A 70,455-nucleotide genomic window follows, 5' to 3' on the forward strand; every position below is an offset into this window, starting at 1 on the left:
TTCATAGTGGCTGTACAAATTTGCCCTCTATGCTATATACCACTTCCTGTTGCCTGCAAGATAGACACTCAGCTACTTCTCTAGCACCATGCTTGCCTGAACACTACCATGTCATACCATGGCAATAATGGACTAAACCTCTGAGCTGTAATAAATTATCACAATTAAATATTTTCCTGTATAAGAGTTGCTTCCAAAGCAAGCAATATATGACAGAGACAATTAGCTACCTGAGCAATTACCCAGAGTCCCGTTTTGCAATGTTGAAGTAAGCAACTTTGGCTAAGGCCTAGCGTAACTGACAGACGATTTTCAGAGGCAGGAAAAATTTCAGAACCGTCTTACCCTGTCTTGGCAAGATTTGACAGCTTTTTTCCTTGTGTCCTGTTTATCCATTTCTGGATACCATGTACTTTGTCAGGGGTTGAGGTATGGGAAGTTTCTTGCCCAAAGACCAATTTGCCAAGAAGAAAACAAACACTGACTGGAATGTCTTCAGTGCTCAACATTCTCTCTGGAATAGATTGGTGCTGTCAGGAGCAATCATGTCTCATGTCAACAGAACCCTAAGTTATTTAAATGCCATGTTCCACAGATCCTTAGTGGTTGAAGAATACAATCTCTGTGTATCTAAAGAACCTAATTGATCTGACTGTATGTACAACATGAACAACTATTGGCCTATAATATTTAATACCTGTATAACTTAAAGACTAAAACTTTATGTCAGAATATTAAATAATCTGTAAACAAATGTGCAACAAATGAGGACAATGACCTCAAAATATAAAAAATCTATAAGTATCTTGATCAGAGGTAGGAGTAACATATAATGCAATATGAAAGTATATCCTAAAAGTTGTATCAATATACAAAATGTCCTTAACAGAGGTAGAAACATGCACATATACAATCTGACAGAATAACATTGCATAGGTGTACAAATAATGAAAACAAAAATAACAAATATAATTTGAACTTATATCAATATACAATGTAATATAAATTTTCCATAAATAATAGCTCACAAGTATTCACTCTATTACCCTACTATTATTATCTCCCCTTTTTTTGAACAAACATAATTTTCACCCCAACCCTCTATCTAGTACAATAATCAACAACCCCTAAACTGTGTTCTCAACCCTAAGGACAAACTTTTTGGGATGGGGGTTTCATCCTCTAGAATTGCTTCCCACTGTCACGGGGGCAATGTTCTCTTAATGGGATCCTGCAGAAGTAAAGGGATGGTTAAGTTTCAAAATTACTGTCGAGTATAGTTGCAAACAATTTCCAAGCAGTTGATAGGGTTTTTTCTTCCTTTTTTCTTTCAAAGTTCTTATTTGGAGTTCTGGCTGGAATGACATGAGAAGGTGCACCATTTCAGCAGCTGGTACCCCAAAAAGTGGTCTTATAGTAGCACTGTCAGCACCACAATGTCATCTCAACTATGTGGAGTTGTTGCTGTGGGGCCCCATCTTCTTCCTGGAAACTTCAAAGATTGCTGCAGGAAAAGGATCTGTAGGGAAATCTATTGTTCATCATGGAAAACTTAAACATCATTCATATAAACATACATTCAATGAAGAATACAATATAGACAAGATAGGCATGGAGAAAGTAAAATTTTTCCTAGTCTTCCTTCTGTTCCATATCAGATGGCTCCCAAAATGAGACAAAAACTTTGAATGCTCCTTTTAACAACACACTTGGATTTAGAGAAGTACAGAGTCATTGTCCAACTCCAAAACCAGCTGAATATATTAATGTGTGTGTGTGTGTGTGTGTAAATGTAAGTGTAACCCGTACCTGGATTTATAATCCATATTCCGTTTTCTAGATGATCCTTAGTGGATAGTAATTTTTCCTTCTGTCAGCATTCAAACATCCAGGGTTTCTTGAATTTTTGATGGTGTGTATTTTTCTGTAAAGATAAGAGCAGAACCCTGCCCCAACCCTCTATGACTTTCCTTACCACTTGTATGGTTTTCACCATTGTGGATGAGCTGCCATTTCTCTTTTTAAATAGGTTTCTCCTTTTCAAAGTGAACTTTATTAATTTTTATGGTATCCATAATTTTTCTTCTCCTGTGGAAACAAGAGTGAAACCCCTTCCCCAATATAGCACATCTCCTGGTTTCCATTGTGAGGTCAACACATCCTTGAAGTATACTGGTTGATTCAATTCAGAAGTTTTTCCATCATCCAATGCCTTACTGCTGCTGTTGTTCTTTTCTCATTAGCATTAAAAAAATTCAAGGTTAATAAAGCACTATGCAATCTATTTCTGGAGGTATTTTCCATCCCTTTCTGTTGTTCAAATCCTTTATAGTACAATTTGACCTTTCTATAACTGCCTGACCTGTAGGATTATTTGGTATACCCGTAATGTGCTTTATATTGTAATAGGCAAAATAGTTTCATTTTTTTAGATACATACGCTGGACCATTGTCTGTCTTTATTTGTGCAGGAATGTCCATGATGGCCATAACTTCTAATAAATGTGTGATTACTTAATCAGCCTTTTCCAAGCTCAAGGCAATTTCCCATTGAAAACCTGAGTACATGTCTATAGTGTGGTGTCCATATTTTAATTTGCCAAATTCTGCAAAGTGGAACATATCCATCTGCCATATTTCATCCCTTTGAGTACCCGTAGGGTTACTCCCTGCAGGCACTGATGTTTAATTATAGAAAGAGCAAGTAGGAAATCTCTTTATAATCTCCTTAGCTTGTTGCCATGTAATAAAAAACTCTTTCTTTAAACCTTTGTGATGGACATATGTTTTTTATGAAATTCAGAGGCCTGTAACACACTTCCAATCAATAGTTGATCAATTTCTGCATTACCTTGTACTAGAGAACCTGGCAGACCCATATGGGATCGGATATGTGTTATGTATATAGGACAAAGCCTATTCCTGATTATGTCTTACACATGGATAAATAATGAAGTTAATTCCATATCAACTGGTATAAATTCAGCAGTTTCAATATGCAAGACAACTCTTTCTGCATATTGTGAATCAAAAACTATATTGAGAGGTTCTTTAAAATCCCTTAGCACCATAAGAATGGCATATAATTCTGCCTTCTGGGCAGAATTATAAGGGCTTTGTTCCACCTTACTTAATTATTCTGATTTGTAACCTGTCTTTCCTGATTTATTAGCATCAGTATAAAATGTACTGGCTCCAGTTATTGGTGCATCACGTACAATTTGGGGAAGAATCCAAGAAGTTCTCTTTATAAGGTTAAGTCTATTGCTTTTGGGATAATTGCTATTAATTTCTCCCAAAAAAATTAGTACAAGCCCTTTGCCAGGGTTCATTGTCTTCCCATAACTTTTTTATTTCTTCAGCAGTAAAAGGCACTATAACCTCTGCTGGGTCTATACCTGCTAATTGACGAAGTCTCAATTTACTTTTTATAATTAATTCAGAGGCCTTTTTCACAGAAGTTTTTAATTTTTTACTTGGTTTATGTGGTAAAAGATCCATTCTAAGATAACATCATCCCTCTGCATTAAAATTCCTGTAGGAGAAATTCTAGAAAGCAATAAGACTAGAATACAATTAAGATTTGGATTCACCCTTTCCACATGTGCCTCCTGTAATTTCTCCTCAACAATTGTCAATTCCTTTTCTGCTCCAACTGTTAATTCTCTGGGGCTATTCAAGTCTTTATCACCATCTAAGGTTTTGTTTAAATGTATTATTAGATCAGGTGTTATTCCAACAGCCAGTTGTAGACTGGAAATGTTTCTTAATAATCTTTGAAAGTCATTAAGAGTCCAAAACTGGTCTCTCCTAATTTGTGCCTTTTGTGGTCTAATTTTTTGTTAATCTATTTTGTAACCTAGGTAATTAACAGAATCTCCTCTTTGAATCATTTCAGGAGCAATTTGTACCCCCATTTAGGCAAGACTTTCTTTACTTCTTCAAACATACTTTCTAAAGTATCTGTATTTGAATCAAATAACAAAATGTCATCAATGTAATGGTAGATTATAGACTTAGGAAATTGTTTACATATTATTTCCAATGGCTGACTGACCAAGCATTGGCACAGAGTGGGGCTATTGAGCATTCCTGTGGAAGGATAGTTCATTGATATCTTCTAGTAGGCTGAGAATTATTATAAGTAGGCACTGTGAAGGCAAACTTTTCTCTATCCTTTCCTTGTAAAGGTATAGTGAAGAAACAATCCTGTAAATCAATAACTATGAGAGGCTGTCCTTTTGGTAACAGAGATGGCAGAGGAATTCCAGATTGCAGAGGCCCATCAGTTGAATAACCTTGTTGATAGCTCTAAGATCTGTCACCATTCTCCACTTTCCAGATTTCTTTTTAATAATAAATACAGAAGAATTTCAAGGTCTACTAGATTCTTCTATATGTCACGCACCTAGTTGCTCTTGTACCAACTATTCTAAAGCCTGAAACTTTTCCTCAGCTAGAGGCCACTGCTTAACCCATATTGGTTTTTCAGTTAACCATTTTAAAGATAGGGCTATTGGTACCTCTGAGCGTTTATCAATTACTTTGTTTTCTTATACAGCCTCAATGGCTGGTATCTATCATCTATAATATATTCTAATATTTTCCTCAGAAGCATAAGTTTTTGGGGCTGCAGGAATGTTAATCTGGGTATTTCATTGCTGCAATAGGTCATGACCCCATAAATTCACTGCAATATGGCTATATATGGCCTCAGTCTTCCTATTTGCCCTTCTAGCCCTATGCATTCAACCCATCTCATGCTTTATTTTACCCAAGATAGGGCTCCAGTTCCCAGGAACTGAACATCTGCCTCTTGAAGAGGTCAATTCAGATGCCAAGATTCTGAAGTAATGATACTTACATTCACACTCGTGTCTAATAAGCCTTCAATAAAAATGCCATTTATACACACTGTTAGCTTTGGTCTCTGATTATTTATAGAAATCTGCCAGAATATACATTTCCTATGTCCTACTGGAGTTTTTGACTCATCCTCTCTTGTCTACAATCCTTTCTCAGATGTCCCATTCTACCACAATTAAAACATTTGAAACAATTGGAAATTGTTTCTCCTACCCAAGCTTCAGTACCACAGTCAAGTATCTCGACACTCATTGTATGCAAGACCCATTTATCCGTGGGTGCTGATCTGATCTTTAAAGGGCCAAGGATCCTTTTGCATTCTATGGTGGCATTCTCATAAGCCAAAGATTCAATTATTATATGTCTAGCAAATTTTGCCAAAAGCAAAAAGCATGCTGGGTTACTTTACAAACTGTTAATCCCATAAGAGACAAAGAACCAGAGCCTGTCTTACCATCTTCCAATTATCAAGACAAAAGCTGTGAAAATGGCGATTTCCCTGTTTCTGGAAGTCCTCTTCAAACTCTGGCAGTATCCCATGCTGACCTTGGAGCCGGCTCAACTTCTCTTAAGTCTGTATGGCTTTTTTGTTTTGCTTTGTTTTCTTTCTCTGCCCTCACTTTGTCCCTAGGGTTCTCTTCTCGTCATCGGAAAAACACCTTCCTCTTTCTCTTCATCTATGATGGTCTGCTTTTATTGTCAGTTTGACATAACCGAGAATTACTTGGGAAGAGAGTCTCACTTGGGGGAATTGCCCAGATCTGATTGACTGGGTAAATCTGTAAGAGATTATCTTGATTGATATTGACATGGGAGGGCCCAGTTCAACACAAGTGGTGTTTTTGTGATAGTCAGCCCTAAGCTGGTGACACTGCTCTATTGCTTGCCCAGGAAGACCCCACTCTAGTCCAGTCATTAATGGCACTTCTTTCCTTTCCCCAATGTAGCCTGGTTTGTGTGACAACTTTCACATGGCTCCTTTGTGATGGCCAAAAGAACTAGACTCTGTCCAAGCTCCCAATGGGGGCCACACAGAGGCCATGGGACAAGGGACCCTGATGGGGGCCACACAGGGGCCATGGGACAAGGGACCCTGATGGGGACCACACAGAGGGCATGGGACAACTAGGGACCCTGATGGGGACCACACAGAGGGCATGGGACAACTAGGGACCCTGATGGGGGCCACACAGGGGACATCGAACAGCAAGGGGCACAGTTTTTTGTTGTCCTGCTAGCAGTAATAATAAATTAATTTAATTATAATTTAGATTGAGTCTTTGATCTTTTCCTGGTGAATTCAAACTCCATAACCTTAGACAGATGGTCCTGAGCTGTCTGAAGTAGCTGAGTGTTGGGAGCACAGCATGAAGGCCCTGGTGCCCAGAGATCTCCACAGAAGCCAGGAATGTTAGCACATGCAGGATTGTCTTTCCAGTGGGAAAGACGTAATAAACAAAACAGCAATAGCAAAAAACACAACCTGCCCTTCCATCCAGAAATCTGAGAATTGGAGGAGATTAATAACCTGGTGACCTGTGTTATCTGTTGGGCCAGGCCATATCAAGCTCTCTCAGCCAGGACCAGAGGTAGCTAACAGTCCAGTGACCTCTACACTATCTGTGTGTCCAGCACCAGTCAGAGTCTTCCTGAGCTAGCACAGGCAGCCATACAAAAACAGAAGCAATGTAGAAAACAGGGGAAGGCCTGGGACAGGCTGAAGGGGGAAGGCTCCACTGGACACCGGGACTTCAGGCTTCCAGCCCCCAAAACTGGGAGACAAGCATCTGTTGTTTGGGCCACTCAGTCTGCAGGACAAGTTCCATTTCCAGTCCCTATGAGATACCAGGAATGGGAATATCACCACGGTGACATCTGACTTGGATATTGGCCAGAAACTTCACTTGTTTAGTTGATGTCTCAAACTTTCCAGTTCACTTCAAACATGTCTGAAGGTCAACGTGGCTTTGGGTTTCAACTGCATGATAGTTTTTGCAGAGACCTCCTCTCTGCATTCCCTCTTGGGGGAAAAAATCCAGGAGCAGAAGGCAACAGACCCAAGTCCCCTGCTTCCCAGTGGCTTCCCTGGCTTCTGAACTCTCAACCCCACAGTCTCTGGGCTACACAGTGGACACTGCCTGTCCCTCTTTCTAATCTTCTGGAATTGACAAAGCAGCCACTGTCAGTTGTTATTGTCCTCGTTGGAGTTATCCGTGAAGAAGCAATACCAGTTGCGGACACGGCTCCAAAGGACTGGCCTGTAGGCAAGTCAGTAGGACATTTCCTTGGCTAGTGGTTGATAAGAGAGGGCCCAGCCACTGTGAGTGGTACCACCGCTGGGCAAGGTGTCCTGAGCAAGTCAGGAGTGAGCAAGCCAGTAAGCAGCACCCCTCCATGGCCTTTGCTTTAGTTCCTGTTTTCAGTTCAGACCTTGAGCTCTTGACCTGACAGTCTTTAATGATGGTCTGGGATTTGAGGATTTATAAGATGGAATGAACAGTTTCCTTCCCATTTTGCTTTTGGTCACGTGTTCTATTGCACAATAGAAACCCTAACCAAGACACTTAGCAAAGGCACGGTATATGTAATCTACCTTCTTAGCAGATGGCAACGAGGGTCTCTTATTCCATCCAGCTGCCCCAGCATTAGCCACCATCAGTCTCAACTATTGCACGACAAACTTGAGACTCAGAGGTTTAGCAGCTTGCCAGAGATAGCCCAGCTGATAGGAGGCAAACCCAGCTGAACAAGCTGAAGAGGGTGTGAGCACTCAGGCAACTCAAGTGGCTGCCTGCTTCTGTTTTATTTTTGTGTTTAGTGAAAGGGGGCAGGGTGCACACCCCTGGGCCATTTCACGGAGCTCAGTCATGCCACCCATCCAGAGAGAGTGTGTGGCTCACGAGGCTTCCTCATCCAGTTTGGATAGGTGCCAGGGTCTTTCTCCTCAGCGGGTGCATTTCCCATAAGTGGTGATTCTGCCTTCTGACTCTAAGGCTCGCCAGTCTCCTTTTGTCAAAGACAGCATAGTCTTGTGCCTGCTGGCCAAGGCCTTTGAACTGTTTCCAAATAGTAACAACAATCTTGAAAAGTACCCAGAACAGGACTCCAGTTCAGCCTAGGTCAAACGCCTCCACTGTGTCAGGCCCAGAACCTCAGGGCAGAAATGTGTCCTGGATATACAGAACGGGTGTTTGAGAGCAGGGCCGGCAGGGAAGCAGAGGCCCTGGGCTAGCAGTGTGTGTGTGAGTGGGGACTCGAAGCTCCAGACAGGACATGCGTAGGTATCCACGCCTCTCTTTGCTCCCTGGTTCTAGAGCCTCACCATTTCTATCTCTCTAGGCTGGGTGGAGATACTGCCGGGCATACTGCATGGGTTTATTCACCTTTTCCTCACTAACTGCACAGCACCCGGTGCCCAGAACGTGCAGGGAGCTTCCTTCATCCATCAAGAGTCACACTTATTCTTTTAGAGCCGTTATTCCCAACCTTCCTAAGGCTGCAACTCTTTAAAATAGTTCCTCATGTTGTGGTGACCCCAACCATAAAATTCATAAAATTATGTCATTGCGACTTCATACTGCAATTTTGCTACTGTTATGAATCAAAATGTATATATCTGCATTTTCCAATAGTCTTAGGCCACCACTGTGAAAAGATCATTCAATGCCCTCAAAGGGGTGGCCAGCCACAGGTTGAGAACCACTGATCTAGAGGCAAGTCCTAGATAGAGTGTGGGGAGGTGACAGTCCAGCAGGCCATTAAGACAAGAAGATTGAAGCTTATCAGAAAGCGCTAGGAAAGAAACAAGTCCAGCTGCAGTTTAGATCCTAAAACTAGAGAGGACTTAGCCTGTGGGTAGGGTGTGAGCCAGATGAGGGACACTCCTGAGAAGGGCCTTCCTACTTTTGGCTCTGGGGGATTCGGGAAGGATGTGGAACTGGGGAGCAGCAGGTACAGGAACCCTGAGGTAGCAAGGAGTTTGGGACTTTGTAGGAATCTCAGCCTGGTGGGTGTTACCAGAGTATCGCAAGAGTTAGGGCCACGGCAGGGAAGGAAGGTCAAAGGTTCTGACTAGGTAGGTTACCCTCTCTATGGGGATAACATAACTGCACCTCTAGCTTCTAGGGTAAGGGTGGGTGGCTCTTATGCACTCTCCAGCACAGGAGCTATGGAGAAGGTGCTGGACCTCAGCTACTCAGAAGAAACCAGAGGTCCAGGAAACACCTACTCATGAGGTGACAGGCTCCACTCTCTCAACCAATTGCAGAAGGCCTGTTCCGCCACATACGTGTGTGTGTGTGTGTGTGTGTGCACTTGCACACACATACACCATACACATATGTGGCTGTGCACACACACGAGGTGAGGGCTAGACTGTCACTCAGTCGGTAGACCACTTGCCTGGCATTCACCAAGTCCCAGTTTCAGACATGGTGATACACAACTGTGATCCCAGCAGTCGGGGTCCAGAACTGGGAGGATCCGGCAGAAGGCTATTCTTAGCTACAGAGTGAGTTTGACATCAGCCTGGAACCTACAAGACTTCATCTTAAAAAAAAAATCATCTAACTTAGATTCCTTAAACTCACATCTTTGAAGTCTGTCACCTGCTGGGTCTGCTGCAAAGACAGGCACCTCACAGAAGGGTGAGTTAGACATAAGACCTCGTGCTGTGGGCCCATGGGTTCCTCAGATCCCGGCTCCTATGTGGATGACTGTCCCCAGAGCACAGTTTTTTAAGCCTGTACTCTGGGAAGGGCATTTTATATGCACTATGTTCCAGTCCTTGCCATCCAGGATGGGGGAACTGTGGTCCCACTTTAGAGAAGGAACACTCAGGTCAGGGAGATGGACACTGAGGTCAGGGAGATGGACACTGAGGTCAGGGAGATGGACTCTGAGGTCAGGGAGATGGACTCTGAGGTCAGGGAGATGGACTGAGGTCAGGGAGATGGACACTGAGGTCAGGGAGATGGACACTCAGGTCAGGGAGATGGACACTCAGGTCAGGGAGATGGACTGAGTTCAGGGAGATGGACACTGAGGTCAGGGAGATGGACACTCAGGTCAGGGAGATGGACTGAGGTCAGGGAGATGGACTGAGGTCAGGGAGATGGACTGAGGTCAGGGAGATGGACTGAGGTCAGGGAGATGGACTGAGGTCAGGGAGATGGACACTGAGGTCAGGGAGATGGACTGAGGTCAGGGAGATGGACACTGAGGTCAGGGAGATGGACTGAGGCCAGGGAGATGGACTGAGGTCAGGGAGATGGACTGAGGTCAGGGAGATGGACACTGAGGTCAGGGAGATGGACTGAGGCCAGGGAGATGGACTGAGGTCAGGGAGATGGACACTCAGGTCAGGGAGATGGACACTCAGGTCAGGGAGATGGACACTCAGGTCAGGGAGATGGACTGAGTTCAGGGAGATGGACACTGAGGTCAGGGAGATGGACACTGAGGTCAGGGAGATGGACTGAGGTCAGGGAGATGGACTGAGGTCAGGGAGATGGACTGAGGTCAGGGAGATGGACACTGAGGTCAGGGAGATGGACTGAGGTCAGGGAGATGGACACTGAGGTCAGGGAGATGGACTCTGAGATCAGGGAGATGAACTGAGGTCAGGGAGATGGACACTGAGGTCAGGGAGATGGACACTGAGGTCAGGGAGATGGACTGAGGTCAGGGAGATGGACACTGAGGTCAGGGAGATGGACTGAGGCCAGGGAGATGGACTGAGGTCAGGGAGATGGACTGAGGTCAGGGAGATGGACACTGAGGTCAGGGAGATGGACACTGAGGTCAGGGAGATGGACACTGAGGTCAGGGAGATGGACTGAGGCCAGGGAGATGGTATCTCCCGCACAGGCCACCCATTCAGGCCTGTTGACAACCAGACATTGAGCTCTGAGGGTCTCCAGAGCCTGGGCTGCACAGTCTGGGGACCCTACAGGGACTGGTCTGGCTCCAAGGCTCAGCTACAGGACCTGGGATAAGACTGAACCTTGAGTTTCTGCTCCAAGTACTCCCTATACTCCAAATACTAGTATTTTCCGTATGAAAAGTCGGTTCCCAAACCCCTCCCTGGAGACTCCAAAGGCCTGGACCAGAATCCTCAAACCTACCTAGTAAAAGGTGACTTTCTTGCTAACTAAAAGCCGGGAGGAAGCCTGGCATCTCTCCCTTCACTTTTTATCTCTCCTTGTGTTTATTTTGGACTCCTGCCTAATTCTAGGTATAGCCATGGGACTTACTAAGACTTGCCTGTTTACCTTCATTTCCCCTCAAGACTGAAGAGACAGGATAGTATGTGGGACCTGCAGTCACCCAGGACTCCAGAACAGCAGACTTCCCTGGCGGACCGACTGCAGACCCTGTCAGCCCTCATGGTGGAGCAGATCACCTGGGAAGATCAGGTTACTCCCCCGTTCATATCAGTGATACGAGAGTAACAATATTTCAGACCAATGGGCACAACCAAGCTGAACAGTGGGGGACAAGACCGTACCTCAGCCAGGATCACATCACTCTACGTACATAACACCTCTCGCTCCTGTCCCCTCTACTAAACTAAGTTTGTATCTGTGCCCTGAAGACAGGGTCAGCAGGCCCTGCCATCTGTTTCTTCCCAGTGTGTCTCTCCCTCTCCCTCAACTCTCCTGTTGGAGTATGGGGCGGGTAGCTGAGCCTGGCTGATTGATGCTGCCAGAGCCCTGGCTTCTGTCCTCAAACCCCACTTACAAAGTGGCTGGAGCCAACTTCAAGGCTGACAATAAACTCCCTGCAGAGTGCTTGGTCTTTGCTCTCCCATCCTCTGCCCCGTGAGGACAGGCCAGGTCAGGGGGAGAACAGTCACCTCATGTGGCAGTGGTCATTTCTGAGGATCCCCACCCTGAGAGTGGCGTCTGTTAACCCTAATGGGGCTTCCAAGGGGGTTTTCCCAACTGTCCCCAGCTCAGGTGCTCAGGGTCAAAGGAAAAGCCCCTAAATGCTCATGCCCACCTGGTCTCCACTGTGAACGCTCCCCCCAGTCCATTCCTGTTGGCTTCTCAGTGTCACATCTGTGCCTGGAGCCAGCTGTGGGTGGGGAAGAGGCAACCGAACTTTCCAGAAGCGCAACCTCGGCAGTCATAGATCTTGATACCTAGAGGGCAATCCCGGCCTTAATCTCACTTGGTAGTCACAAGAGAACTGAACTCCCTGCTGCCCAGATAGCGGAGGCAGACTCTGTTCCCAGGCCCTTCCACAGACACTGCCAGCTGGGAAGCCAGAGAGAAGGCACTGGGTCTGAGCCCTGAGAGCTTTGGCAATCCACTGGACTGACTCCAGTGGACTATGGTAGTGGTTGAGAAGTAGAGGATTTAGAAGCTTCTAGAACTGATGCTGGATGCTGGAATATAGTCTCCACAACATTCCCACACACACATTCATTCACTCAACCCTCTGGAACCGTCACAATATTCCCTAACACACCACACACACACACACACACACACACATGGTACTGGGGACTGAACCAAAGGCCTCTATCAAACACACACACACACACACGTGCACGCGCACACACACACACACACCCCACTTCCTTTTTAAAATAAACTTTTAAGATAGGGTCTTACGAAGTTGCCCAGGCTGGCCATGAGATTGTTCTGTACTTTAGGCTAGCCTAGAACTTATGACCCTCCTGCTCCCACTTTCGTAAGTACTGTGATTACAGGCCAACATTACCATGTCAGGCATGGTTTGGAAAACACTTCTAAAGACTTGGCCCCTAGGAGGAGTCCCCTCCACCCCTTCGCCAGACAGCATCTCTATGGCCAGAGGATCGGAGGTAAGGCAGCTCCTCACTGCACCCCAACCAGGGCCAGCAGGGAAGGAACTGCCATGGATCTCATGGCCCAGTGTCCCCCGTGGGGTCACCAGATAACACCCGCTTGTGGACAGGGAGTAACATGAACCAGCAAAGCAGAAACAAGAGGCTTGGCTAGTAGGTCAGGGATGTGCAGGGGGAGGAAGAGTGTGGAGGTAGTGAGGTAGGAATTGAAAAGAGATGGGCAGGCCCTAGGGGAAGTGGAGTGACCCTGTCCTGGGCCAGGAGAGGGCAATAAGGCCTTTACATGCCAATAGCTACCTCCACAGTGCGCCCGTTTCTAAGACAAAAGTCCCCGAGCCAAGCAACATGATCCTGGTCACACCTGGTTTGTGTGTTTGTTTTTCTATGCAGCCAGATAATTTTCTGCCTCAGATTTCCAGGTATTGGGGTCACAGGTCTGTACTACTATGCCTAGCTCAGAAAAATCTGCTTTTCATAGAGCCTGAAAACTTTTCTTTTAACCTTAATGTTGCTTCTGGATACTAATGAACAGACATTCATTCAGCCCTCTGGAATCTCCACAACACACACACACACACACACACACACACACACACACACACACACACACACACACGCCCTGCCACCATCCCCTCACTGTCCAGGGTCCTGCAGGTCCGTTTCCCTGCCAACAGCTCCAGGCTCAGCAGCGTCTGTCACAGCTTCCCTGGGGGATCCTCTCTGGAACCGCCCTAGCCGGAGACTGCGCACTGCGCAGAGCCCCTCCCCCTACAGACAAGCAAAGCAAAGCTGTGGAGCCTGAGCTCTTTAGCATCCCTCAGGCTGGCTGCTTGCTGGAATTCCTTAACTTTGGGCGGTGAAGGGTGAAGCTGGAGCCTGCGCTGTAGGGTCAACTGGTACCCAGGAGAATGAAACAGGTAGGGCTGTGGGGATGCCGTGTCGTGAGGAGGAGGATGGCAAAGAGCCTGAGGGAGGAAAATAGATGCGCTGGTCTTGGAGCCTAAGGCTGGACTGGGCCCCAGTGTAAAGAGGGTGGGGGAAAGCCTGGAGCGGTAAGGGGCTAAGACTAAAAGAAGCTCAGACCCTCTAGGAGGAAAGGGCACTCTGCAATGGAGGCAGGGTGTGTGTCAGTGGGGCCTGCCATCTGTTCCTGGTGTCCCCCAGGCCCTCGTGGACGATACTGAGGATGTGTCCCTGGACTTCGGCAATGAAGAGGAGCTGGCTTTTAGGAAGGCCAAGATCAGGTATGTTGGGCCAGTGGTCCCAAACTGCATTCATTCTCCAATTCCTTTATTAAAATACACGGAGCAACTACCGTGTGCAGTTACACAAACCCTGCTGCTAACTTATGAGGTAAAAAATTTATAGGGGTAGGAAAAATCTAGCATGATGAGGCAAGAGAAGGTTCCAAGGGATGCCTTTACTCATGCCTTCACCCAACCGAGCCGTGTTTCTTTGAGTGATTGAAAAGCAGGCAGCCTTAGCAGCACTGTGTAGGAGGGGAGTCAGTGGGCCGCTGGGAAGATGAGAAAGTGCTTGCCCCATCCAAAGTCAGCTCACAGACCTGTTTGGCACCTTCAGCAGCCAGGAGGCAGCAGGACCAAGGTGGGGAAGTGACATGGAAGCTTACTGGCCAGTGGTCTATGCACTGGACCCTCTAGAGACTTTCCCAGTTCAGCCGCACCCACTAGCACACTTGGGGCCGGGGCCCTGGTGCCTTTCTTTTATTTTATTGTGTTTTTTTTTTTTCTTCTGGTGCTGGGGATGGAACTGAGGGCCTCGTGCATGCTAGGCACGTGTACTCTGTTACATCCTCAGCTATTCCTTTTATCTCCCTCGGCCTTCAGATCTTCTGATTCCAACACAATAATCCCTTAGAATGGAATACACTCATTCACTCCCTATGGCCACTATAACACATTATCATAAATGTGCTGGTTTCATGTAACTCAGCTGGTGGAGTTCCTGCCTAGCATGCACAGAGCTCTGGGTCCCATTCTGTACCTAGCACTAAATAAACTGGACATAGTGGCACACACCTGTAATCCCAGTGCAAGGGAAGTGGAGACATAAGGATCAGAAGTTCTAGATCATCCTCAGCCACGTAGTGAGTTCAGAACCAGCTTGGACTACATGGGCCTCTCTGTTTCTGTCTGTCTCTATCTCTGTCTGTCTCTCTTAGATCCTTTACTAAATGAAGATGCCAAGTCCCTTTTCCAAAAGCTGTAGCATCCACAGGATCTAGGTGTTGAAGGCACATTATCCATCCTCCCATACTGTAGGAGCTGGAGTCTTAGATGAAGGAGTTTCTGGGACATGGAGGCTGGTGAGGACCACCTGTGTGCCTGACCCTGGGCTGCTGGCTGGGGTTATGCTGTGTGTAGGACCCAGCCCCTGCCTGTGGAGTTGCCAAGGCTAGTGTATAAGGATACTTGTGCTGTATAAGGCTCGAGTCCTGCCTTACTGTGGGGCTGCCCTATACAACCCTCACTTGCTTACTTTCAGCTGGCTTTCTCCTCCCTGCTTAGGGAATGGTACCAATCACCATGACTGGGTCTGTCCTACATTAATTAACAATCAAGACAATCCCCCACAAACATGCCCACAGACCAACCTAATCTGAATAAATTCCACGTTGAGATCCTTCTCAAGTGATCTAGGTTGTATCAAATTGACAGTTAAAATCAACCAGCCCACATTCACCAGGTATAATGTGGTGGTTACTAGTTACCTGTGGCCATTGAGCGTTGGAAGTGTGGCTAGAGATATAGGATTTGATTCTGTTAATTTTAATGTAAATCTAAATGGCCACATGCAGCTGCTGTACTGGATGAATCAACTCTAGAGCTCTTTTGCCTGGAAGAATTTTGTTTGGGTCAGGACTGCAGGATGAAGATGGCACCTTAGTCTCTTTCTGTTGCCATGATAAAATACCAACTTTAAAAGAAAGCAGCGTAAAGAAGGAAGGGTTTAGTCTGGCTCACGGGTCAAGAGTCAAGTGCAGCATGGTAGGAGTCACCATGGCAGGAGCATGGTACAGCAGGTCAGAGTGCATCTCTAGTCAGGAAGTGTGATGCTTGTGTTCAGCTCCATTTGTATATATGGTCTAGGAGCCAAGCCCAGGGAATGGTGCTGCCCACAGTGGGTGGGACCTCCTGCTTCTATTGGTTTACTCAAGATAACCCACATTGGGCATCCCTGTGTCCCAGATAATTCTGGATCTCCTTAAGTTGGCAGTTGATTATCCACCATAGACTAGTATAGGAACAGAAGAAAACAGAGGTAAGGAGGGAGGCCCAGAACACCTGGGAGGTACAGTTCACCTTCACTGTAAAGGTGTGGGTGATGGAGAGCGAACTAGGGAGACAGATTAGTGTATAAAGCACTTGCTATGAAAGCATGAGGGCCTGAATCAGAGCCCCAGAACTCACAGAAAAAGGTGAATGTGGCCATGTGTTCCTATAACCCCAACGCTTCGACACCAGAGACAGGATTCCTGGGGTTTTCTGGCCACTAGCTTAGCAAAAATAACAACAAAAAAAAATGAGGTCCAGGCTCAGTAAGAGATGCTATCTCAAGGTTAATGCCCTCCTCTGGCACCACACACACACACACGCACAAACATTCCACGTGTGGAGTAGAGACAGGTAGTCAAGAGTCAAGTTCAGGCTTCTGGTCTGGGGCCCAAAGTTAAAGGAGAACTTGTAGAGCAAAGATGCTGAGCTTTGAATGGTCCCTGATGGTCCGTCATGGAGCCTTTAGCTTCAGTGGGCACCAGGGAGGGCACCTGGGAGCTGGAGGAATTACACTTACCGTAGGTCTGAGGGCAGCTACTTAGCAGTCTGAGAGCTGCAAGCCCAGAATCCTCTGATGTGCCAATACTGATTTTTCAACCTCTATGGACTTTGTGGGATTCCCGAGGGCTATGATGTGTAGGCAATCCTGAGAAAGAATGCACTCAGCAGTGTGAAGAACTAGGTTCTTTGTTTTGTTTTGGTTTTGGTGTGGTTTGTTGAAATGGGCTCTCCCCCAACTGCAGGATCCTTCTGCCTCCACCCCCAAGTGCTATGATTATAGATGTCACCCCCACACCTGGCATAAAGTGGATTCTATTTGCTTACATTCTTGCTTACTTTTTTTTTTTTTTTTTTGACAGAGTCTTATGTAGTCCAGGCTGGTCTTGCTATAATCTTGAATCTCCGATCCTTCTGCCTCTTCCTCCCAAGTGTTGTTGACAAGTGTGTGCCACCATACTTGGCTTGTGTGGTTCTAGAATGTCTTAGTTGCGGTTTCTATTGCTGTGATACAACACCATCACCAAAAACAACTTGGAGAGGAAAGGGTTTATTTGACTTACAACTCTCAGGTCACTAAGAGGAGTCAGGGCAGGAGCACAAGGTAGGAACCTGGAGGCGGAAACTGAAGTAGAGACCATGGAGGAACGCTGCTTACTGGCTTTCTCTGCATGGTTTACCCAGCCTGCTTTCCTACAGCGTTCAGGACCACTTGCCCAGGGTGTACCATCCCCACTGAGCTGGGCCCTTCAATACGGATCATCAATCAACAAAACACACTCCAACCTTGCCTATAGACCAATGTTATGGAAGCATTTTCTCAGTTGAGTGTCCTGCTTGCCAAGTGACTCTTGCTTATGTAAGTTGGCATAAAACTAACCGCATAGCACTTGAAATCAGGACCTACACAAGCATTTAAGGGGATTCTTAACTGAGGTATCTGGGTAAATTTGGGAGGGGGGATGGTCCATGAACCTTTGAAAACTCTTATCTGAGCTTCACATAGGTCATTCTATGAGTTATTAAAGAGGCCAAGGTCCACCAAATTCTGAATCACTAGTATAACTTGAAGATCACTGTGGGGAATTTCTTGTTTATTTCCCATTTGCAGTAGGGAATTCCTAATCCCATGTTGGCTACGTGTTGACTACATGTTGAAGTCAGATACTCTCATAGAAGGGCTACAGCCAGAGTTCACATCTTTCCTTATCTCTCAATGACTTTGGGACTGTGGACAGGTCACCATGCCTTGCCTCCACTGACCAGTCTGTAACATACAAAGGTTTGACCAGCTTGACCTTGGCATGTGACTGCCAAACAGCTTACTCAGTAACTATTCAGTGACCGGGTCCCAATGTGTGCCCTGTAGTTATTGCCTATGGTTCCAGGTCAGGGAGGTACAGTGCTGAGGTTGGGGCTCCTTGGGCACCCATGGAAAGTGTTATTCCACAGCTTAGCTAAAGAGGATATACCTACCAGCCTGTGCATGTGTGTGTGTGTGTGAGTGTGAGCGTGTATGAGTGTGTGTGTGTGTGTGTGTGTGTGTGTGTGAGAGAGAGAGAGAGAGAGAGAGAGAGAGAGAGAGAGAGAGAAAGCAGGGTCCTCATACGTAGCCCAAGCTAACCTCTGTGTGCTGATATTACAAGATTGAGCTATCATACCCAGTCTGTTTGTTTTATTTTACCGTGATTTTTAAAAAGACAACACTGTGTCCAATCTGTCTTTCCCGTTGTGCATGGCTGTGGTGCTGGGTAAGTTCACATCACTGCAAATCAGAACTTTTTAATCTTGCAAAAGTGAAACTCGGTGCCCGTTAAAGCTTTCTCCATCCCATTAACCACCTGCTTGCCGCCGGTCTACTTCCTGTCTTCGTGAAGCTGAGGGGCCATTTCATAAAAGCGGAATCACAGAGTTTGCCCTTTATGGCCACCTCTTTTACTCATTATAATGTTTTCAAGGCTTTTCCCCGAAGTTTCTCCTCCTTAAGACTGGATATTAGTCCATTGTGTGAGTCTGACACACTCACTTACAGACACTCACAGCTTCTACTTCTCGGCCCTTGTGACTAACACTGCCCTACAAATGGGTTTGCACACCCCACCTTTAAGACTGTGCCTCAGTTTTGCTATATATATATAGTCCCAGCAGCAGGACTGTGGGCTGGATGAAAGTTCTCTTTTTATGTTTTGAGGAACTTGTGAGCCGTTTCCCAGAGCAGCCGCACCATTTTACAGTTGGTGGACTCTCCATGCCCTTGCTAACACAGCGTTTTCTGGAGGGCTTTTTGTTTGCTTTGGGTTGCTGTGCTTTTGGTTTTTGAGGCAGGGTGTCATGTAGCCCAGACTGGCCTTGAGCTCCCTTTGTCGCCAAGGAGGACATTGGGTTTCTGGCTTTCCTGTCTAGTGCTGGGACTCCAGGACCATGCCTCCATATCCAGTCTCTGCGGTGCTGGAACTAGGCCTAAGACTTCATGCTACAGCCTCAGTCCAAGAGATGTTTTCTTCTATTGAAACAGGATCTCTTGGCCGGGTGGTGGTGGCGCACGCCTTTAATCCCAGCACTCGGGAGGCAGAGGCAGGTGGATCTCTGTGAGTTCGAGACCAGCCTGGTCTACAAGAGCTAGTTCCAGGACAGGCTCCAAAACCACAGAGAAACCCTGTCTCAAAAAAACAAACAAACAAACAAACAAAAAAAAAACAAAAAAAAAGAAAGAAACAGGATCTCTTTATGTAGACCACACGGGCCTCAAACTCATCTATCAAGGAGTCATATCATGTGTATGTTCAATCTAAATGCAGCTGACATACTGTCAACTCACTGACAGTCTGAAGCTCAGTGTGGCTTTGGGTTCGTTCATTGAGATGTACAACTATTACCATGTCCTCATTCCATAATGATTTCACCATCCCAGATGGAAACCCTGTGCCCATGAGGCAATCACTTCCCATTTCTCTTTCTCACAAGCTCCCAGCTGCCACCAGTATACTTCATAATCTGCTTATTCTAGGAATTTGATATAAATGTCAGGATTTTCCAGAAATACAGAAATAGCCTGTATGTATATGTACATGTGTAGGTATTCATGTATATTTGTATATATGTGGGAATGTTACAGGCGTCTGTGAGTGTATGTGTATAAATGTGTATATGTCTTTGTATAATGTGTTATGCATATGTATGTGTTCGTCTGTGTATATATATGGAATCAATAATTGTACATTATATATATTTTGGTATATATATGTACATACATAATGAGAACTTAGTTCACATGATTTTGGAATCTGAGAAATCCTAGAGTCTATTAACAAATTGGAGCTCCTGTTAAGTTGGTAAGGGTCCCAGTCCAAAGTCTTTGGAGACCTGAGGTCTGTGACATGAGGCCCAGTCTGAATCCCAGGGCTCCCACTGTACACAGCTCAGTCTGTGTTGAGTCTGGGCTGGGTGCTCTGATGTCTGAGGGTAGAGGAGATTAGTGTCCCAGCTCAGCCTGAGAGTGAACCCTTCTTCCTCTACCTTGTTGCACTGTGCTCAGGCCCTGGTAGAGGTCTGCACCCCACCTGCTGGCGGACTCCTTTTCATGGCCCCCATTCAAATTCCAGTCCCTTCTGGAAACATCCTCAGAGACATACCCACAAACAGTGTCTTATCAGCCCGCTAGGTACCCCTTAGCCCAGTGAAATTAGCATATGAAATTATATAATGTGTGGTGGGGGGTATGTGTGCACGAGTGTGCACAGGTATGTGTGCATTCGTGTGCATATGTATGGAGGCCAGAAGTCAATCCTGGCTCTCATTTTTCAGGACCCACCCACCCACCTTGTATTTTGAGACAGGGACTCTCCCTGGGACATGGGACCTGCGTCTTAGGCTGAGCTCTCTGGCCAGAGCTGCCTGTCTGTTTCTCAAGCACTGCTATCACAAGCAGGAACTGCCACACCTGAATTTTTTTCATGGTTGCTGGGAATTGAACTTGGGTCCTTACGCTTGTACAGCAAGCACTTTACCGACTGAGCCGTCACCGATTCCAGGTTTGTCTTTGCCAATTTAGCCTTTGTAGATTCCAGATTTGTCTCTATCTGGGTATTTAGCCACATTTAATTCCTCTTTATGACCAGATACCATTCTGTGTATGTACCACATTTTTTTTAGCCATGCATAATCTGCAGGGTATTTGCGCGGTTCAGTTTTTCAGTTCTCAGGAATAGTTACTAAGCATTCGTGTCCGTGTTTGGTAGTGGGCATGTGCTCCAGTTCTCTTGGGTACTCACCTAGAACTGAAATCCCAGAGGCTGGGACAGCTCAGCTCTACTGCTCTGGGGGACTTTTAGCCAGCTTGATGATTGCATGGTATCCGGGGCTTCTGGTCAGGGAGACCTAGATTTGAACCTAAATTCAGCACCCCAGCCAATCACCTGCACCCCGGATTTGAGTCGCAGATGACTTTGAAGGCATGGATGGTTTTGCGTAAAGTTGTCTCCTGCACTCTGTGGAAGGACACAGGGCAGAGGCCACGCACCTGCGTCTCACCAGGAGACCTAGCCCCTCTCCCCTTGGCCTCTGCCGTTCCTTTGGGCTGTGTTTTGCTGCCAGGGTGGTAGACTAACTTAAATAGCAGGCTGTCTTTTCTACCAACATTCCCCCATGGTTCCATCCTCCTGGGCCCAAGGGCTTCTCGCCAATTTGCAGTCCACCTCTTTCTGGGGCAAGTAGCGAGTTCAACAATTGCAGGGATGCTTGGGACTTTGGGAGAACCAGATCCTTCCAAGACAAGCCTATACCAGCCCAGGTCTTTACTCACAGTGACCCTGAACTCAAACAGGGACCACAGTACTTTATATCCTCAGTTTTCCAATCTGTAAGATGGGATGGTGGCAGCTTCATGGTACCGTCATCTGAGGACCACAAGGGGCAGCCGTGAGCAGGTGATGTGTGTAAAGAGGCATTGGGTTCCAAGGCACCACTCAAGGCTGCATAAACATGTTTATTATTTTATTGATCTTATCCCTTCCAGGTTCAGCATGGGGGAGGGGGGGAGCAGGTCCTGGGTGGGAGTGAGATGTTGTGCAGAGGATCTTCCTGAAGCTGGCTGTGGTCTCTCCATGGAAAGCTGTGCTCACTCTTTCTCAACTCTTTTATTTTAAACATTCTGCTTTTTGTTTTTTTATTTATTTATTTATTTATTTATTTATTGGTTTTTCAAGGCAGGGTTTCTCTATGTAGCCCTAGCTGTCCTGAAACTCATTTTGTAGACCAGACTGGCCTCCAACTCACAGAGATCCACCCACCTCTGCCTCCTGAGTGCTAGGATTAAAGGCATGTGCTGTTGTAATAAAGAGCGGCAGGGCTGCGTCCCCGGCACCCGGCCGCCCGCATGGCTAGCTTATGCCCCGAAATAATTACATGGAAACTGTATTCTTTTAATCACTGCCTGGCCCATTATTTCCAGCCTCTTATTGGCTAGCTCTTACATATTGATCTAACCCATTTCTAATATTCTGTGTAGCACCATGAGCTGGCTTACCAGGGAAGATCTTAACCTGCGTCTGTCTGGAGTGGGAGAATCATGGAGACTCCCTGACTCAGCTTCTTTCTCCCAGCATTCTCTCTGTTTACTCCGCCTACCTAATTTTCTGTCCTATTAAAGGGGCCAAGGCAGTTTCTTTATTACTTAACCAATGAAACAACAGATAGAAAGATGATTAGCCCGAGACAAACACGCCCCCAATGGGTGGGGCTATGTCCCTACAATGTGCCACCATCGTCTGGCAATGTTCTGCTTTTTAAGACATTTCTTTTTTATTTTTTTAATTGTGTGTGTGTGTGTGTGTGTGCATGTGCGTGTGCATGTGCATGTACCCAGCATGTTTGTACTTTCAAGGCACTGTCTGCATGAAGTCCCAGAGAGTCCAGATGCTGTAGCTCTCTGGCACTGACCTCTGCGGTAGAACAATCCTCTTCTCCCTGTGCTGACCTGCATCCCGAGTGTCAATGCCACTTTGTCTACAGAGCATGATCAAAGCTTCTCAGTTGCTCCAGTCTGGGGGAGTGCGTGTGAATTTTTAAAAATATTTGTTTATTTTATTTTGTGTGTATGATTGTTTTAGCTGCATGTATCTATGTATGTATGTGTACCTTGTGTGTGCCTGGTACCCATGAAGGTCAGAGAAGGGCACGAGATCCCCTGTAACTGGAATTATAGATGGTTGTGAGCAGCCGTGTGGGCGCTGGGAACCAAACCCTGGTCCTCTGCAAGAACAATAAGTGCTTTAACCCCTGAGCCATCTCTCCAGCCCAATGTGTGTTTTTTTTGTTTGTTTGTTTTGTTTTGTTTTGTTTTTGGATTTTTCGAGACAGGGTTTCTCCATAGCTTTTGGTTCCTGTCCTGGAACTAGCTCTTGTAGTCCAGGCTGACCTCGAACTCCCAATGTGGTTTTTTATGTAGCCCAGGCTGGCCTTAACTCATTGTGTAGCCAACAGTAGCCTTGAAATGCCCATCCTCTCACGCAATGGTATCACAGCAGTGTGCCACCACGTCCAGCTTATGGTGCTGGGGACCAAACCCAGAGTTTCACGAATGCTAGGCAAGCACTCTCTAGACTGAGAGACATGCCCATCTCATGAATATGAAACTGAGAACTCGGCTCCTGCTCTTAGATAGCTCACATGTTAGTGGCTTGCAGATATGCAGGCAAGCATCCCACGAATGAAAACTATCCACAGTAGGTTGATCTCCCCATGTTGCACACAAAAACTGTTCTCATGGTGAGACATGGATGCCGTTGACTGCTTTCACGGTGAAGCCATGTGGAGTGACTTCAGGCACAGGTTATCAGCACGTCCTACGTGCTGGTGCCACTCCGTGGTCTGTGCATAAAGGTCCATTGTCTTCGCATGGTCATCCTGTGCTGTGGGTGCTAACATAGGGTCAGATCAGGAAACTGAGGCAGAGAGCTGAGTGAGTTGCTTAACATCACAATGGTATTAAGTTCAAGGATCTGAACTTGATCAGCTCTCAAGCCCATGTTTTATGTTATATTTTACTTCATTAGTGGGAGCATGGGACGAGCTTAGCTCGGGGAGACACTGGATTAAGAGCACCCATCTTTGTTCCCTGGGGAAGACTTCTATGTTCTCGGTGTCAATACAGATACCATGGAATTGCCTCTGCTACCTCTTCACAGTTTCTCCTTCTGGCCAGTCTTCCTCCTCTTCCTCCTCCTCCTCTTCCTCCTTCTCCTCTTCCTCCTTCTCCTTCTTGTTTTCTTTCTTTCTTCTTTTTTTCCTTTTTGGATTGGCTTGGAACTCCCATTGTAGCAATGATGACTTTGAGCTCCTGATCCTCTCTCTGATTTCCACCTCTCCAGTGGGATTACAAGTGTACAGCAGTATTGCTATGACCACATCACTATTAGTGGTGGGGTGGCCTGTAGGCTGCAGGGCATTGGCAGCATCCCTGTCCTTTGTCCTCTAGGCACCAAGAGCATCGAAACCATCACTCAGTGGCAACTGAAAATGTCTTCAGATGATGCACATGTCTCCATGTACAAAATCACCAATTTGGAGTTAGAATATTCTCTATTGGGAGTTTAGGAGTTTTGTTCCTGAGTTAATTGGTCAGAGGCCTAGGTTGGCCTCAGTTCTCTGTTCAGCCAAAATGGCATTGTCCTCCTGATCCCCTTGGGCAGCTCCTTAGTACTGAGATTATAGGCGTATGCCACTAGGCCCAGCTTCTATCTAGAATCTGGCATTTAAGGGAACTTGGAGCTGTTTCTTTACTTCTTTCTATGACATTGATCCAAAAGAAGCTGGATATAGGGACAAGGGAGACAAGGGGGGTGGGTGGTGACAGCACTTGGAATGACTTGGTGGCCAGTCATCCTTCAAAACAATATAAACACATCTCTATTTGATATGTGTATGTATGTATATGTGTATATATTTATGTATGTATGTGTATATATATACACACACATAACACACATATGCACAAGCACTCATACACATATACAGGCATACATACACACACATTGTGTATTGCTTCAGAATACTAAGGACATGATAATTTTAATTTTCTTAAAACCCAAAATGTCTGTCTATTCAGCTAATGAGAATCCACACCAAGACTCCCATGTGCCTTTGGGGAACAAGTCATATTGTCTCCAATGCTCTAAAAATCAATTTAGAAAAATATAGAAATAAACACATAAATAAAAAAATTTAAACCCTGCATTGCAGAGCATGCCTTTCATCCCAGCACTCAGGAGGCAGAAGGATCTCTGTAAGTTTGAGGCCAGCCTGGACAGCAGAACAAGTTTGTGAGTTTTGAAGCTAGTCTCACCTACAGACCCTATCAGTCCCCTCAAATCAGCAACAACAACAAAACAAAATCAAACAGACCGAAAAAGAGCCAGACACATAAGCAGGTTAGTTTCATCAATAGTGGATTGTTTAATTTTAAGGAAGGTTCCAGAACACCAAGAAAAATAACCCTCCAAATCAGGGAACTGGTGAGCTTTCGGTTCTCTTTGATCAGGCGGATCCTTACTTATTTTGAAATGATCTCCTCACATCTCTGACAGCCCCACTTCCCCTTACATGTCTTGTGTGTGTCTTGTTCACATGAACTTGCTGTGTGAGCTATGTCAGCAGGAAGGCCATCGAAGGCCTAATTAACTGCACTGAACCTTGACCCCCATGTCTGGAGAGTGTTTGGAGATGCAGGGTGGGCATCGGTCAGGGTCCATGGGACTTTGTTTTAGATTGGGAGGGGTAAATGCTGAAATGCTGGTACAGTGCTCAGTCATACATGCTGGTGACATTGTCTTACTAAAGATCAGTTCCTTACAACCCCTGTCTGATCCTGGCCCATTGGTCAGAAGCTGTGTCCACATTGAGCCCCACATTTATTAAAATGTCACTGAGCAGCACCCTCCGTCCTGAAACAAGCCTCTGTGACTAAAGGGGGCAGTGGTCTGCAGTCAGGGCTAGCTGGTGGCGCTGTGCACACTGTCCACCCTGATGGAGAGTGGAGATTCTGCAGTCAGGGCTAGCTGGTGGCGCTGTGCACACTGACCACCCTGATGGACAGGGGAGGTTCTGCGGTCAGGGCTAGCTGGTGGCGCTGTACACACTGTCCACCCTGATGGACAGGGGAGGTTCTGCGGTCAGGGCTAGCTGGTGGCGCTGTGCATGCTGTCCACCCTGATGGACCATGGAGGTTCTGCGGTCAGGGCTAGCTGGTGGTGCTGTGCATGCTGTCCACCCTGATGGACAGGGGAGGTTCTGCAATGTTTTGATGGCCCCACCCACGTTATGTAGGAATCCCACATTGGTATCCATACGACTCACCGTAGGAGGAGGCAGTGCTCCATTTTGTTCCGTGCACCCTGCCCCAGCCTATGCCTGGCAAACAGCAGGCACCCAATTATGGGATATTGTTTGAAGTTCGATTTATTTAATGGTATTTCTGGAATGGTGTTGAAGGAAAATTTAAAAGTGTTTTATTATAAAGTTAGTTTTGTCTTTAAACAATTTAAACCAGGTCAGATGGGCACCAGTGATTGCTTTGTATTTTTTTTTTAAAGAGTTATATTGTAGAGGTGGGTGTATGTGTGTCGAAGGTCAGAGGACAATTTGGAGGAGTCTCTCCCTCCATCATATAGGTCCCAGGGGGCTAAACCCAGGTCACCAGTCTTGGCAGCAGGCACCATTACCCACTGAACTGTCTTGCTGGCCTATCTATAGTTACTTTGAATGCCAAATTAACCTGCATTCAAAAATACGCGTAGACCCCAAATACAATGTGTACTATTTTCAGTACGGCAGGACATTTTAATGCTTGATTGGAACTCCAAATAAAGGCCCTGCAAAATACGGCCACTAGATATTTTAACTTGAAAAATAAAGCTTTGAATTAATATCCATGAAAAATTTTTAAAATATCATTTTAAAGGATTTTTTTTAGAAATTTAAATTTTTTAAAGTGTAAAGTGTTTTGGCTGCGCATATATATGTATCATGTGTATGCCTGGTACTCGTGGAGGTTAGAAGAGGGGATCAGATCCCTTGGGATTGGGGTTACACGCTGTACGAGCTGCCAAAGTGGGTGCTCGGAAGTGAGCTCAGGTTCCCTGGAGAGTAGTAAGCGCTCTTACCGACAAGCCATCACTCTAGTCCCTTAGAGGGATTTTCAAAGTGCCGTTTATAGACTAGCACCACGAAGCCAGGCATGACCCTCTGTGATCACTCCTGTGACCCCAGCACGTGGGAGGCAGAAGCAGGTGGCTGTTTCATTCTCATCTATATAGGGAGTTCAAGGCTAGCCTGGGCTACATGAGACCCTATCTCAAAGTAAATCCATCAAATACATAAACAAAAGAAGGACACAAATAGCTAACATATACCCTTACCGTACTCACTCAGCCCAAAGAACTTCACTGTATGTTAAGAAAAGGACATTCTTTCAGGAGAACACAGGGAGAAAAGCCTGCACTTCATTTCCACAGATCCCTTACAATGTTTGTGCCCTCAGGAGTCAGTCCTGGCAATGCTGCCTGGCAGGAACGCTACTCAGTGCTGCCTTTAAAAGTATATTTCTATTCTTGAACCTGGTCACTACCACAGCCGGCCCACTCTTCCCCTCTGACTCGGTTTACCTGCAATCCCACTGGGGTTTTGTTTGTTTGTTTGTTTTTGTGAAGCAAAGTCTTGCTATGAAGCCCAGGCTTATCTGTAACTCACAATCCCCCTGCCTCAGCCTTCCAGATATGGAGTTATCTTTGCCACTCAAAAGACCCAGGATTCGTTCAAGAGAAGAAAGTGGATTTCAGATCTTTTCTCCCCCATCCAGGACTGGGGCTTGCCTCCTGGGTCTTGTGTGTGCAGGATAAGCTATTATCTATCTCCAGCTTTCTTTTTCAACTTTTTATTTTCAGATACAGACTCACCAAGTTGCCCAGGTGGCCCTAAACTGCTTAGGCCCCCAGAGATTCCAAGCTGACTTCCTGGTGGCACGTCTAGGAAGACTTCAAAACTTGAGATAGAAACCAGTCTGACTGGATCTTCAATGCCAGGAAGTAGGGATACTTTGAAAATCGCCATGTGGCGATTAAAATTAAATTAAATTTAAATTTAAAAAGCCATCCTGTGGGGACTCCCACACCTGGTAGAAGTGGGGAATCGGTGCTGCCTGAGCGGACAGTGTGCCACTCAATTTTCCCATCATGTAACCTCTGATGCCCCCCACGGGGAGCTGTGCCCATCTTTTGTTTTGGGGAGACAGAGCTGAGCACTGAAGATGAGGTGGAAGGTTTGTAGCCTTGGTGAAGCATTCTGATCCCAGAAACCCTGAAATGACTGGAGTGGATTAGAGAGAGGCCTGCAGCCAACAGCACCCACTCTTGCAGAAGTCACGTGTTTGATTTCCTGCTCTCTTCCTGGTCTGCCATGAACAGTCTCCACTCACACGCTCCCACTGCCAGGCCCTGTCCACCAACATGGACTGAAGCCAAGGTAACCGTCTCCTCACCCAGTCTCTGTCATGCCCTGTGGTCATAGCGCTGTGAGAGTCACTAACTTAGTCTCCCATCAGACAATTGGTTACTGGAAGGTGTCCATCATACAGGAAATACAAACGCATCCCTGTATCAGGCAGTTCATCTCCGAAGTTCTTTAAAGTCATGAGCCAGTTCCTCGCGTCCTCCAGGAGGTGACCAGTGACTGATTTTAAAATATATCCTGTGAACTCAGAGACAAAGGCATGATTCCCTTTTTAATGCATTTGTTGGTTGGTTGGTGCAGCACACACATGCCGCGGCCGGCTTATGGAGGTCAGATAACCTGTGAGAGTCAGTTCTCTCTTCCCAGCTTGAGGGTTCCGGTGGTCAGGTGGCCGCAGGCATCCTTGCTCAGCCACCTTCCCGTGCGCCTGTCTTTACAAGCCGACTCTCACAGTGTAGCAGTGTCTCTGTTCCTAGAATATCCCAAACGCCAGCCTCATGGTGTCCTTGTCTCCACCTCTTTCTGGAACTTGAAGACCGTGTGAGAGGCATTTACCTGTGCTGTGAGCTCTGGCCTGTAGGTTAAGCCTGATGGTCTGGGGAACTTGGAGGCAGTTGTCTGGGTGGGTCATTGTTCCTCCAGCTCCAGACAGCTGCTGGCCTATGGCACTCTCTGAACAAACCAAGGGCAGAATCTCAGAAGACATGGAGGTCTGCCCACTGTAACTAGGTAGTGGATTTAGCACTGTGGTGCTACTGCCCCACCCCCACCCAGAGCCCTCTGCGGCAGGTCATCTGTGAACACAGTCAGTCTTTTAATTTGAATCTGGACAGTTCACACTCCCGGTGAGCACTAGGGGCCTTGTCTATGAGGGCTCATTGTCCCTTCTTCACAGACTTTCTTTGGGTTCACAATACGTGCTGTGGGTTGAATGATGTCTCTGCTGAAACAAATTCCCTCACCCCCGAGTCTGGCTGAAATATTGCCAGCTGAGACCCAAGAATTGCAGCACAATTAACAAATTTACTGTGAAGGTTGCCTACGCGGGACAGTCTTCCTTCTCTGAGGGATATTTAAAATAAGGTTACAGGGGTGGGGACAGCTCCGTGGGGAAATTTGGTGTGTACAAGCATGAGGACTTGAGTTCAAATGCCCAACGTCCACGTAAAATCCAGGCATAGTGGCCCCCTTCTGTGACCCCAGGGCTAGGCAGCGGAAGATGGCTCTGTGAGGAGGTATATGGAGCGGGCGGGCGTGGGTGGGAGAAGCGAGAGGATCCCAGGGGACTCTCTTGACAGCCACTCTAGCCAAAGTAGAGCGTTTCAGGTTTAGTGAGAGACCTTGTTTCAAAAATACAGTACAGAAATGAGGAAGAACCAGATGTTGACCTCCGGCCTTCTCTCTCTCTCTCTCTCTCTCTCTCTCATGCACGCACACACCACACACCACACATAAACGCACACCACACATAAACACACACCACACATAAACACACACCACACACATCCCCCCACATACACCACACATCACACACATTACACAACACACACATATGTGCACACACACGCACACACACTCAGAGGTATGCATGTTCAATCAGCAATGCCATGTTTAAAGAATAAATAGGTGTGAACACATTCCTTTACCAGACACAGAAGGAGGAGGAGGGCTTTACAAACCCTTTAACACATTTCTCCAGAGACCACCAAAATGGTATACCTGGCTTCTGTGCTAAAACTCGAGGGTATGGCTTTCCCTTGGGGCCCACATGTACGCTTGAGTGTGCACCGTCTTTTCCCACAGCCCCCTTCTAGTGCCCATTCATTCTTCGGTATATGCTTTAAATCTTTCCTTAATGAACATCAGCTCTGGTGCCGGGGTGGAGCACAGTGGTACAGTGCTTGCCCAGCGTGTTTGTGTCCCGTGTCCGTCCCAGCATGGAATGCCTAATCCTAGCACTTGCAGATAGTGGCAGAAGGCCAGCATTTCAGAACTGCAATGGCTCCTGAGGCAGTATTGTGGAACTGTGTCTCTGGCCCGCACCTCTCAGTCACAGCCATGACCCTGGTCATTCCTACCTGGAGAAGTCCTAAGCTCAACCAAGGGAAGATGGCAGAGCAGTTGCTCTGTCCTGCCTGGTACCAGTGCATTGTTATTGCTGGTCACTACTCACCAGGCAGTAACCTAGGCACTTTAGTGGGTCATATTTTCCATGTAATTGTCCTAGAAACTCCACGCAGCTGGCACTGCTGTGGCTACCCTTACACACCTTTCACTACTCCCAGGAGTGCAACTTCCACAGACTGTGGCTGTGCATCATGGAAGCTGTTACTCGTCCCGCTTCACAGGGGGACAGGAGACTGGCACATGGTTCCAGATTCACCTGTCCAAGATCACACAAGTCCTCAGTGGAGGAGCCGGGACCCAAACCAGGGCGACTGCCAAGTTCAGAGTCTGAGCTTGTACCGAGGACTCTCACGGCATTGCCCATTCTGCTGCCTTCCTTCTGAAGCAGGGCCAGTGGCATCAGGGCCCTCCCTTCCTTTCCCCCCTCTTCCTCCTTCCTTCCTTTCAGCAGTGCATTCACAGTGCCACACACACTCCCCCCACTAACTCCAGGATATTTTAATCACCCCAAGGGAAACCCCACCACAGAGACCTGAGTCCCCTTCCCCATAGCTCCTGGCAACCACTGACACACCCTGGTGTCACCTGCCCATTCTACATAGCCCACAGAAATTAAGTATCACGTGTGACCCTGTGTGTCTAGCTTCTTTCATGTGACAGGCGTTTTCAAGGCTCATCCACGTAGCTGGATAGTTATCCTTCAGCACCAAGGAGGCTGCTTCCAGGACTCTTCTTGGGTACCAAAGCCTAAGGATGGTCACATCCCCGTATAAAAGGACACAGTTTTGACATGCAACTTGTGAATGCGTTTCCATACACCATGGGCCACATCTAGGGGACTTGTAACATTTAATCCTACGGTAGTGCCACCTACACAGGTGACAGGCCGTATTGCTTAGAAGATGATGATTTTAAGGCCTTCACATAGAGTAGCAGGGTTTTTACCCCTCAAATATTTTTGCATGTAAGTTTGGGGTGGGTGGGGCTGGGGCTGGGTATTCATGTGGATACGGGACATGGACTCAGGTTGGAAGGGGACCATCATCCTCCACTTTGCTTTTTGAGATGGGGTCTTTCCGTGAACTTGGAGCTGATTGAGTTAGGTTGGCTGGCTAGCAAGCCTCTGAGAAATGCCTGTCTCTGCCTCCTTAGTTCTGGGTTCTAGGTGCAAACCACCATGCCCAGCTTTGTATTCTGATCCTGGGGATCTGAACTCAGGTCTTCATGCTTGAATGCGTTTGGACTGCAGTCGAGGGTGGACGCAGGCACTTATGGAGAGGCACTTCACTGCTTTCCTTCCTATTTGTATTGTGATAAGTTGACCATTTTAACCATTTTCTCTTTTTAAAGATTTTTTTTAGATTATATTTATTGGGCTAGTGCAATGGCTTAGTGAGTTATGGCCTCTAATGCCCGGCCTGACAACCAGAGTTGGAGCCCTGGGATCCACGTGGTGAAAGGCAAGGGCTCCCGAAAGTTGTCCCCGGCCTCTACCTGTACACGCACATACACACCACACGCGCGCGCGCACACACACATGCTCAACAAATAGAGTAAACAGTTGATTCTCTCCTTCCTCCATGTGTATCCCAGGGATTGAACATGGGTTGTGAGGCTTGATAGTAGACACCTTTACCCACTGAATAGTCTGACTGACTTTTTAATTTTTTTCATGTGCATAGTTCTGTGGAAGTAATGTCACTCATTTTGTGCAACACCATCACCCATGTCCAGGAATTCTCTCTTATTCCCAACTGTAACTCAGAAAACAGTCGCCACTGCTCATGCCCCAGTTCTTAGTAACCTCTATCTTTTCCTTCCTTAGAGCATGCCTGAGTGCGCACATGCGTGTGTATGCCACATGTGTGCTTGTGTGTGTGTGTGTGTGTGCCACATGTGTGCTGGTGTTCTCAGGTGCCAGAAGAGGGTGTCCAACTCCCTGGTGCTGGAGTTAGGCAATTGTGAGCCTCCTGTCGTGGATGCTGGGAGCCAAAGGTAGGTCCTCCCGCAAGAACAGGCAGCGCTCCTAACCAGCGCCAACCCTACTTCCTACCTCTTTCTCTAGGACTGCTCCAGCACCACATGCAAACAGAACTGTGTGACACCTGTCCTCTTCTGCCTGCCTTCTTCCACTTAGCATCAGGTTTTCGAGGGTGGCCACACGTTACAGTAGCTGGTGATACTCCACTGTGTGCTTAGATCACATTTTACTTATCAGTTGACCTATTGGTGGACATTTGGGGTCTTTCCAGTTTGGCTCATTGTGATTAATACTGTTGTATATAGTACATGGTTTTCTTTGAGTCTCTGATTTCAGTTCTTTGTGGTCTATGTTTTTAGAAAACTCCAGAGCCTTGACTGAAGGAGGGGTCCAGGGTTCCAGCATCAGTAGAGAGTAGATCAGGCCTAACTCAGATGTGTTGGTGCCAGGTGACTCCCGGCAGCCTGGGCTGAGCAAACAGGGCCTGCTGAGTCATCCCCATGAGTTCCTTCTATTTGATACCGAGCCAACCAGCTTCTGAAGCTGGTCTGTGTCTTTAAGAAAAAAATAAAGAACAGAAACAAGCGGAGAAAACTGTGGCGGTCAGAGGGAAGTCTCTTCTGTTCTTCACTTCCACATGCAAATCTCGGCTGTGCAGACTTCTAGTGGGAACTGTGAGTTCTAGGCAACCAGCATCCAACATCTTGATGGCCCCAGAATCCAACGTCCAGGCTCTAACGGGAGCAGAAGGCCATGCTGTCATCTGTTATGATGGAGATGGCATTGCCCCTGGATCATTCTAGAGAAGAATGAGATCCAGGAGCCTCGGTGGCAGGAGCCACTGGGCTCCTGAAGGGTGAGAGACATTTCTGCTTCCCCAGACTTGAGTGCCTTCTGTCCCCCATTGCTTTATTCTTGACCCTGAGGTGACATTGGAAATGAAGTAGAAGAGGCAGTGGACAGCAAGCCAAGGTGGTGTGGGCGCTGCAATCCCAGCAGGCTCCCCAGAGACCAGGAAGAGTGAGCAGGAGAAGAGATGAATGAGCCCAGGGACCAGAGCACTTCATCTACAAAGCGCTTGTCTTTCAAGTCTGACAACTAAGTTCAATCCCCAGAACCCATGGGAAAACCTACCCAGCACCGGGTAGACATATAGGTCCGTGAAGCTTCTGGCCGGCCAGCCAGCTTCCTCGGAGGTCCCAGATCCCAGGGAAAGACCTTGTCTCACAAAAGTGAGGCACATGACACCTAGAGGATGCCCGCTGGAGTTGTCCCCTGTCTCCTCCAGGGCAGGGTTGAACATCTGGACTCTGCCTGTCACTGTACCACTGTCATTGGGAAGCTGACATTTGTGCTCCACAGTAATGTCCCACCCCATCCCACCCCCCTCTTTTAAAGAGGAACTGATAAACCCAGAAAAAAGGACTTGTGTTCTGGAATTTTCCTCAGGCATCCAGCTGCAATGACCAACTACCAGTTGGGGATTTTTAGAGGTGTGTGTGTGTGTGTGTGTGTGTGTTTAAACCACAGACAGACCACACAAGGCACCAGGACATCACCCTGTGAGTTGGTCTGTCCTGGAAGGCACTTGTGTCTCCGTGAAAACTCCAGACCAACTTCCTGTGGTCTTTCTTCTTCTACTGTTTCGTTCAAATTTACAGAAAAGGACGGGGAACAGAGGAGCTGGTGCCCTCCTCGCTGGGGTCCTTGTCAGTGTGGCTGAGCTGTCTTGACCCCCAGCCGCTGCTCCTGGCCTGATTTGAGACCGATTCCTGCATCTGCTCAAAGACTGCTGTTAGCAGGAAGATGGCCGAGAAAGGAAGATCATAATGCCTGAGCCAGCAATCTCAGCCCCTTGGGCCACCTGTCCCTACATGCCAGCTAAAAAAGACAAGAAAGAGGGATGTCTTCCGCTTTGGCCACATTTGGGAAAGGACCAGATAGATGGGTCCAGGTGCCCGAAGTCTTCTTCAGGGTTTTAGCAGGAACATCGATTTAACTGGAGAAAGAATGGATGCGGCTCAGGCAGGAGATCGGCATGGTTAGGTAGTTCTGGTGAAGGTATCGTTTGAGAGCAGTCTTTATGACCTTTGGGAAAGTGGGCCTGAAGAAGTCACTACTGTTGTGGCCTGGCAGGGAGCAGGCAGGGCTACAATCTCACTTCTGCTCCACGTGAGGCCTCACAAGGACAGGTGAATGTGGACATGGCCTGTTGCGTAGGCTCACCTTAGATGGGCATAGTTTTGAGTCACTTGTCACAGGGTCAGTTCCTGAAACCCAGGGTGACTGGAGAAGTAGGGCTGGGAAGGGACAAGATGGAATCATGCCAGGGACCAGTGCCCTTCTTCATTCATACCTGTGCCACTCTAGAGAGAAGAATACTCCAGAATGCCTAAGGGCTGTCAGAAACTAAAATAGGAAGTTTGGTGTGGAATTCATGCCAGAGATCCCATGTGGAGGTCTGGGGAGAGGTAGAAAGAGCCAGGATTTGCTGGTGAATGTGGTGGAGGTAGCGATAGGCTGGGGATCACTGGCCAGCCAGCCTAGCTCAGCAGGTGATTTCCAAGCCAGGGAGAGACCTTTTTCTCTGGAAACAAAGTGGACAGATTCTCAGGAACAACATTGGAAGCTGGTATCTGGCCTAAACATTCATACACACACACACACACACACCACTCCCTAGTATAAATTAGATGTCCCGCTTCATTGCTATTAATCACAGAACTTGTAGACAGTCAGTCAGGAGGACTACAAGTTCTAAGCCAGTTTGAGCTCCTGGGAGAGAGGTGACGGCTCAGCGGGTAAAATGTTTGCTGTTCAGCAGGAATAACTGAGTTCTGATGCCAGAATTCATGGAAAAGACAGGCATGGTGGTGCATCACCGGGAGCAGCCCCGGCGGCTGGCAGGTCTGAGAGAGGATGTAAGAAGGGTGAGGCAGGCATAATGGTCGGGAGAATCCTGCATCCTGACTGACTGGCAGCCTGAGTCCTTCTTTATTTTTACAGAATTCAGTAATCAGGAATAGATTCATGTCGTTCCAAAACACAGATCATATCATTTTTGGTTTTAGAAACATGTCTTACTTCCTTCTATGCATCTTTTAGTCATCATTGATAAACCATAACAGAACAGAGTTGCTATCATTTTCCCTCAAGTTTAATGGTTATTTTTTTTTATTGAAAAAAAAATTTTCTGCCTCCTCCCCGCCTCCCATTTCCCTCCCCCTCCTCCCGCCCCTCTCCCCCTCCCCCCTCCTCTTCTCCTCCCTCTCCAGCCCCAAGAGCAGTCAGGGTTCCCTGCCCTGTGGAAAGTCCAAGGTCCTCCCCACTCCATCCATGTCTAGGAAGGTGAACATCCAAGCTGTCTAGGCTCCCACAAAGCCAGAACATGAAGTAGGATCAAAACCCCGTGCCATTGTCCTTGGCCTCTCGTCAGTTCTCATTGTCCGCCATGTTCAGAGAGTCCGGTTTTATCCCATGCTTTTTCAGTCACAGTCCAGCTGGCCTTGGTGAGCTCCCAATAGATCGGCCCCACTGTCTCAGTGGGTGGGTGCACCCCTCGTGGTCCTGACTTCCTTGTTCATGTTCTCCCTCCTTCTGCTCCTCATTAGGACCTTGGGAGCTCAGTCCGGTGCTCCAGTGTGGGTCTCTGTCTCTATCTCCATCCATAGCTAGATGAAGGTTCAGCTTTTGTTGAGATGAACAAACTGATTCTGTCATTCGTGTGTAAATGTCAGATCAGAGTGATGCTTGACAGGGCTTACACAGCAGTGCCATGTAGAATCAACAGCTCCTTTACCTGGAGACATTGAGGTATCTGTGACATCTAGAGATAGGAATTGGTTTTCTCCCTCTACTATGTGGGTCCTGGGATTGAACTTAGGTCATCAGATTTGATGGTAAGCATTTTACCTATGGAGCCATTTCTGGCCTAGTGCCATTGTCCTTGGCTTCTCATCAGCCTTCATTGTCCGTCATGCTCAGAGAGTCCAGTTTCAACCCATGCTTATTCAGTCCCAGACGAGCTGGCCTTGGTGGGCTCCCAATAAATCAGATCCACTGTCACAGTGGGTGGGTGTAATGGTTATTTTTATAACCGTTTTTACTCATCAACTCCATAACCCAATTTTTAAACACCTAGAGGCACGTGAGAGCCTGCTCTTAGTCTAGTAGCTTTTGTGCTTTAAGGACACCAAACCAAAACAAACCCCCAAGCCAGCCCAGGCAGATTGCCCTGTCCCAAGCATTATATTATTAACTCTTAATGACGAGAATGTCCAATAATACCCTCAGGCCAAAGATGCTGCAGTTATTATTCAAATTCTGGCAGTATTTATATTTTATATCTTTATAGAATTTGTCTATATGTCTAATCCTGACATTTTGCTGTTCTTTGGTCCTATGACCATAAAAACAGTGACTCTGCGTGTGCTAACTTTTCTAAGAAAGGGAGGTCCTGACGTCTCGCTCTTTCATCATCTTTCCGCTCCACGCTTCGGTCATCAGTAGAAGTCTCTGTGCAGAGCAGAGGTAACTTCAGCTAATCTGCTTTGATGCTGTCTATGCCTGGGTGTATAGTGTGAAGAGGCTTGCAATCTGATTTGCGGCCAATTTTTCCAGCCCGCCGAATCTTGATTATCTTGTTCCTGAGTGAGTACAGGGGCAGATGTTTTAAGAATGTCTCATAGCCTCATTAAGAGACTTCTGGCTTCTTTATGTGTGTTACAACCTACAAGGCATAAGAAAGACCTTAAAGTAGATAAGGATATCTACCTAACAGTGGGGTGTGTGGTATTAGAAGCTGTATTCCTGGGAGAAAGCATAAATGATTCATACATTTTTTTTCCATTAACCCATTATCCCCAAATTATACAACTATTACAAGGAAGTTCCTCTTCCTTCCTCCCTCCCTCCCTCCCTTCCTTGATGTGTGCAAGGGAGGGTGCCAACATGTGTGACGGTCAGAAGACAACTTGCAAGAATTGGTTCTCTTTTTACCATGTGGATCCTGGGGATCATACTCAGGTTTTCACCTGAGCCATCTTGCCAGCCCAAGAACAATATTTAAGGACACTTGTTAGATCCCGGCTGCGTTTAGGGCAGTGGCCCTTACCCCTGGTTTAGGGCTGCTGCGAAAGGGTGAGAAGGGGTTGTGTGTGCCAAGCTGAAAATGGTCCAGCCGCCTTCTGCACTGACCACTTTCTTGGCTGTTTTGAGTAGTGCTCAGGCTGCCACTTGGCCGGGTTTACGGGCTCCTCCCTCTGTGTACACACACCGAGCCCACATCCAGATGCCCATCCCCCTTATTATACAGCCCATACCCTATTCTTTAGAGTGAATTTAGGTCTAGCTGGGGATGGGACTTAGTTGGCCCAGCACTTACCAGGCATGTGAAAGCCCTGGGTCTAATCCCAGCACTCCACAAACCAGAAATGAGGGTGGGTACTAAAACACGGGAAGTGGAGATGAATGGAGGCCAGGCTGGGAAAGACAAAACCCTGCCTCGGAAAAGGAAAAAGAAGCAGAAGCTACAGTTCCCACAGTTCCCCTTCGATTCCCATCCCACAGCCATGACACACCCGCCACAGCTGCCATCCACAGCCACAGCACACCTGCCACAGCTGCCATCCACAGCCACAGCACACCTGCCACAGCTGCCATCCACAGCCACGGCACACCCGCCACAGCTGCCATCCACAGCCACGGCACACCTGCCACAGCTGCCATCCACAGCCACGGCACACCCGCCACAGCTGCCATCCACAGCCACGGCACACCCGCCACAGCTGCCATCCACAGCCACGGCACACCCGCCACAGCTGCCATCCACAGTACAGCACACCCGCCACAGCTGCCATCCACAGCCACGGCACACCTGCCACAGCTGCCATCCACAGTACAGCACACCCGCCACAGCTGCCATCCACAGCCACGGCACACCCGCCACAGCTGCCATCCACAGCCATGACACACCTGCCACAGCTGCCATCCACAGTACAGCACACCTGCCACAGCTGCCATCCACAGCCACGGCACACCCGCCACAGCTGCCATCCACAGCCACGGCACACCCGCCACAGCTGCCATCCACAGCCACGGCACACCCGCCACAGCTGCCATCCCACAATACGGCACACCTGCCACAGCTGCTGAACCAATACTTAATAGTCCAAATCCAGCCTTCCCATAGGGCTTCTTTCTCTTTTCTGGCCATGCATTCTGTGGGATTTGATGAATGTGTGGTGACTTGTACCCTCCATTTTATATAATAACACAAAGAATAGCTTCACTGACCCAAAGTCCCCTGTGTCCCCCAAGAGAGTGGCCTTTTCACCATCTCTGTAGTTTTGTGTCTTCCGGAACATTGCCATTTTGTGATCAGCTGACACGACCTCTTCACAAAGCTGATTTCACTTAGCAGTGTGCGTTTCTCAGGCCTCCTGTGTCCTGGTGTCAGAATAGTACATTTCTGTACCACTGGCTGTGGCACAGCCTGTGCATTCCTCTACCAGGCGCAGGTTAAGACCTCCAGTGAGACCCATATCCCTCGCAGGTTGAGAACCTACCTTGTGTCTCCCCAGGAGGGTGACAGTGGGTGTCCACTCCAAGACTTTTAACTGTGAAAATGGGTTTATGAATAAAGGAGACTTGAACAAACCATCTCAGGGATCTGCCCCTTTCCTCACTGAGATCATTTTTTCTTCTCTTGCCTGTGGTGGAATATTAGCTTAAGATGCATTATATTTATTTATGCTATGGAACATTTGATGATGCTAAGATATGTTACATTATTTTATGTTGCATTTGTTTAACTCTGTGAAGCTATGTTACTTTGCCTGCCTAAAACACGTCTAATAGGAGAGAGAAATAAGTGGGGTTGGCAGGCAGAGGCAATAAATAGGAAGAGAAATCTAGGGGAAAGGGTTAGAAGTGGGGAAAGAAGGAGAGGAGGACACCAGGGGCCAGCCACCCAGCCACCCAGCCAGCCATGGAGTAAGAAGGAAAGAAAGATACATAGAGTAAAGAAAGGTAAAGAGCCCAGAGGCAAAACGTGGTTAAAGAGAAACGGGATGGTTTAAGTTAGGAAAGCTGGCTAGAAACAAGACAAGCTAAAGCCAGGTATTCATAGTAAAAATAAGTCTCTGTGTATTTATTTGGGAGCTTGGTGGTGGGCCCCCGAAGAGTAAAAAGACATCTACCCTTACCCTTGAGATAATAGGCTTCTTGATGTCTTCTTGAGGGGGGTTGGATACTGAGTAGAAAAGACTATCTGTTGGGCATGACGATGGACCCTCTGCAGGTTGTGGGGGGGGTTAGGAGTCCTGGAAGATCCCTCAAAAATGCCCCCCCACAGCATGACAAAGAGAAAGTTGTGGTCAGAGGGGAATTTTGCTGTGGCTCCTTGGTGGTGGGACTCCTGAGTGACACTGACTGAGATAACAGCTGTCCCCAATCACAGAGCGGTGTGGCTTTCAGAATCTCGCGTCTGTCACCACCACATCATCTCTTCGGGGTCCAAAAGAGACACTGCACCTGCTTACGAGGGAAGAATGAGGCTTCTCTGTGCACCTGTGCTCACTCGTGTGCGAATGTTTGAGGACAACCTTGAGGGTTGGTATTTGGCGCCCGCCCTATTTGGGGAGTCTCCATGTTGTTTTCACTATATACATGCCTGCCTAAGCAGCCTGAGAGCTTCTGGGAATCCTGGCGTCTCTGCCTCCCTCATCCATAAGAATGACTGAACCTCAGACATTCCTGATATATGTCCTGCTTTGCTTGGGTTCTAGGGAATCAAATTCGGGCCCTCACCATTGGGCAGCAAGTATTTTACCCAGTGAGCCATCTTCCCAGCCTAAGCCTGAGGCCTTGAGAAGTTGGACAGCATTGGAAAGGCAATGGAGCTACAAGGAAAATTAGGACCTGGAAGACTGACCCCAGGCAGCTAGTTCAGGATCATCCTGCCATTTGCATCTCAAGGGATGGATCAGGAAGGCTGCTGTCCTGAGTAACCTATACATTCAGGGCTTGAGCCACAGTCTTCAGAACTTAGAAGCAAGTCTTGAACCACCTGAGCATTAGCCTGGCATTGGCAAACTGGGTCAACTCCAGATGAAGAATAAATGAGGCCCTGGAGGAGTGGAGAGAGCAGCCTGCACAAAACAGGACTTAAGCCATGGTTTGACATATATCAATCAGCTCTGCTTGGATAATGGAAACAAGAATCAAGGAAGCAGGGTGGACAAAATGACTCGGAGTAAAAGTGCAGGCCTGACAGCCTGAGTTTTAACCTTAGGAGCCCCAGTGGGAGAAGAGAGCTGACTCTGAAAAGTTGTCCTCAGACCCCCACACGCATTGCTCCCGGAGGGTTTTAAGAGCTCTTAGCTGTCTAGCGTAACCTCAGCAGAGAGACTTCCTCCTGTAGTTGGTGGGAGCAGTGCAGAGTTCCACAGCCAAATGTTAGCTGGAGCTCAGGAATCCTTTGGAAAGCGGGTAGAAAGGATTGTAGGAGCCAGAGGGGTTGAGAAGAGGGCCCACAGAATCAACTAAGCCGGGCTCATAGGGCTGACAGAGATTCCGCCAGCAATGAGGGAGCCTGCATGTGTCTGCGCTAAATCCTCTGTGTGTGTGTGTTATGGTTGTGTAGCTTGGGGCCCTTGTGGGACTCCTCACGGTAGGAACAGGGGCTGTCTCTGACTCTTTTACCTGCTTTTGGGACCCTTTTCTTCCTACTGGGTTGCCTCACCTCGCTTTGATATGAGGGAGGTGCCCAGTCTTGCTGTAACTTGTTATGCCATGTTTGCTGATAACCATGGGAGGCCTGCTCTTTCTGAAGGAAAACAGAGGAGGAGTGGATCTGCAGGAGAGGGAAGCTGGAGAGAAGAGATGGGAGGAGAGGAGGGAGGGGAAATGGCAGTCAGTCAGGATATAATATATGAGAGAAGAATAAAATAATAATAAGTAAAAAGATTTCATCTATTTTATGTGTTCACATGTTTTGCCTGCATATGTCTGCGTATCACATGCATGCAGTTCTTGAAGAGGCCAGAAGAGGGCACTGAATCCCCAGAACTGGAGTTACAGGTGGTTGTGAGCTGCCACATGGGTGCTGAGAATCCAACCCAGGTCCTCCGGAAGAGCAGCCAGTGCTCTTGACCACCAGGTCATCTCTGCAGCCCTTCCTAGTGATCTCAATCGACTCAATCGCAACATTTAACACAACAAATATATTAAATTCCAGGACTACTAAAATGTTTTCAGAGACTACTAAAATATTTTTGCATGTGTATGTGTATGTACATGTATGTGTGTTCCCATGTGAGGGAAAATATAAGTTCGTGTAATTGTGTGTGTAGAGGCCTGGAACTGTGTGTGTTGGGGTTGGAGTGAGCTGCCAGACACAGGTACTGGGAATAGAGCTCTGGTCCTCTGGAGGAGCAGGAGGTGCTTTAGCCCCCGAGATTTCTTTAAAATACATGTTTTACAACTAACCCTAAAGCGGTATGTGGACAAACCATAGGCTAGCGAGGAGCATAGTTTGTGATATTTTAAAGAATTAGTTGGGCCATTTTAAAATAGATATGGCTAGCCTCCTCATCCCCACGTGACTGATGGCCTTGAACCTGTAGTCCTTTTGTCTCTACCTCCCAGATGTGGGTGTTCCAGGTGTGCACCACCACACCTGGTCTGTGAAGTGCTGGGGTCACACCCGTGTCTTGTGCAGGCGAGGTGAGCCCTCTTGTCAACCAAGCCACATCCCAGCCCCTCAAAGTGCATCTCAGTGCTGTCACATAGCTGATGTGGCAGTTGTCATCCGTCCAGCTGACATGCGCTCTGTCTGTCTGCTTTTGGAAACTGGTTGTCGCTCCGTCCCGCTGACATGCGCTCTGTCTGTCTGCTTTTGGAAACTGGGACGCCACAGCAGGAAGCCTCCTGTGCACCTGAGCTCGCCCTCTCAGGGTCAGCCATTGCCATCTGTGTGTCTTCTGTAGCTATTGCTCTCTCTCCAGGGATGTGTCTGTCCCAACAGCTTGGTGGTCCTTTTTAACCATCTGTCCCAGTTCTCTAAAAGCAGCTGCTGCAGGCTGAGGGCCTCCCATGGCTCGGGCATTGGTAGGTATAGGCAGGCTGGCAACTGAAGGCGCAGTGCTCAGTAAGCAACTTCTGGGGAAACTCTAGCATGTAATCGCCTCTCATTACTAGGCAGCTGGCACGAGCTGGGCCCCATTAGTTTCAGCACCACTCCTAGGATGAACTCTCTAGGAACATGCTTTGCCCGGTGGCCTGAGAGCTCTGCCCTGTGAGCTCACCCATGCTGGTGGGATGACCCAATCTTTACTTTTAGGGAACTATCGTTGCCACTGGGTGGAAAGACAGGAATCAGCCTCACTTCACTTCAAAGGTGACCTTGTTGACGTTTGGAGTCAGATTATGGGAAAGTCCTGGGTTCTTCGGGGAGAACACAGTAGTGTCACAACACACGCAGCACGTTTTCGGGGGCTGGGGTGGGGCTCAGGTGCCGAGTGCTTGCATAACACGCACACGTCCCAGGTTTGGTCCCAAGCACCACATGGACCAGGCGTGGCACTGCACACGGACAGTGTAGGGAAGATTATCAGACGTTCGGGGACAGCACTGTCATCATTGAGGGCAGCCTGGGATGCATGAGACTTTGTCACTTTGGGCAATGCTAAGGTGTGTTAACAGTACTGCTGCCTGAGTTTTAAGGTGAACCACACAGGGGCGAATGCCACACTGGTAGTGCCAAAGTGAGCTTAATGACCTTGTCCTTGGTTCTGAGTCGGGCACCTCCCGGGGTCTTCTCAGGCACCCCTTGGCCACCTTCTTCCACCTGTTCTTCCGCGTGAGTGCCATCATCACCTATGTGTGCTGTGACTGGTTCAGCAGGAGCTTCGTTGGCTGCTTTGTCACTGTGCTTCTCCTACTGTCCTTTGACTTCTGGTCTGTGAAGGTAAGGCCCCTTCTCCAGGGACACGTGGGCTTTGCTCCCAGGGGTGCTTTGATTTAAATTGTTGCTACGTATTGAAGAACACCGAGGGGCCAGCAAGATGGCACAGCAGGTAAAGGGAGCTTGTTGTCAAGCTTGGATCCACGTACGATCCTTGGGACCCACACGGTTCAAGGAAAGAACCGATCCCTAAAAGTTGTTCTCTGACCTCCACGTTTGCTGTGGCATGTGAGAGCCCTTCTCCTCCACACAAAATTAATGTTTAAAAGTTGTAAGGATTACTGGGCCCATGTCACTTACAATAGAGAGCAAAAGTGCTTCAGAAAGCAGTTTCCAGGATCAGATGTCACAGGTGTACAGATGCACCATGGGGGTGACAACCCCATATAGCTTTGTATATAATATATACACACACATTAAAACATATAATATGACCATCTGTGTTATTTTGAGGTAGTCTTCTTTTTTTTTTTTTTTTGAGGCAACATCTCACTATGTAACCCTGGCTAAATCCAACTCACAGAGATCTGCCTGCCTCTGCCTCCCGAGGACTGGGGTTCAAGGCATGCACTGTCTACCATACCTGGCCAGAATCCCACTTTTCAAAATGATAAGGGCCAGTATAGTGGCACACATCTTTAATACCAGCACTCAGTGGGTGGGAGGGCAGGGGGTAGGTGGGCAGAGGCAGGTGAATCTCTGTGAATTTGAGGTCAGCCTGATCTACCTACTAAGTTCTGGGCCAACCAGTGAGAGCCTGTCTCAAAAACAAAAAAAGTAAGCTTAAAGACAAGAAGTCTGAAAAGCTCTCTGGAGGAACAATTACAATACAACATCCACCCTTTTCCCACTTTCCTTTTCATGCGAGCATGCACACGTATGTTATAATGTACATGTGGTCAGAAGACAGCTTGCAGAAGTCAGGTCTCTCCTTCCACCGTATAGGTCCCTGGGAATTGAACTCGGGTCATCAGGCTTGGCAGAAGCATCTTCACCCACCGTCATCTTACCAACCCCACACCCTCCTCTTATGCCTTCTGCAGTTTACAAGCATTAGTCAGATGCACTGGCACACACCCAATACTCACTGCTCAGGAAGCTGAGGCAGGAGGCTTGAGAGTTCAAAGCTAGCCTGGGCTACATAGGGAGACCATTACAGAAACAATGAGCTATCTTGTTTCTTATATGCTCACAGCCCTTTTGCCCCCTTTCCTCAGAATGTGACTGGAAGACTCATGGTGGGTCTTCGGTGGTGGAACCAGATAGATGAGGACGGAAAAAGCCACTGGATATTTGAAGCCAGAAAGGTACGTTCTGAGACAAGACAAACAAGAACTGGGGTAAGGCTGTGTGAAGTTTACTCAGGTTCCCTGAGTTGTGTGTGTGCCAGACCAGACCCTGCCCTACACAAATCCTCTGCAAAACTCACACGGCAACAGTATGCAGTAACACTCACACGGCAACAGTATGCAGTAACACTCACACGGCAACAGTATGCAGTAAACAAGCACAAACAAGTTGTTGCTTGAGAAAGCACAGTGGCTGTCCCCCAACAGGCCTCTCCAAACCACATGGCGGCCACTGAAGCAGAGGCACGCATCTTCTGGCTTGGCCTCATCATCTGCCCCGTGGTCTGGACCGTGTTCTTCTTCAGCACCTTGTTCTCCTTGAAGCTCAAGTGGCTGGTAAGATGCACCCTGACCCCCCGCTGCTGTGACAAACCAGGGGCTAGAAGGGTCTGACTCAGCGGTCACTCTAACAGCTAGCTGGAGACGACCACGCAGTGGGCACAGTCACCACTCCAAGGGTGTATTCTGGCTGCTGTCATTTCTGCATTTATATAAGCATCATGAGCAATCATAGGATCTTTAGAAGAGACTTTATGACTGTGTGTGTGTGACTGCATGAGGTATGTGCACAAATGCAGATGCCCGCAGAGGGCCTGGGTTCCCCTGGAGCTACAGCTGCCAAACCCAGGTCCTCTGTGAGAACATAAGTTCTCTGAGTCGATGAGCCAGCTCTCCAGCCCATTTTAGAATGTTCATCAACCCCACTCAAAGGATACCTACACTTGGTAGATATTGTCCTCTGTGCCGTTTCCCATCCCTGGCACCCACCTTCCTAGGTAGACTTGCCTGTGAGATCACACAATATTTGTTCTTTTCCAAAGTGGCGTCTTTGACTTAGCACACGTTCAGGTCCAACCATACTCTAGTGTATATCAGGACACGTTTTTTTTTTTTTTTTTTTTTTTTTTTTTGGTTTTTCGAGACAGGGTTTCTCTGTGGTTTTGGAGCCTGTCCTGGAACTAGCTCTTGTAGACCAGGCTGGTCTCGAACTCACAGAGATCCGCCTGCCTCTGCCTCCCAAGTGCTGGGATTAAAGGCGTGTGCCACCACCGCCCGGCTAGGACACCGTTTTTTGCATGGTTAAATAGTATTCCATGGTATGACTATCCCACATTCCGTTTCATTCATTAGCAGATAGGGAATAATGCTGATATGAAATTATGTTTCTGAGGTACTGGGGAGGAAACCTGGGGCTGTGTACATGCTAGGCAAGCTCTCCATTGAGCTACATCCTCAGCCCCCAGGAAGATTTATTAAAAAGTATGGTATCCGTTAACAGACCATCTTTCTTGGGTGGGAAGGCTGACAGTACTCAGGTTTTATTTGGGAGGGCTGTCCATTCAACAGGGACACAGGACACAGTAGAGCAGCTGCTGTGGGCTTCACAGTTTGGCTTCTGCCTCCACCTCAGCAGCTCCATGGCTTTGGGCAGCTTCTGCCTCTCAGCTTGTCTCCTCTATGTGAACCAGAGGTTCCAGCCTCTAGCTTGCTTAGGTGTCCATGAGTGTTTCCTTGGGGCAGTCCACAAAGTCCCACTCAGTCTGCACTCTCAGAAGGCTTCCCTTTCCTTTGCCCAATGCAGGCTCTCGTGATCGCTGGGATTTCCCTCCAAGGTGCCAACCTCTACGGCTACATCCTTTGTAAGATGGGGGGCGAGGGTGACATCAGCACAGTTGCAGCCAGCTTTCTGTCCCAGACAGTGTTCCAGACGGTGAGTGGCCAAGTTCCTCCCTGGATCCTTCCTCCCAGGTGCTCAGAGTAAAGGGCACTTGTTGGCAACTTCAGTTCCTAACAGTCTTCCTACCAGCAGGCTAACCATTATTTTCTATCATGTATATCTAAAATCTACCATGTTGGCTATTTCCAGTGTATAGTTTTAACTGGGCATAATGGTGCACACCTTTAATCATAGTACTCTGGAAGCAGAGGCAGGTGGATTTCTGAGTTTGAGGCCAGCCTAGTCTACATGAGTTCCAGCACAGCCAGGGCTACATAGTGAGATCCTGTCTCAATAGGTAAATAAAGAAATAAAAAGCACATTGGGTTAATTAGTTCTAGGGACAGCACTGTGCGGATGCCACAGTCTAGCTCCGGACTCTTCTCACCTCCAACAGTAGCCCTGTCCTTTAGACACCAGCTCCCCATCGTCCCCAGCTGTTGGCACCCACCATCCTGTCTGTAAGGGACTGACAGCTTCTATCAGCAGAGTCAGGGTTTAACACCGTGTGACTACCGTGTAGTTTAAAGTGATATTTAAAACTTCAGAATTGGGGGCTAGAGAGATGGCTCAGTTCTGAGCACAAAGTTTCTGCAGAGGACCCAGACTGGGTTCCCAGCAATGCATACATTCATTAAGGAAAAACACTAACACCCATACCCATAAAATTAAATAAAACTAAACCTACAGAATTGGCCAGGGAGATGGCTCGGTAGATGAAAGAACTGAATGTGTAGGCCTGACAACCTAAGTTCAATCCCAAGAATCCACAGACCCAGGTGTGGTGGTGTGCATCTATTACCACGGAGTCGGACGAAAAGGAGATACAGAAGGTCATGGGCAACTAGCCTGGAGTACACACTGCAGACAGGGGAGAGACCCTGCCTCAAATACAAGGTGGACAGAGAAAACTAACTCCACAGGTGTATCATGGAATGTGCATGCCTGCGCATAACTAACTACATAACTCACGCACATACCAAATCAAGACAAAAACCACACAGAATTAAGAATGACAAAGTCTTCTGTTTTATTCTGAAGCCAGGAAATATTTCCTTTTTAAAAAATAAGCTATTTTTATTTTATGTGCATTGGTGTTTCACCTGCATGTATGTCTGTGTGAGGGTGTCAGACAGTTGTAAGCTGCCATGTGGGACCTGGGAATTGAACCCAGGTTACCAGGAAGAGCAGTCAGTGCTCCTAACTGCTGAGCCATCTCTCTAGCCATGGAAATATTTCTTGAAGGGAAGGATGAAGAAGTTTTTGGTCTGACAGGTTCACTGTGCACACGTCAAATGCTGCTGCTGGGCACTGGGTCTCTGGCAGTGTGCTCCTCTTTGCTGGGATAGTCATGGTTCTTCTTGCCTTGCAGACTTCCCCAGGTGACTTTGAGAAGCGCAGGCTTGAAGGACTGGACATCCACTAGCGTTAGGTGAGACATGCAGCTCCTGAGCAGCTGTGCCTGAGGTCTTGGCAGACTCGCCCAGGTCCTCCAAGCTGACCTGAGCAGGTCCAAGATGAAGTGCCCACGTTTAGGGCCTGCCCAGAACCGTCGACCTTCAGAAAGGTCACATCTTCCCCACAGGGACCCCAACACATTCCAAGAGTACGTGTGTAAAGGGGAAGGAGAGGACAGGAAGGACCGGGGAGGGGGCTGCCACCTTCCACTGTCACACCACAATGGTGTAGAAATTGGAATAACTTCCCTCAGCAGCTCTCAGTTCCTATGTCTTAGTCTCGGGTCATGAGGACAGTCACATCAGTCTCTCAAAAGCACTAGGAAACAGTTTTCCTGGGACCCTGAAGATTACTGATGTCCTGAGGGTACCTATTACCCTGTGGATGACTTATGGGCTTTTCTGGGGGATGTTGATGGCCCCTAGCCAAAGCATGACCCCAGGCTGGAGACTCCAGTGTGGGCTGAGGCTGCTGTCACTTCCATCCACCCGAGGGAGACACAGGTCTGCCATGAAGCCACAATCCTCCCTCTGTCCCTCCCTAGGCTTATAATCTGAGTCAAAAGCAGCTCCTGGGAGTCTTGTGACCCAGAAGACTGCCAGTCCGGTGGACTCCAGAGAGCAGGCCCTAGGGACGGGTTCAGGGAGTTTTATTTTGCGATGAGTGCGTCTGTATGCAGAGCACCTGTACCTCTGACCTGGAGGAAACAGGCAGACAGGTGATCAAAGTGTCCTAAGGAAGTGACTTCAAATCCTGTCTGTCCCCCGCTGACCAGATGTGGCTGGACCTGTCCTGCAGGTCCTGTGGCTAGGAGCAGGCTCTGTCCTCTTCAGAACTGATGAGGTTCTCGTTATGTGACTGCCGAGAACTACAAAACTCTTGGATCCCTAGAGAACAAGTGAGCGGTGAGCTCTCGCCCGTCAGCTCTGCAGGACCCAGGGTTTCAATCCGTTTTACTGGCCTGTATTTCCCATGCTATGAACTTCACCCTCCCTGTTTCTCAAACTAAGGATTAGCTCACAACATGGACACATGGGAGGAGTCTCCTGAGGAGCTATGCTGATCATTCAGGTCACTAGCATCCCTGCTGTTGCCAGTAACCTGCCCACTTCACTCCTCTAGGTAGTCACACCTCTAGGCAGTCCTGTCAGCAGATGTCCCAAACACTTACTTTGAATTATACTTTTGTAGGCTGCTGTGGCTGGTGAATCTGGGGCTTCAATGAAAAAAGACTGGCCTTTGTCACAGCTCTTACCTTAAAGAGACAGAGAAAATGAGACCCTTGTGAAAGCCTCACTCTTTATGCTGGCTGTGGTATGGCTGCGTGGGGCTCCCCACCCAAGGAGAGCAACGCTGGGGAACACAATGGAGGCCTCAGCTTGTACCCACTCCCAGAAACCCTGCTTCTCTTTGTTGCTGCATGTGGCAAGTGCAGCATCCAGGCCCGAAGAACTGTCTCTGCTGCTCTGGGTGGGCCAGTTGTCTGCATTAGAGATCCACTAACTAGCAGTCCAGGAAAACGAGAATACAGGGAAGGGAATGAGGGCTTTCAATAGAGACAGCGAGCGTGTGTGCAAAACCTCAAGGACTACAAAGGAAATGCTAGCAGTGTGAATGGAGCATCTCTCCAGAAACACACGTTACCGTGACAGGCCCCACAGGGCACACACCCTGCCCTCTGCTCTCTCCCCATATCATCTCATCTTTATGGTCACCCACACTGGGGTGCATCAGTCAGCTGGTCCTTCCCATTTATATGCAGGCAGGCATGTGCGCATGCACACACACACCATCCCAGGACCATATGTAACCCAAGGGAGACATGGCTCTCTGGCTGTGAACCTCCCTTGTGCCCAGGGTTCCCATGCTGCTACCTGGCATACACCAGGCCCTGCTCAAACATCCCAGTCCCATCTGACAGGAAAGACAGCTCCCACACTTGGGTGCACAGCCATCTGCAGCTGAGCCCAACCTGGTCCGGCCCCTCCCTCTCAGACTCAGGCACCGCGCACTGCTCCACTGACAGGTGAGTCTTTTCACAGGTACACACCACTCAGACAAGCTCAGCTCTAACCTTGGGGAAGCTGAGCCCCTGCCTGTCTCCTCTTGCCCACACAAGCTGATATCCTGGGTGAGCCTGGGATGGAGACAGGTGTACACCTCTTCCTCAGTTCTCAGAGTGCAAATATCAGGATCCAAAATACTCAGCATGGTCCCCAATAGCATGTCAGTGCCCACTGAAGTGGCGCAGAGAGGGCTGTCTCAGTGCGCTTGCACCCTGCAGTCCTCGGGGCATGTGGCTGGGATTTCATGGAGGTGGATCTGAGGAACCTGCCCCAGGCCTCACTGTTTCTCTTCTGCGGGTCCAGCTCTGACCCACCATTCCTGCTCCTGCAAACCACACTTCAAGCTACTAAGATGACTGCACAAGCAGCATGGGCCCAGACTCACCTATGAGTGGATCCAGCGGCACTTTGCCCAGGAGAGGGATCTTCAGATCCTGGCACATGGCCTCTGCACCCCCGGTTGTGGGAGGGAAGATCTGAGACTCTTTCTGTAAGGCAGAAAGAGGACGAAGTGTTATTCTGCTTCTGTTTCCTAGGACACACTAGTTTCCAGACGTCGTAAAACAGTTGTTTATTTTGGATGTGAAACTCAGGCAGATGAGGGCTTGATGGAGACCCCTCCCTTCCTGACACAGCAGGGAAAGCAGAAACCTAGAGACCACCCCTGCTGTTTCCCTACTAGGCCAAGGGTATGCAGTGGGCCTGCCTCCGGGACTCTCACCTTGCATTTGGGGCAGATGAAGCCACTCATATTCTCCACCACACCGATAATAGGCAGCTTCACCTTGTGGCAGAAGCTGATCTCTTTCCGGACATCCTGGAGGGCCACCTCCTGGCAAAGTTCACAGAGAAGTTATCCCACGGCCTCAGGGCACTGAAAGACACGTGTGTGGTCCAGGGGGATGGCCGTGAAGCTGTAGGTACACCACCAGAGTGCTGGGGAGCATAACCATGGCTTGGTGCTCACTCACCTGAGGGGTGGTGAGGATCACGGCCCCATCAATGTGTGCCGCAGCCAGGTACTGGACGACAGAGAGGTGTTCATCGGATGTGCCGGGCGGAGTGTCTACGATGAGGTAGTCGACATCTCCCCAGTCCACATCGCGGAGGAACTGCTTGATCATGCCTGGAGGGAGCAGGGCTGAGTGTATGCACACATCTCCAGAAGTACCTAGCAGTCTGCATGAGCATTCCTACATGCCATAGCAGGGGCCCTCAACAAGTGATACTACTGTCCCCAGGCAGCAGGAGGTGAGCTCTGAGGACATGTTGGATGGCCATGATGAAGTCAGGGGTGCTACTATCATTACGTATGGCACAGATACGTTGCCCCAACAGACTCATGTGACTGATGTGTCAATAGTGAGAGAAGGTGCTTTCTGCATGACCTTGTTTCCCCCACACTGATCCACCAAGGGTTTTCTTCACATTTCCCTCCTTGACACAAACCAGCCATGTGATACCACACTACAAATAACTTCAGGGTCCTGCAAGTCTCAAGAGCAGAAAAACTCGTGGTAGGTACTACAATGTCTACACTGAAAACTGGTATTTCTCATACCAGATCAGAGCGCTCGTATGTAGGATGTCCTGAGTTCCATCCCCACTATCAAAGTAATAGCATCAAACACCAGAAAGCCCATGCATAAGGTGCTGCAGTCTCCCTGATAGTCTGGCTATGGACAGAACCAAGAATTTGAGCCACAAGAGCAGAGTGACAAACCATTTTTTTTTGGTCCCCTCCAGATGACAGCATCATCAGGGCTGCTGAGCAGGAAACCCACAGACATCACCCCCAGGTTGTCCTCCACGTACTGCAGAGGAATGGGGATAATGGGAAGAAACATTTGCATGTGGGGAAACAAGAGCACAACACATCCACATAAACCGTATGTGGGTACTTCCCAGGGAATCTGGTTGAAAAGAACAAAGAATAAAGGTGTCATGTGCCTCACACCTACACTTGCTCTTTGCAGCCTACATAGCCATGGTGAGATCCACAAGAGGCCATGTGTGGCCTGTGCCTCAACAACAGGCCAATGAAGCCAAAACAAACACCATCTCCTCAGGTGTCTAACTGAATGAGTAGAGACCTCACAATCTGGTCTTGGAGGTGAGGTTTGACTGGGACACACTATTATTCAGTGCACAATACCACTTCGGAGCCATGGAACCAGAGGCACGGGTCCATCGGGCCCATTATAGACAAAGTCCACCAGTCCTTGATTTTACCTGCATGCTTGGAAACAGCCTCAGTAAACATGCAAGTTGAGCAATTATTTTGCCAGCCCCATCTCCATCAGCCCATCAGATATACCTCACTCACACAATCCGCCTCCCCAGGAAGGCTAACTCACCACTGGAGACCAGCCGGAGCCACTCTGGTGAACCTGTGGGAACATGGCAGTTATTCTTATCACTACACTCTGGTCCAAACAGGATGGTTTCACACAGTGAGTCACCACTCAATAAAAAAGGTTTTGTAATTACATTTATTTAGTGTGTGTGCCTGTGTTTTAAGACTGCACATGCAGAGGTCAAAGGACAACCTTCAGGAATCTCCTTCCAGTATGTGGATCCCAGGAATAGAATTCAGTCATCAGGTTTGGCAACAAGCACTTTTACCTGCTGGCTGCTCTTAGTGGAGAGTTGAGAGATGAAGACCTTATTTGATACAAACCCTTTTTCCCTGTCCTTGTCAAAACTATCCAAGTTCAGGCACAACTCTGAGGTATTAGAAAGAACGAGAGAAGCTGGCCAGCTGCTGCTTCTGCAGGCACATGTAAGGCAGCCAGGTCACTATGTACAGAAGAGACTCTACTACCTGTGACCTTTAGTGACACAGCTGATTCAAGGCTACCCTAAGGGGGCTGCAGTGATGGCTCAGCAGTTAAAAGCACTGGTTAGGATTCCAAAGCACCTGGGTTCAATTCCCAGCACCCAAATGTTGGTGGCTCACATGTCTGTAAGTCCAGTTCCTGGCAATCTGACAGCCTCTTCTGGACTCTTTGGACAATGTGATCATGTGATGTACAGACATACATGCAGGCAAAACACCCACACACATAAAATGAAATACAATTTTTTTTAAAGCTGCCTTTAGGGCAGGCACAGTGGTGCAGACCTTTAATCCTAGGACTTAGGAGGTAGTGACAAGTGGATCTTTGTGAGTTTCAGGTCATCCAGGGCTACACAGTGAGAGTTTGTTTAAAAGAAAACCAACTAACCAAATAAACAAACAAACAGAAAACCTGGCCCAGTCTGTGGCCTGAGCCCTGACTCCAGAATGCTACCTGCAGAGGGCAAGGGCCCAGAGTCACCAGGAAGTCCCATGGGGCTACTTCTAGGCCTGGACCCCCAGGGCTGTACTCTGCCCCATTTATTATGAAACTGGAACGTGAGCAACTTCCACCTCCACATCAGACTGTGCTTCTCCTCCTTCCATTTTCCAGACAGGGTCTTGCCACACCCCTGGCCCCATAAACCAAGTGACCCCTCTGACTCACCCTCCCAGTAACTGGACTACATGTGTAGCACCATGCCTGGCTGGATCTCTACTTCGTAAGTCATGCCTGCACTGTAAGTAGCCCCAGGTCAGACCCAGGTTGGGATGGGTACTGTGCAAGGGCTCACTGACTAGGGAAGAATCCTGCTTTTACTTCAGCCTGGCTGACACTGCACATACTCAGTCTTCGGATGCACAGCCAAGGCCTTGGCAGCGCGACCAAGCCTAGCCCGGGTAAGCTTCCTATTTACTGAGGCTCAAGGCTCCTGTTCTTGCCTCTCTAGCTCTCCACACTGGGAAGCCCTCCACTCTCTGCTGAAGCCAACCCCTCTCCTGCTTTAGCCTCCTGTCCTCTGCCCTCCCCCCCATGTGAATTTTTTTGCCTTGCTTGACACTGTGTGTCTAGAATAGAGAACCTGGAGTTAAGGAAACAGCATTGCAGCCTGAGCCCTGGCCCCACTTCTGCACACCACCAGGGGTCCTTCCTAAACGAGGGCAATAACAGACATCCCTACTGGTGTGTTTCTCACCAATCCCGCAATCAGGGTCTGAGCTTCCAAGAGGAGACCATGGCTCTGAGAGATTCTCTAGCTTCCAGAGCAGACCAAGCAAACACTAGCCCTGAGTTCCTGCTCAGAGCTGAATTTCTACCTCACTTCTGCCTCCTGCTTGCTGCTTCCCTCCCACACCACGAAAGGCTCAAAATCCAAGGCTTCTCATATATGTGGATGTACTTTGTATGTAATTCCAAACCCCCAAATCCATAGCTACTGAGGAAGAACAGAGGGGCTACTGTGCATGCTTGCCCAAAGAGAACCAGTCTAGTTCTCTGACAGCCATCACCTGCTCTCCTTCTAAGCCCATGATCTTGGGAATTGATGGCCCACAGATATCGATGTCCAGAAGGGCGACCTGGGAATGAGAAGAGACAGCATCACTGACTGCTTAGACCCTGGAGATATGTATACCAAGACAGGACACAGACATGGGTGACATAGCAAAACAGATGGCTGAGTGCCCACTCTCTCATGGGATGCAGTATAACTCCTAGGGTAAGGCATCCATGCAGTCCCCAGTGTGGAACAGGGTGATCTCACAGCAGGTCATTAAGCCACTCAGATGACGCTGAGATTCAGAGAGGTCTGGGGACTTGTTCAATGAGTAAGGAACAGAGACTGGACAGAATCAAAGTTTCCGGTGCCAGTGCTCTTCCCGTGACACTCTCAGGCCTACAGAGGACGAGAGGAGGACTGAGTGGATTCTGGCTGATCTCTAGGCAAGCCCCATTTTCCTGGGACCAAGCAGAAAACAAACTTTCAAAAGAGCCTTAAAATGAGAAAAGATATGCTTGAGCGATGGCTCGGACACTGAGAGACCAGCTGCTCTTCAACAGAGCCTGATTCATGGCATCCATGCCGAGTGGCTCAAGATCTCCTAGTCCAGTTTCAGGGAGATCTGGAGTCCCCTTCTGGCCTCCACAGGTACTGCACTCATGCACACACCCCCAAACACATCCTTTTATTTTGTGTGGGTATCTTGCCTTTGTGTATGTCTGTGCACCACATGCATGCCTGGTCCATGCAGGCCAAAAAGGGCATCAGATCCCCTGGGGCTGGAGTTATAGATGGTGAGTTACCATATGGGAGATGAGAATTGAACCCAGGCTCTCTAAGAGGGCAGTCAGTTCCTAATACCCACACTGGGCAGCCTGTAACTCCAGTTCCAAGGCTATCCAACACCTTTTTCTGGCCTCTCTAGGCACATGCACACATGGCACTGACACAGATACATATACACACAAATAAGAATAATCTTTAAAAAATATGAAAGGAATCTGGGAAGTTCTTGTTGGGGACTTAGGGAATCTCAGAAGAGACTGTCCCTAAGTCTGACAACTGGCCCGTGGCATCACTCGCTGACCCTGTGAAGGGCAGCCGTTCATCTTGAGAACTGGTGGTATGGGAACTTTGGAACTTGCCCCATGCTTGCTTCTTTCTTCCATCTCCAGTCCTACTTCCTCTACAGCTGGCTAACTGTGGTACTGGTGATGAAGAGGAGGAAGAGAACCTCACCACTAAGATCCCTGCCCAAAAGTGCAGCAGAGAGAAACCCGCCACCGAGGATGGGACTCCAGCCACCTGTCTCATCTGCTCCTTCTGAGGAAAGAATTGCCCCACAAGTCAAGAGAAGGAACTCAGCCAAGTGACACCAGGATGCAATTCCCAGACTGACAGTCACCCCATTGTCCAGGAAGACTGTAACAAGCTCTGTGCCCAGGTCTCCCTAGGGTGCTCCTTATGGTAGATGGTACCTGAGTCACCATCCCTCTCCTGCTTAGGTCAGGCTAGTGAGTGCCTGCTGAAAACCAGGGCTCTCTCCCCACTCAGGACCTCCCAGGAGTCCCTCCCACGGTAAGTGTGGAGTGGAGGTGCTGTGCAGTGTCAACTCTGCCCCCCTTAAAATGTCAACTTTCTTTCCTCACAGGGTCCTGGCTCACTTCACAAGAAGGGTTTCCCACAGTCTTGCCTACCAGAGCTTCTGGCCTGGGAAATGAAGAGTTTGAGAGTCAAGGCACCTCTGGCCGGGGGCTATAACCTCAGGGAGGGGTCTCAGGTGCTTCCTTGACATCCCGAGCTGACAGCACTGATGCTGCTCACCTTTGTCCATGGTGCTCAAGTTCATCCACGGGACTTTACAGGAGTTGAGCACACGCAAAGGAAGGTAGCGTGTGATCCTGAAGGCCCCTGGCCTGGCCTACAAAGGCCCCTCCCTCATTTACATACACCTTCCTTCCTCTGCCTGGGGGCAGTGTGCACAAGCATGCACAGAAGCACATATACACGTCAGGGCTCAACTCCACTTCTGCTGTCTTTACCCTGGGTCTTTCCCAAACAAGATGGCTAACAGCAGCTTGGAGCAGACTGGGCCACAGAGGCAACCTGACGGCTGGAGAAACTGCATTGCTGATGCTCACCAGCAGCTCCATCCAGTGCTGACCACATCTACATGTGCACGGAGGACGGCCCTGCGGTCACTGCCATGACGCTGCCCAGAGAACGCAGGCTTTCCCACAAGCTGCCTTCAGTTTTGAGACAGTCTCACTTTATAGCACAGGCTGGCCTGGAACTCTTGACAATTCTCTCAAGTGTCAAGACTACAGGTGCCCAAATCACCATCTTTTTTAATAACTATAACAGCATAAAGAAATCCAGCTTGCCAGTCCTGTCTCCACACTGGGCTGCAGACTGAAGTCTTGACCAGGAAGTAGTGAGAACACACTGTGGTCTGAGAACATTTCAATAGCTCGAGAGCCGAAGCCTATCCGGCCAATACACCTCAATTCCTGTGGTCGTTAGAACCCTTTCTGCCTCCACCACTGTGCTCCAGCCCCAGCCCCTTGTGGAAAACACAGACAATGGGATCGAAAGATTGCCCTGTACAGGTCAAGAAAATTTGACCCTTTGGTGGCAAGAGACTATCCCCTAACAGAACATTCAATCTGCCCTGGATGGCAGCCACGTGCGCGATGATGAGGATGCTGTGGGACATTTCCAGGACACTGACTCTGTGGGAGGTCTGGTACAACCTCTCACCCAGGCCTCTGTGCCCATCTCACAGAAGGGAAAATGGAGGCAGAGTGAGCACCCTTTATTAAAGCCAGCATCCAGCAAGGTACTGGGGATCTGAGTTAGTTGTCTGTTTTGAGACAGGGTCTCACTCTGTAGCCATGGCTAGCCTTGAATTCAAAATTCTCCTGCCCCAGGCTCCAAAATGGTAGGACTTACAAGCGTGTGTCACATGGGTGGTGAGGTGACTCCAACTCCATGCCTGTCTGTAACTTGAGATGAGGGACCGAGCACAAGGGTCATTTTTACAAGAAGCAAACAAAAAATGTTTTCTGCTTTATGGACAAAAACAAGAGTAATATTTAGGTGCTTATGTGACTTGAGAAGTACCCATCTAAATATGTAAATACCACTCTTAGCTCACAGGAGATGGACCAAACTACAGCTCAGCATCTGGACCTGAAGGGCACAGAAGGAGCTTCAGAGGGGCAGGTGTGACATGACCGGAATGTGAGGAGCCACGCTGCCAGCTGCCTCTGGGTTAGAGCACCCAGTGAAACACCTGCAGTGGTCATGCAGGTCCTCATTCTCTCGGCTGGGTCAAGACAGTCAGAGAGGTTGGCTCCCTGGAGACTGAGAATCACCCCCTAAAGCCATCAGGACCTCTGACACAAGCACACCTCCCAGCATAACCCAGGGTCCCACCTGTGTGTCTCCATCCTCTGCCAGGCCGTGGGCGAGGTGAGCGCTGAACGTGCTTTTCCCAACACCACCTTTCCCAGACAGCACCAAGATTCTGTGTTTCACCGTCTTCATTTTCTCTTTGATTTCCTCCACGGCTGCAAAGAAGCAGTTGAGGTAATGCCATCCCTGCCTTGGTTCTGAGTGTCCTTCTTCCAAAGGCTGGAAGAATCACACTCTTTAAGCCATTTCTAAGGCTCCTTGTGAGGTATCACTTCAGCAAAATACTAATAAATGCTAGGAAGAAAATATGGTCACTATCACACCTGAAATGGTCATTTCACTTATGCATTGCCTCATCTACTAGAACATGGGCTCCCAGGAGGGTATGGTGTTCAAACTCCCAGTTCCTGAGCACAACCTTGCAGAGAGTAAAGCCTTACAACCTAGGAGATGTTGGGGAATATTATTTTAAGGTGTGTTACTTTTGTTTATGTTGCATTTGTTTAACTCTGTGAAGCTGTGATTCTTTGCCTGTCTAAAACACCTGATGATCTAATAAAGAGATGAACGGCCAATAGCAAGGCAGGAGAGAGAAATGGGTGGGGCTGGTAGGCAGAAAGGATAAATATGAGGAGAAATCTGGGAGAAAAGGAGTCTGGGAATGAAAGAGGAAGGAAGAGAATTTCCTCAGGGGCCAGTCACCCAGCCCCACAGTCAGAAATGGAGTAAGAAGGAAAGAAAAGGTGTACAAGAACAGAGAAAGATAAAAGCCCAAGGCCAAAGACAGATGGGATAATTTAGTTTATGAAAAGCTAGCAAGAATTAAGCCAAGCTAAGGTCAGACATTCATATCTAAGAATGAGCCTCCATATGTGATTCATACGTATGTGGCGAGCCCCCAGAGTCTAAAACAACCAGCAAGGGAACATCTGTCACCATCTGCAGAAATTCTCTGGATGTCACAAGGAGGGACTATAGTAGCATGTAGGATGATGCTGGGTGTCTGAAGCACAGGGCAGCCCCAAACATCAGCAGTGCTAAGGAGGGGAAATCCTGACAGACAGGCTCACAGTTGGACCCATCCCAACAACTCACTGTGCTTCCAAACCCTTAAAAACTACGCGGTGGGCTAACTACTCTTCACGATAAGGCAGTCAGAAAGCTTGCTCGAGGTCAGTTTGCCTTCTCCCAGCTTCCTGTTTTCCAGGCCCCTTCTAGGCAGGACCTCAGTCCTCCTCGGCCTGGAGCCACTCAGACACTGGACATTCATTTCTGCCAAGGGGTGGACTCATCTTCTCCGAACAGAGATTTGTGACAGACACGTGCCAGGATGTGGCCTCGAAAGACTCCAACATTTATCCACTCTCCCTCTGTGCCTGGCCTTGTGTATACTGAGGTCAGTGGCTGTCACTCAAACCCTTGCCCTGTCCTATATCACTTTTTTCTAGTCTATCCTTCTTTAAAGTCCTATTTAGTTACTGAATTTTTTTTTTCTGAGATAGGGTCTCATCTAAGCACAGGCTAGCCTCTAACTCGCTAGATAATCAAGGGTGGCTTTGTTTTTCGTATACACTGTGCCGAAATAAACTGTATCTTTTTGTTTGTTTTTATTGAGCCATATATTTTTCTCCAAGCCCCTCATCAAGAGTGACCTTGAACTCCTGATCCTCTTCTAAAAGAGAGAACATCTTAAGTGGTGACATTAACAAGCATGTGTCAACACCCTCGGCCTAATGTTCATTCAGGGTCTTATTGTGTAGCCCAGGCTTGCTTCTAACCTGTGGCCATTCTGCTTCTTCCCCCAGGGTGCTGGGGGAAAAGCCGGAGGCACCAAGTTGACTTGAAGGCCCCGTTTGGTCCCCTGACTATCACAGATCAGACTCAGCTTCCACCACTTTCCTCAACTATTTGACCTTTAAAGCCGCCCCTCGCCGGGCGGTGGTGGCGCACGCCTTTAATCCCAGCACTTGGGAGGCAGAGGCAGGTGGATCTCTGTGAGTTCGAGACCAGCCTGGTCTACAAGAGCTAGTTCCAGGACAGGCTCCAAAACCACAGAGAAACCCTGTCTCGAAAACACCCCCCCAAAAAAAAAAAATAAATAAAAATAAAGCCGCCCCTCGTTGCTCAAGCTCCGCCTACCACGCCGAGCCCCCTGAACCACAGACAATTCGCTGTCATTTGTCCTTCAGGTCCCGCCCCTTCCACTTCCTGCTCCGTCGGCCTCCTCACCCGGGTCCGGTGAGGCGCCGGCGCCCGACGCACACAGCCTCTGGTTGGGGCATCCCTGGCACGAGGCTCCTCGGCCCGCCTGGGCGCTGTCGGCTCCGGGGCAGCCTGCGCGGGACAAGGGCACAAGTCAGAGCGGCTCGGTCCCAGCGGCCCGCCACCCACGCGTCCCGCGCCAGCTCACCGTGGGGCGCCTCCTCCATGCTGCCACTCTTGCCGAGGCTGCGCTCGCCGGAAGTCCAGGAGCGTGCTTCCGCCTCGCGGGTCAAATCTGACCCTTTGGCCGCGTGAACTGTCTCGCCACACTGGGACTGCGCACGCGCAAACCTCTCTGCGCAGTGGGTGGGGCTGCGATGTCGGTTTCCTCCTGAGCTGAGATGGTCGTACGAATAGTACGGGGTCTGAGCAGGTTGGTGGCTCTACGAGTAAAGACGCTTGTGGAGCAAGTCTGACGGCCTGCGTTCGATTCCCAGAACTCACGTGGTGGAAAGGGAATGGGCTCTTAAAAGCGGTCCTCTGACAAATGCACAAAAATAAGTTTTTTTTTAAAAAAATATGACTTCTGTCAAAGAATCTTACGTTCCAAGACCTCAGTGTTGAGGCTAGTAAAAGTACAATCTGTAAATCTTAAAAAAAAAAAAAAAAAAAAAAAAAGGCTGGATCGATGGCTCAGAGGTTAAGAACACTGGTTGCTCTTCCAGAGGTCCAGAGTACAATTCCCGACAATTGCATGGTGGCTCACAGCTATCTATAATGAGATCTGGTGCCCTCTTCTGGTGTACAGGTAGAATACTGTATACATAATAAATCTTTAAAATAAACAAACAAACACCACTACAATTATGTCTCGATATTTATTTTCAAATAATCTGCCGTTCTTAGATTCCCTTGCAGGCTGGGACCATGGCTCAATCGGCAGAGTGCTTATCTATCATACTTGAGAGCCTTTATTCTGTCTCCAGCACTATAAAAACAAAACACTTCCTCCTCCCCCTCCCTCTCTTTCTCTCTTTTGTAGCCCAGGCTGACTTTGAATTAAAGATTTTCTTGCCACTCTTGGTCAAGAGGCGAGACTTTATTTACAAAGCAGTATAGCCCAGTGGTAGAGAACCTGTCTAGTAAGTGAGAAGCCAAAAATTCAATCCTCAGTAGGGCAAGGTCTCATCGATCCTCCTGCTGCTGGGGTTACAGATGTGCACCACTGTAGAACTTTAAGACAATTCTGAAGCCATTTCTGACAACTCTCAGTACTTCCCTACCTCCCCTGGGAACCAAGGACGTAACAGCTATGCATGCACATACTGAGATGTTGGGAACTTTCCATCTCCCTGAATAGGGGCAAGATAACCCTTAGGTGTTGACTCAGTTACTGATGTTTTGATTTAGTCCCTCGGAAGAGGCAAAGTGACCCTCAGAAGTTTCCCTTTACCTCATCTGATCTGGCAACCACTCTCCAGCCAATTATTGGTAATAGCCTTTTTGAATAAGCCAATCATAATAGTTAAAGAACAACCCCCAGACACCCCTTCCTTCTGTGGTTTTTCCCTTTAAAAATAGCCTGTACCAGACATTCAGGGTCTTCTAGCCTCCCGACTGCTGGAAGACCCTGTCATGACAGAATTAATAAAATCCTCATGCTTTTACATCAGCTGTGATGTGAGAGATGGTTTCTTGGGGCGACTCCTCCTCCTCGGTGATTGGACGCTAGGGTCCAACACCACCACTCCTGGCTCCTAGGCTAAAAAAATAAAAAGACACTCTTAAAATCTCTATGCTGTTAATAATAGTTTGTTCAGTGTTTTGCTACTTTCTCTTCAAATTTGTTCAGTGGAACCTCTTCAGACCCACTCCTGTGTCCTTTGGTTGTTAACCTCAGTTTCTGGGAGCTTTTCCTAGCTTTCTCTCATGCCCACGCTCCCACTGCTGTTGCTGCAGCCCTCTCTCTGGGAGCCTGGCTGCTTCACAGCCATGGGTGCCCATGGGGGCACTACTATATGCAGTTTGGGCACAAGGCGGTAGTTGTTGTTTTAGTTGAGGAATTCTAAACTCTTTCTCATTTATTTTTGAAGTTATAATTGTTATCATTTTGCTGACACCACCCCCTTCCTGCCAAGGCAAGCTGATCTTGGGCTTTCTCTCCTCCAAACTCTCTCTTTGCTTATCCCTCTTCTCAAGAGATAACTGCCTCTCTCCCTTCCCCCCTTCTTCTCTCTCCCCTCTCTCCTCTTTCTCTGTTCCCCCTTCTTCCTCTCCTCCATAACCCCTTATTCTTATGCCATTCCCAGTACTCACTAAATAAACACTTTACCCAAGCTCTCTCCATAGGGTGTATCTGTCTGTCTCCCACCTTCCAGGGGACCTACCAAGGTTGTCACTGAGTATCTTTCAATAATTACATCATTTCTCCCTTCCCTTTCCTCCCTCCAAATCTTCCCATTTATCTCTCCTTGCTGTCTATCAAAGTTATGACATCTTTTTTCATCGTTATTACATATTTTATCTATATCTGCATACACATACATATATGTTACACAACCTGTTCCATCTGTGTGGTAGGTTGAAAGAAAATGGCACTATCAGAAGGTGTGGCCTTGTTGGAGTACGTCACTGTGGGGGTGGTAGCAGGCATATCTCTTTAATCCTAGCACTCAGGAGGCAGAGGCAGGCATATCTCTGTGAGTTTGAGGCCAGCATGGTCTATAGAGTGAGTTCCAGGACAGCCAGAACTACACAGAGAAACACTGTCTCGAAAAACAAAACGAAACAAAAAATAGAGTAAAAACACAGCAAATCATTCCCAGTGCCTTCTTGACTCAGCTGCATGACATTAAAAAAAAAAAATGTCTGTGGGGTATAGGGTAAAAGGGACAACTGGAACAAGAAACCAACCAATCACTGAGCACCCTGACTCTGAACCCAGAGCCAGTGAAAGAAACACACCCTGGATCTAAGACCTGACCCAGGGAAAGAAACATCTTTATCCCTGAACCCAGGGCCAAAGAAATACGCCCTGACTTTGAAACCAGTGTCAAAGTAACACACTTTGTCCCTAGAAATATAACCAGTGAAAGAAACACGCCCTGGTCCTAAAATGGGAGTCAAAAAGCTAAAAAGAACCAGTGAAAGAAACACAGTTTGGCCATGAAATCAGAGCCATCTCTGTCCCTGACCAACTAAACTAACCAATCCCTGAGCAGGGAAAACTAACCAATCCCTTTTCTCCCTGGGAAAACTCCACCCCTAAGAAGCCCTAGATAAGCCTCTCTGCCTATTTCACTAGAGGTTGCTGTCTGTCCATTTATCTCTCCCTGGTAGGGGCAGCCAACTCTCCTGGACTCCTCCTTCCCAAATAAATCTTTCTCAAGAGTCTTGGGTGGCTATCTTCTTTTCCCTGTGCAGATTAAAAGAACCTAGCTTGGACAACTCTTAGGGGACTGAGCTAAAAAAAACCTTGTTGAGACATTCCTTTAGGGGGGCTGAGCAAGGTGGAGCAGAACAGAACAGAAGAACTTTACTTGGCCACTCCCAAAGGGTGGCTGAGCAAGGAAGTAACAACTTTTTGCTGGAGCAGAAGCCAGGTCTGCAGCTGCTGCTACGTTTCCGAAGGGGCTTCCTTTTTAGCGAAGGAAGTAACTTGGGGAGCATTGCTAGGATGTTCCCTTAGGAGAACAGAGCAGAGCTCAGCTGTAGCCGCTCTCTGGGAGAAGAGCAGGATTGCTATATCCTGCGGGGAGACAGATCATCCCCCACCGCAAGTCAGCTTCAGGTAGGCTGGCTTCCCCATAAGTCAGGACACCTTCCCTCCAGGGCTGAGCTGTCCTATTGCGGCTCTACCCCTGCAGAGCTGGCTGTAGTCAGGATATCTCTGCAACTCCACAGCTGTAAACATTCCCCTGCATGGGGAACACTGCTGATTGGAAATCTACTCAGGAGAAGACCTTCTGCCCGGGACCCTCTTTGTCAACCAGGACTGTCAATTCCAGTTGACTGCTTCGGTTTCCAGGGCTTCTCCAGTGCCTTTCTGCTGCCAGGTCTGATCCCATGCTTTCTTATCTTCATGCTGTTTGTTGTTTTGTTCTTTAACTCCTGTTTGCTGTATACTTAGTAAACTCACTCAAAACCAAAGGCATAGCTGTCTCAGATCATTCTCTGCATGGGACAAGCGAGAGACAGGGGCTTCTCAAAATGAACAACAGGGGAGGGGAGTGGGGAGTGGGGGGAGGGGGAGGGAAAAGGGAGGCGGGGAGGAGGCGGAAATTTTTAATTAAAAAAAATTTAATAATAAAAAAATAAGAAAAATAAAAAAAAAAAAAACAACAGGTGCCAGTAGGGACAGATAGGAGGCCAGAGAGGGACTCATCTGTCATCAAGAGAAGTGATGAGACCCCAGGATTCTGATTACATCTGACAGAGGCTGTGAGCTCTCAACTCTGCTTTATTGCAGAGCAAGAAGCAAACTGTTCTCTCTTTACTACAAGACTTGGAAAGGTTCAGTGGCTTGTTACACAGCAGGTTCTTCTGGAACTTTCCAGACCATGGGATGATTTTCACTCTGCCACACTGCAGAGCCCAGACACAGGACCCCTTGCGTTGTTCCTCACTGATGTCCCTGGGCACCAGACCAGCAGGGCTCTGCCTAACTGGTTGTTTTCAGTGAAGCCAAAGGACACATCATGTTCCATACAATTCAACAATCAGCGAATCCTCCTTCTCTCTTCCTTCCTCCCTAGAAGGCTGGAAAAGTGAGCAAGTGTAATACACTAGAAAGTAGCAGAAAATAAAGTTTCCTCTTCTCACCGAATACCTGTGTCATCCAAGATGGAATTTTCCATTCTTTCTTACTTAAGCAGAAGGGCAGACAGAACCTAGGGTTCAAAGCAGATTGTACAAGTCAAAAAAATTAAGTGGAGGAGCCAAGTCTGTGTCTTACTGCTATAGGAGGCTGCTTGCTTGTTCCCGGCTACTCAGCCCCAAAATAATCACTCAGAAATCATATTATTTGCAATACTGTTTGGCCAATAGCTTAAGTGTATTTCTGGCTAACTCTTATATTTAATTTAACCCATCTCTATTAATCTGTGTATCACCATGTGGCTGTGGCCTACCAGATAAAGTTCATCCAGCATCTGTCTCTGATGGGGCTCCATGGGTTCTCTCTGACTCTGCCTCCTTTCTCCCAGCATTCAGTTTAGTTTTTCCTACCTAGTTCTGTTCTGCCCTACCAGGCCAAGCCAGTTTCTTTATTAACCAATGGTATTCACAGCATACAGAGGAAATCCCACATCATCTTACTCTATCAGGCAGGGCAGAGCTGTGTGCATGTGTGTGTGTGTGCGTGTGTGTGTGTGTGTGTGTGTGTAGACCTGAGGTCGACATCAGGTGCTGTCACTCATATTCCACCTTGTTTTATTTCAAGGTTTTGTGTTTGTTTATTTGGTGTGTGCTGCATATTCAGAGCACAGCTCTCAGAAATGAATGTTCTTCCTCCACGATTCCCGGGATTGAGTTCAGGCTGTCAGGTTTGGTGGCAGGCACCCTTACTCTCTGAGCCACCTCACTAGCCTGTCATCTTATTTTTTAAAGCAGAGTCTCTCACTGAACTGGCTGGACTGCTGACTAGTGAGCCCGGAGATCCTGTCTCTACCCACCGTAGGGCTGGGATTGCAGGCGAATGTGGTTATTCTAACTCAGTTCCCTCTGCTCAGGTAGCAACCTCCTCACCAACTGAACCATCCTCCCAGATCTGCAGGGCTGTCCAAAGGCCTGTGCCCACTGGAGGCTCCGTTCTTGGGTCACTGCTAGGCACTTGTCCTGTCCTGTCTGGGTGAGCCTGTGTGTATCCTTGGTGGAATGTGTCTTGGCCTCGGCTCCAGCTGCATTCATCTCCCCGCTGTGCATCCTTTGTTTTGTGACCTGCAAGCACAACCAGTGCTCACAGACTCTCAAGCTGTGTCCTGCTCCTGGATTCCTTATCCCTGAAAACAGCACTCCGTACTAGGATGGCAAGCCGATTGTCGATCTGAGCATCAGCCGATTTCCGTTTCTCCGAGGTAGCTGTCACCAGGTGCTACGTAGTTTGGTTTGGAGATAGGCTCTCTCAGATGTCCTTGACTCAACATGCAGCCAAGGATGACCTTAAACCCCTGATCCTCCTGCCTCCACCAGCCCAAAGCTGGGATTCAGACATGTACGACCACATCTGGTTGTGGAGCTGGGGATTGAATCCAGGGCTTCCTGCACGCTAGGCAAGGACTCTACCTCTGAGCTATGTTCCAGCCCTATGTTTTGAAATTGCTAAGGCTTTCATTTGTGTACAAAGTTTTAGAAAACCTGGGTCTACCTTCTGTAGGCAGGGCTTCCCCACCCAGACAGACACTCTAGCCCCTTGGGTAATAGTGCAAGTTCTCTGCTAAGCCCTGGGTCTTCCTCCTGGATAACCTGTCAGCCAGAGTCTTGGGGTAGGGTCTGTGCATAACCACAAAACTCTTAAGGGTTTGGGGCAGTGACATTGAAGACTTCTGGGTGCAGATAGGTTAAGAGGATGAGGGAAGATTATTCAGGGTTGCAGGTTCCCGCTAGGTGTCAGACATATATGCAAGACTGATCCCCAACTCTCTAAGGTAGAATAGCATAAATGACACCCGTCCCTAAGTCTCAGTTTTCTCATCTGCAAAATGGGAGGAATAAAGGTTTTTGCTTTGGAAGTCAGCCACGGATCATCAAACCCTGGGGGTTTGGCAAGATGGATAAAGTTTGGATAAAGGTGCTTGCCACCTAGCGTCATGACCTGAGTTCTGTCCCTGGGACATGTATGGTGGAAGAAAAGAGCCACCATGTCCCCAGACATTAAGTAAATACAACTTAAGAACTTTTATTTGTATTTTTATTATTTTAAAATTTAAAAGGAGGACTGGAGAGATGGTTCCGCAGTTAAGAGTAATGACTGCTCTTCCAGAGGACCCAGGTTCAATTCCCAGCAGCCACATGGCAGCTCACAACTGTCTGTAACTCTAAGATCTAACACCCTCACACACAGAGACATACATGCAGGCAAAACACCAATGCAGCCGGGCGGTGGTGGCGCACGCCTTTAATCCCAGCACTCGGGAGGCAGAGGCAGGTGGATCTCTGTGAGTTCGAGACCAGCCTGGTCTACAAGAGCTAGTTCCAGGACAGGCTCCAAAACCACAGAGAAACCCTGTCTCGAAAAAACCAAAAAAAAAAAAAAAAAAAAAAAAAAAAAAAAAAAAAAAAAAAACCAAAACCAATGCACATAAAATAAAAATGAATAAATTATTTAAAAATTATAAAAGGGCATCAAGCCAGAGTTTGTAAGGAGAGCTGTGGAGAGATCAAGTCCTGAAGTCTGATTTACGAAGGGGAGACTGGGGCAGTAGCAGGAAAGCTACGCCCATCACAGGGTGAATGAGTGGACGAAACGAGGAGAGAAGCAAGCTCAGCTCCCTGTTCAGCAGGGCAGGTGTGGCTAAGAAGCGCTGCTCTTGGGGCTGAAGAGATGGTTCTGCACCCAAGAGCACTGGCTTCTCTTGCAGAGGACCCGGGTTTGATTCCCAGCACCCACGTGGCCGCTCACAACCCTCTGTAACTCTACTTGCAGGGGACCCAACAGCCTCTTCTGGCCTCCAAGGGCAGCAGACATGCATGTGAAACAGTCAGACACATAGAACAAAACTATATAAATCTTTTTTCAAAAAGAAGAAGAAATGAAAGAGAAAGGCGATATAGTAGGGGAAAGAGGAGAAGAGCTGGTGTGTGGTGACTAGTGCCTTTAATTTGAGCCACTAGTTCAAGGTTACAGAGTGAAAGCTTGTCAAAAAAAAAAAAAAGAAGAAGAAGAAGAAGAAGAAGGAAGAAACTTGAAGGTTGCTGCTGCTGTGGCTCAGCAGGTAAAGACCCTTGCCATCAAACCCAAGAGCTCGAATTCAATCCCCAGGACCCAGAGAGCAGGAGGAGAAATGACTCTGGCCAGTTGTTCTTTGATATTCGTGTGTGCACTACAGCACTGCATACCCTGTCCTCCTCCTTCTCCCTGTCCACTATATATATATTTAGGGAAGAGAAGGGAGAGAATCCTGAAATCAGCCAGTAGGTGGAGATGCTCCCCAGCCTATCACCAAAGTAATCAGAAAACGGAATCAAAGTGGGTAGAGAATTGTCTATCCTTTCCTTTTGAATTTTGAAAAGAAAAAAGTGTCTGCTCTCAGTGTGTTAACATTTCCAGCTTCTGAGTACAGAGCTGTGCACCTTTCCCAGGTCCTGGTCTGCTAGCGCGGCTCTACTTGCCACTCCGCTTTGATCTCGTATTATCCCTAAGGTGCCTCCAGGACAGGTTTACCGAGTCACTGCCCACTCTGTGCAGGTTCCTGGAAGTGGTACAACCCTAAACAACCACGGCAGCCCAGGGTGACAGAAAACCCCACCCTCTGGAAGGGTCGTCAGTCGCAGCTCTGGGAATCTGCCCCAGCTGCTCCTCAGAGGCCACAAAGTGCCTCTTCTGTCTCTGTCTCTAGTGTCCTCCCAGGCCTGGGCTCATACTGTGCCCAGATGCACAGAATCTTTGCAGTGTATTTGTTGGGCCCCTGGCCCTTGCAAGGCACCTATCATAAGTGACATCTCCCCTTAGAGCAGTGGTTCTCAACCTCCTGATGCTCCCGCTGTGCTGACCCAACCATACAATTCCATTGCTACTACATAACTATCACTTTGCTACTGTTATGAATCATAATGCAAATGTCTTTGTTTTCTGGTGGTGTTAGGTGACCCCTGGGAAAGGGTTGTTAGATCCCTCAAAGGGGTCACGACCCATAGGTTGAGAACCATTGCCTTAGGAGCTCCCACACCGTAGATGCTGCAGACCAGCGCTTGCTGGCCCATCCTATTGAGCATTCCTTGTAGTTAACCAAGGAAAGGATATATTGGCAGATGTAAAACTGAACTCCACCCCAAGTGCCTAATAAATGTCATCTCCTACATTCTTGGCTGCTCATGCGCACTCCTGGAGGGAACTGGGGAGAAAAGCACCATCAAGCTCCCAACACTCTGTCTGTACTTCAGACATTGAGTGTCCCCTAAAGCCCATGCTGAAGGCTTGGTCCCCCGGATGTCACTGTTAGAGATGGAGGGGTGGAGCCTAACGAAAGGTACTTAGGGACAGGGGCTGTACCTGAAGAGGGTTATGTGCTCCTGCTGTCTGCTTCCTCTTTGATCCCCTGCTCTTGGTATAGGCAGTATTCCTTCTCTCTCCACTCACTGTAGCCAGGATGCGTGGCCTTCTTGGGGGACCATTTGTCAGGAGCCAAAAGCAATGGGATACTTAATTGTCTACTGGCAGCCACAGAACTGTGAGCCCAAGTAAGCCTTTTATGATCCATTCGCGGTCTCGGGTGTTTTGGTGTAGTCCCTGGAAGCTGATTGATACACCCGTCGACCAGAACCACCAGTGTCCATGGTCCTCTTCTACATTCCCAGAGAGGGGAAGGCCCACCTGCCAGCATCTTCCCATTCTAGATTCAATGCAACAGGTAAGTGTGGAGGAGGGTCCTTAATGCGACAAAATTCCCAGAGAAGTGAGGGTCTTGTTTTAGATGTTTGATAGCATGCAGGATGCTGGGAACTTAATTATAAAGAGAACAAGCACAGCTTCAGCCTCTTGGGGCTCAAAGTCCTCCCTCCATATTTAAAATTCAAGGGCACTGAAGTATAATTTATGCACAGTGTGTGTGTGTGTGGGAGTGTGTGTGTGTGTGTGTGTGTGTGTGTGTGTAGGGAATGCGTACACATGCCACAAAACTTGTGCAGAGGTCAGAGGACAACTTGCAGAAGTTGCTTCCCACTTTCCATCACATGGGCCCCAGGAACGGAAACTGGGTTGTTAGGCTTGGTATCTTTATCCATTGAGCCACCTCACTGGCCCTGATTCAGCTTTACTAGAACGTTCTCTGGGGTTTGACAGGTATAAACAGCTGTGTGCTCTCCTCCACAATCAGAAACAGAGTCCTCGGTGGCTCCATCTCCACTTTCCCACCCTCTCCCAAATTCTTAACTCCCCTTTACCCATTCGCTATGCCAGGAAGACCGATCAAACGGCCGGTTTTGCATTCCCAAAGCTGTGGATTGTGAAACTGACTTGTCTTTGGTGACCCATTTTACTTGCCTGGAATGTCATGCAAAAGCAGTGACTCTGTGTTGTTAGGCTTTGCAATCTAAATGTTCACCCTTAGTCTAAGATCACCAAGACACTTTCTGCTGGTGCGAACACTACCGCTGAATGCCCCTCTGCGCTGTGCAAGGGTCGTTTTAAAATAGCTGATGTTTTAAATCTGTCACAAGTAACCCAGGCTATCCTTAAACCCATGAACCAAGAGTTTGGTAGAATGTTTGCCTAGCATGCATGAAGCCCCAGGCTCCAACTTCAGCACAAACTGAGCAGTGGCATAGGCTTGTAAGACTTGTAATGTCAACATTTAGGACAGTCACAGAGGAGAATCAGAAGTTCAAGGTCATCCTCAGACACGTGGCCAGTTTGAGGCTAGCCCAGGTACACGGAACCTTGTCTCAAAACCAAACAAAAACACATATAAGCTGAGGATGGCTTCCTGCCTCCACCTCCCAAGTGCTGAAATTGCAGGCACAAGGAAAGACAGACAGCTTATGCTGCTCAGTCGATCCCAAGGGGAGAAACGTGGACCACATTAGATCACACACCCCCACACCCGCTGATTCAGCTCTAGAAAGGCAGACTTTGTTGTTTCAGAATGACAGACACCTGTCGTTTCTTTTAGCCCCAAACCCAT

At 48.1% G+C, this 70,455-nt stretch overlaps 2 protein-coding genes across 5 annotated transcripts; one reads left to right on the forward strand and one right to left on the reverse strand.

The window, feature by feature from the left end:
- The first annotated feature begins 13,479 nt into the window (after nt 1–13,479).
- On the forward strand, nt 13,480–56,049 carry Tvp23a (trans-golgi network vesicle protein 23 homolog A). Of its 4 annotated transcripts, XR_009057366.1 has the most exons (9): nt 13,480–13,617; nt 13,865–13,944; nt 42,929–43,073; nt 44,288–44,377; nt 44,627–44,755; nt 46,002–46,130; nt 47,509–47,568; nt 48,786–49,620; nt 50,197–50,317. XR_009057366.1 is itself a non-coding variant. In XM_057773550.1 (8 exons), exons 1-7 carry the CDS (start codon nt 13,609–13,611, stop codon nt 47,560–47,562), a joined length of 636 nt encoding a protein of 211 aa, XP_057629533.1. In that variant the 5' UTR covers nt 13,480–13,608; the 3' UTR covers nt 47,563–47,568; nt 48,786–50,012. The 4 variants fall into 4 exon arrangements, 3 of the variants coding, with proteins under 3 accessions (XP_057629533.1, XP_057629532.1, XP_057629534.1); XM_057773550.1 differs by lacking the exon at nt 50,197–50,317 and having other exon boundaries at nt 48,786–50,012; XM_057773549.1 differs by lacking the exons at nt 47,509–47,568; nt 48,786–49,620; nt 50,197–50,317 and adding an exon at nt 55,650–56,039.
- Nubp1 (NUBP iron-sulfur cluster assembly factor 1, cytosolic) lies at nt 46,191–59,948 on the reverse strand. Its single transcript, XM_057773548.1, has 11 exons — nt 59,826–59,948; nt 59,645–59,749; nt 57,437–57,570; nt 54,009–54,077; nt 52,018–52,050; nt 51,384–51,474; nt 50,632–50,786; nt 50,382–50,492; nt 50,046–50,148; nt 48,766–48,849; nt 46,191–48,481 (listed from the first exon to the last, which is right to left on the reverse strand). Exons 1-11 carry the CDS (start codon nt 59,842–59,844, stop codon nt 48,402–48,404), a joined length of 984 nt encoding a protein of 327 aa, XP_057629531.1. The 5' UTR covers nt 59,845–59,948; the 3' UTR covers nt 46,191–48,401.
- Nucleotides 59,949–70,455: the final 10,507 nt, after the last annotated feature.

This window comes from Chionomys nivalis, chromosome 7 (genome assembly GCF_950005125.1).
Source record: "Chionomys nivalis chromosome 7, mChiNiv1.1, whole genome shotgun sequence".
NCBI lineage: Eukaryota > Metazoa > Chordata > Mammalia > Rodentia > Cricetidae > Chionomys > Chionomys nivalis.

Excerpts from the sequence above, each read along its gene's own strand:
- Tvp23a (XM_057773549.1), top strand. Across the intron at positions 44,378-44,626 it reads GGATATTTGAAGCCAGAAAG|GCCTCTCCAAACCACATGGC; the intron begins GTACGTTCTGAG and ends GTCCCCCAACAG. Across the intron at positions 44,756-46,001 it reads CCTTGAAGCTCAAGTGGCTG|GCTCTCGTGATCGCTGGGAT; the intron begins GTAAGATGCACC and ends TGCCCAATGCAG.
- Nubp1 (XM_057773548.1), bottom strand. Across the intron at positions 50,149-50,381 it reads TCATCTGCCCCAAATGCAAG|AAAGAGTCTCAGATCTTCCC; the intron begins GTGAGAGTCCCG and ends TCTGCCTTACAG. Across the intron at positions 48,482-48,765 it reads CTACAAAAGTATAATTCAAA|GGATCCAAGAGTTTTGTAGT; the intron begins GTAAGTGTTTGG and ends CTTGTTCTCTAG.